At 38.4% G+C, this 72,089-nt stretch overlaps 1 protein-coding gene across 1 annotated transcript; it reads left to right on the top strand.

The window, feature by feature from the left end:
• Window positions 1-48,546: 48,546 nt before the first annotated feature.
• On the top strand, window positions 48,547-54,696 carry LOC128579145 (rho GTPase-activating protein 20-like). The gene is made up of 4 exons (XM_053581392.1): window positions 48,547-48,602; window positions 51,989-52,172; window positions 52,370-52,475; window positions 53,621-54,696. Exons 1-3 carry the CDS (start codon window positions 48,559-48,561, stop codon window positions 52,451-52,453), a joined length of 312 nt encoding a protein of 103 aa, XP_053437367.1. The 5' UTR covers window positions 48,547-48,558; the 3' UTR covers window positions 52,454-52,475; window positions 53,621-54,696.
• The last annotated feature ends 17,393 nt before the right edge of the window (window positions 54,697-72,089 follow it).

Consider the following 72,089-nt stretch of genomic DNA (forward strand, 5'->3'; position numbering starts at 1 on the left):
ATAGTAGCAGAAGTCTCCATGACAGGAATGACACTGATATCAACCCATCATTTTTTTTTTTAACCTCACTTTGTTTATCTCCAAAAGCTTTTCTTATTCTCTCATGATCTAAAGTGTTTACTTAACAGAAAATTATATGTTCCAGTATTTCTAGGATTGTTTTCATGAGACATCATTTTACATATTACTAAAAAGAAGATATTTATTCATCCTTAAAAAGGGAAACATTCTGTCTTTAGCAAAAGCATGGATGCACCTGGAGGACATTATGCTATGTGAAATAACTCAGGCATAGAAAGACAGTTACTACAGGAACTTACTTACATGTGGAATCTAAAAAAGGCTAAGTCATAGAAACAAAGAATAGAATGGCATTTACCAGGATCTAGAGTTGAGGGTATATAGAAAAATATTGGTGAAAGGATACAAAATTTCATAATAAAAATTCTAGAAGAGAGTGTTGGGGAAAAGCTTGAAAATATTGGGAAAAGATTTTATGAGGAAGAATCCCTGGACAATCGCAACAATACCAAAAATAAATAACTGCACTTTGATCAAGCTGAAAAGCTCCTGTAGGGGTAAGGGAACCATAACCAAATCAAACAGACAGCCTTTGAAATGGGAGAAGATTTTTGCATGTTTTGAATCAGACAAAGGCCTAATAACTAGAATCTATAGAGAACTCAAATTAATCAATAAAAGAAAAGCAAACAACCACATTTATAAGTGGGCAAGATACTTGAACAGAAACTTATCTGAAGATGACAGATGAATGGCCAACAAACACAAGAAGAAATGCTCATCTTTAATCATCAGAGAAATGCAAATCAAAGCCACTTTGATATATCACCTAAGTGCAGGAAGATTAGCCCACATCAGAGCATCCAAATCTGCAGATGCTGGTGTGGGTGTAGAGAGAAGAGAACACTTCTACACTGATGGTTGAATTACAAATTAATACAACCTTTATAGGAAAAGGATGAAGAATACTCAAAGAAGTGAAAGTTGATCTTCCATTTAATCCCATCATCCCATTACCAAGTATCTAACCAGAAGAAAAAAATCATTTTACCACAAGAACATTTTCACCATTTTCACCGGGAGGCGCCTGTGGCTCAGTCGGTAAGGCGCCGGCCCCATATACCAAGGGTGGCGGGTTCAAACCCGGCCCCGGCTGAACTGCAACCAAAAAATAGCTGGGCGTTGTGGCGGGGGCCTGTAGTCCCAGCTACTCGGGAGGCTGAGGCAAGAGAATTGCTTACGCCCAGGATTTGGAGGTTGCTGTGAGCTGTGTGATGCCATGGCACTCTACCAAGGGCCATAAAGTGAGACTCTGTCTCTACAAAAAAAAAAAAAAAGAGCATTTTCACCAGAATGGTTATTGCAATTCAATTCATATTTGCCAAGTCATGGAAGCAACCCAAATGCCCATCAACCCATGAGTGGTTTAACAAACTATAGCAAGTGTATACCAAGGAATACTATTTAGCTATGAGAAAAGATGGAGATGTTACATTTTTTATGTTTACATGGATGAAGTTGAAAAACATTCTTTTTAGTAATGTTATCTCAAGACTGGAAAAGAAAAAAAATGTACTCGATACTAATATGAAGCCAATATATAAACAATTACATGCCCACACAAAACACAAAAATGGTCTAGCAAGAGGGAGGGACGAGGAAGCAGAGGGAGGATTGGGGGAAGCAGGGAGGACAGTGGCAGGATCTGACCTAACGTGCACAGTGTGAAGATGTTCAGCAGGACCCTGGATGAAGAGCTCTTCCACAATGTGAACTTTACCTTGGAATTGAGAACAACATACCCTGAAAAATTGTACCCTCATATGAATTTCAAATTTTAAAAAAGGATACAGGGGCGGCGCCTGTGGCTCAGTTGGTAGGGCGCCGGTCCCATATACCGAGGGTGGCGGGTTCAAACCCGGCCCCGGCTGAACTGCAATCAAGAGAATAGCTGGGCGTTGTGGCGGGCGCCTGTAGTCCCAGCTACTCGGGAGGCTGAGGCAAGAGAATTGCTTAAGCCCAGGAGTTGGAGGTTGCTGTGAGCCGGGTGACACCATGGCACTCTACCGAGGGCCATAAAGTGAGACTCTGTCTCTACAAAAAAAATAAATAAATAATAAATAAAAAAAAAGATACAAAATTTCAGTTAGCAAGAATGAAACAGTTCCAGAGGTGTGTCATACAGCAAGGTGACCAAGTTAATAATAATGTTTCACATACTTAAAAATTGTCAAGAGTAGGGTAATGCCTGTGGCTCAAAGAGTAGGGTGCCAGCCCCATATACCAGAGGTGGCAGGTTCAAACCTGGCCCCAGCCAAAAAACTGCAAAAACAAAAGAAACAAACAAAAAAAAATTGCCAAGAGTAGATCATATTTGTTTTCACCACAAAAAACTATACACTTGTCGGGTTATGGATATGTTAATTAGCTTGATTTAACCATTTCACACAATATATACATGAGGGCATCACATTGCACACCATAAATATATGCAATTATTGTCAAGTGTGTCTTAATAAATATAAATACACTTAAAATATTTATAAATAAACCAATGACAGAAATTGTGGCACTGTTTAAAAAAAATCAAAAATATTTTACTTACCAATAAGAAGGTAACTTTACATAACTCCGAGTAAAGGTTGAAGGGGACGAAATACCTCAACCAAAGGTTAATTTGGGTGATGGCAGAAATGTCTTAAAGTCTTTACTTCAATGTGAGATCAATTCTATGGTGTATGACATGCTTCAGAGCACCATGTAAGATCAGTTTGAAACGAACTGAACAATAGTATATATAAGCTATCTCTGAAGATAGGCTGAAAGAGAAGAGTATGCATAGTATCCTGAAATAAAGTGGAAGAATTAAGGGAAGGAAACTGGCAATATTAAAAAAAAACAAAAAAAAAACAAAACAAAAAAAACATTGCACTTGCAAACATCCAAAGTCTTAGGAGAGTTCATAAGAAATAGAATTCCTTTATTGGATGTCCCTAGTAAGCTTGGTAAGGGTGATGTGATCAGAATGGCCTCAGCTCTGCTCAGTGACAGATGATCAACTCACTTTAATTTATAAACCAGGACTTGCTGTTCTTATATGGTCCTCAGGATATTTTTGGTTTTCTATTTAAATTGAAATTCTACCTTTGTTATTGAATAATGACGGTTTTCTCCTTCTTCTTCTACTATTATTAATTCTCCTCACTTTGCATGGTTGAGGTTTTTTGTTTGTTTTTAGTTTCATATTTTTTATGGGAGTACAGATGATTTGTTTACATAGTTTGCTTTTGTATATTTTAAGTCAAAGTTATACATGTGCCCCTCAAATGTGCAATGTTCTGTTGGATTGGAATTTATCCATCTCCTCCCCCCCATCTTATCTATTTCAATTGTGTTGAACTTTGCTTCCATATAAGCACATAGGTATTGATTAACTAATTCCAGTTTAGTACTGAGTACATGCGCTATTTGTTTTTCCATTCTTGTGATACTTAGGATTAGGTTATTTTTTAAATAACCTGATTATATGACAAAAGGTCTGAATGAAACTTGATCATAAATACATGTATATTATTGAAAAAATAAATTTCAACACAGTATAATTTAACAATTTTTAATTAGCTATAGACCTTAATGAGCATGTTAAAATGATTGTAGTGTTTTTTTTTGTTTGTTTGTTTTTACCCAAGTGTGTACTGAAATATCATTAATGGCTATCAATTTTATAAGATAGAATTTATTTTTAGGAAAGAAGTTCTCAAAATTCCATGTCTACAAGCTGCAACATCAAATTAAAAAAGAAGTGAGAAAGAGAGAAAAAGAGACAGAGAGAAGGAAACACAGGAAAAATAAAGATTAAAAAAAGGGAGAAGAGAAGGAAGGGAGGAAATCAATTCTAGTCATCCTTTAGATACACTGAAATATATGTTATGTTAACGAATATGAAAGGAAATGAATATAACACTTCAGAGAAACATAAGAGTAAAATGTAGTGTGTTGAATTAGTATGTCATTACATCTTGATTATCAAGATCATGAGGTGATGATCTTTTTATTTAACATCAAGAGAAAGGGAACCAGATCAATATACACTGTTTAATTATTTTTATTTTCCTTATTCAGAAAGAAAATACCTCATGAGGTTAACATTACCAAGCATGTGAGTTAGTGGAATAAATTTATCATATTTTAGCAATAAAATTATCTGTAAAATTTGCTGTAAATAACTATTCTAGTCTCAAAAATATTAAAGCATTTATTTTTAATTGAAGGTAACAGGCCAATAAGACATTATAACTTCAGTATTACACTATTTGCAGAGATTTAAACTACTAAAAATGTTCATCCTTGGTAACACTGGTAATGTTAATTACTTTCCTACAAAAAGAAAATAAGAATATAAAATAAATTTTTATTTTGATTTTTTTGTTTGTTTTGATTTCTAATTATGGAAGTTACTATACAGTTTAACATCTTATAAAAGTATTGAAATAAATTAATTGTTTTTATAGTCTCTGAATTCATGAATGTTTACTATCCATGTAAGGCCTAATGTTACAAAATAATTAATAATAAAGATGATTAGAAGGGCAAATAAATAAATGTTAAACAAGCCTCATGTGTCAATTATCTTTTATTTTCTTACTCTATCAGAGGTACCAACATTGCAAGTTAAATAGGTTTTTAGAACATATAATTTCTGCAAACGGAAATGTAACACTCCACTGAAAATTTTTTATTAATTCTCAATACATTTTCTAATATAAACTTACCTCAGGGAAATTTTATGTCAGTTCACAAAATGTTCAAGAACCAAGTACAAGGTATGCCTGAATCTACATAGGCTAATTGCACACTATAATGCAATTTTTGAATTATGTTTTGCTGATGAAGTCACCAAGATTATTTTAATTTTGCTTTATCTTATTTTGAATTATAGACTCTGCATATATGATGCCTATTACCATTATTTCTTGCCAGCTAAGGCAAAACTATGATTTCCATTGTAATGATCTTCTATTTTACTTCCCAGAGTGGATAGTATACAGTGAACAAGTGAATTATAATTCAAAAAGTGAAAATGGGGTTGTTATGGTATTATGGCAAAAACAAAAGAAATAATAATTTTTCTGAGGCTCAGAATATTCACAATACTGTGCAGAAATATGAATATAAAAGTGAGAATTGGATTGATATCACTAAAAATGGCACTACAAGAAACTTTTTTGCTCTCTCTCCACCAAAACAACTAATAAGTGAGCAAAAATTCTCAGAATAAACTTTTTCTGACACTGGAATCAAGTCAGAAAATGACAACCACCAGCAGAATGATAAAGTAAGGAAGGAGCTGATGCACAGTAATTAGAGCTCTGTGGCTTTTTTATTTTTATTTATTTTATTTTTTTTTCGGTTTTTTATTTTTTTATTTATTTTATTTTTATTTATTTATTTTTTAAATGCTTGCCTCATCAGATGGGCAACAGCTCTGAATACAGCAGCCTGCATGCCTGGTACAAGTTGTGAGTGCCAGAGTCAGCATATCCGATCATATTCTTAAAGAATTATGGTTGTGCATTTCCACCTATCTGGAGGCTCTCTTAAGGAATGGTTCAAGGGCTTACTTTTGTTTCATCTAACTTGAAATATTCACCACAAAGCTGGGTGTCTTTCATGGGGGCTTCTGGAGTACTGCTGTAGCAGCTGGGGTTAAAGGAGTAAGAGATAACATTAGGGCAAATGATAGTTAAGACAAAACTCCTGAGAAAATAAGGGAAAGTCTCCTTCCCCAGGAAGTGAGTCATATGCCCCAATATTTCACACAATGTAACCTAATTGTATGTATCCTCATATTCACCTGAATTAAAAAAAAAAATCCCAAGAAGAAAAATTTAGTAAAGGAGATCCATCAGGAATAAAAGGAATTGTAAAAGCTGCCATTTTTATCAGGGAATACCAAAAATCACATTAATGCTATGGGCTGAAAGCATACTCAGAAAGGCCAGAGCAGTAGTCCAGCTGTACTTTTGGTTGGCTTTCCTCCTGCAAGCCACAAGTAAAGGCTAAGACAAAGGTATAGTGCTCTGAATAAGCAGCAGAGAATTGCTCTGAAACAGTGCCAATATTCAAAGATTGGGGGGAGTATTGTATTTTTCTTTTCTTGTCTTGGATCTAGGTGAGGAAAATGTTTCAAAACATTAAGTGACTGTTGATCCAAAGTATAGATTTCAGTGGTCATATATGACAAAATATAGACTTTGCAAGACAGTTTAGAAGGACGCTAACCAAAATACAACATATAATAAACACCAACACAAACTCCTGAGGGAATGGAGAATCTGTTATCCAGAATGTTTACATTACCAGACTCAAAAGGTCCAAAGCCTATACAGAAGCAAGAAAGTCTGATGCATTCATAGAGAATAAAAGAAATTAATAGAAGCAACCAGGGAAGAAAGATAGGCATTGAATATGAAGAAAAAGAAACACACACACACACACACACACACACACACACACACTTAATATAGTCTGAATGTTCCTGTACTCCCCAAACTCACATGCTGAAATCTAATCAGCAAATTTGCAATGTGGTTTTAACTCCTTGGATGTTGTTATTGTCATAAATTATATTTTTATACATTTTGTGTCCATTAACATAGTTTTCAATTATTGTTTTATATATTTGTCTTTTAAGTCATATAGAACAACAATAAAAACAACAAAAGATTTGCAATGTGATAATAAAACAACAATCTTTCACACAACCAAGGAGTTAAAGGAAAAATTTCAAGTGAAATTATGAAATACTTTGACTCAAATAAGAATAAAAATAGAAGTAAAACATAACAAAACATATAGACTTTCTCAGAAAAATTTGTCAGAATGAAATTTAAAACTCAAATGATTGTATTAACAAAGAATTAAGATGAAGTGAACAACCTAACTTTCTACCTTAAGGAAATAGAAAAATAGGTGTAAAAGCAATATACAACAAAAATAGCATAAGGAAGAGAATATTAAGGGTTGAAGTTCCAACAAAAGAATTATAGAACTAAAAAAAGAGAATTTATTAAACTTAAAGTTGATTCTTTGAAATAATCAACAAAATTGGCAAACATTTAGCTAAACTGAAAAAGAAAGGAAAAGAATCAAATTACTAACACCAGAAGTTAAAGTAAAGCCATTATTACAAAGCTGAGAATATTATGAAAAGTTGGATGCCAACAAATTTAACTAAGTCATATGAAGTTGAAAATTTATGGAAACATTATCTAAAACTAAATTAAGAAGAAATAGAAAATTTGAGCAGACATATAAGTAAATTGAACCAGTAATTAAAAACTGCCCAATTAAGAAAAGTCCAGAACCAGATGGCTTCACAGCTGAATTCTAACAATCGCTTAAAGGGATTATATCAAAACTTCTCAAATTCTTCTAAAATATATAGAGGAGTAAGAAACACTTTCTAACAGTCTCTGAGGCAAGCATTGCCCCAATAACAAAAATGTCCCAAGAAAAGAAAACTATACACCAGTACTGCAATGTAGATTTCAAAATCATCACCAAAATGCTACCAAAGTAAATCCAGCAGCACATTAACATCATTCATCTTGGTTAAGTGAGATTTATTCTGGGAGTGCAAAGATCATTCAATGTACAAACATAATTAATGTAATAAAATATATTCATAGATAAGAGAGTCAGTATTAATTACAATTAATGCATTAAAAAAGTATTTGAAAAAAATGTATCACCTTTTTGTCATAAATCACACTCAGAAATCTACGATTAATAAAACCCAAAACTTTTTTGACATGCTAAAAGGATTCAAAAAATCCCCTAGCTAACATTGTAGTTTAGGGTTAAAGACTGAACTCTTCTCATTAAGATTAATCAGGCAAGGATGGCCATTTTGCTGCTGCTTTTCAACATTTTACTTGAAGTTATTTTTTCCCTAATATTCTAATTTTTAATTTCAAAATAATATAAGGGTACATATTTTTTATGTTGAATTTTTTTCACTTACAAGGTAAAGTTCAAGATGTAGTTGAGCCCTTCACCCAGGGGCCATAATAAACACTCTCACATTGTACAGATTAGGTGAGATTCCACCAATCACCCTCTCACTCCACTCTTTTCCCCTGCCTCTCAGTAGACTATATTTGTGTTTTATCATTTGTCTGGAAGTGTAATTGTTTATATATTGGTTTCATATTAGTATTGAGTACATTGGATACTTCCCCCCCCCCTTGAGCTACTTTGCTAAGAAGAATGCGTTTCAATTCAATTCAGGTAAAAATAAAAGATGTGAAATCTCCATTTTTTCTTATGGCTGAATAATACTTCATGTTATACTTATGTCAGAGTTTGTTAATCCAGTTACAGGTTGATGGACATCTTGTTTACTTCCATGACTTGGCAATTATGAATTGAGCTGGAATAAACATATCCATTCAAATGTTGTTGTGGTAAGATGATTTTTGTTCTTCTGGATAGATATCTAGTAATGGATTTGTAAGATCACATGGAAGGTCAACTGTTAGTTTTTTGAGAATTCTCCATTCTTCTTTCCATAGAGATTGTATTAATTTTCAATTCCATAATAGTGAAGACATGTTCTCTTGAATACCCTTGATCTCCTTCTCTTTCCTGATTACCCTGGCTAGGACTTCCAGCACTATGTTGAATCGCATTGGTGACAGTGAACATCCTTGTCTAGTTCCACATCTGAGTGGAAATGCTTTCACTTTTACTCCATCCTATGTGATATTGGCTATGAGGTTGTTGTAGATGGCTTCCATCAGTTTAAGAATTGTCCCATATATGCCTTTTTCTTAAGTGTTCTTCTCAAGAAAGGATGGTGAATATTGCCAAAAGCCTTTTTGCATGAATTGAGAGAATCATATAGTCTTTGCTTTTGATTTTATTTATATGGTGAGTTACATTTATGGTTTAAATATGTTGAAACAACCTTATATTTCTGGGATAAAACCTACTTGATTGTAATGTATAACTTTTTAAATATATTCTTGTTCTGCTTGGCAAGATCCTATAGAATATTTTTGCATGAATAATATTGTTCTATAGTTATCTTTTTTGTTGGATTCTTCTTGGTTTTAGTATTAGTGTGATATTTGCTTCATAGAATGTGCTGGTAAGGATTTCTTCCTTCTTGCTTTGGAATAGATTATACAAATTTCCTCTATAGAGGTTTGGTTGAATTCTGGTGTGAAACCATCTGGTCCAGGGCTTTTATTTTTTGGAAGATTTTGTATAGTTAATGCTATTTTGGTGCTTGACATAGGTCTATTGAAAATTTCTAATTCTTTCTGGTTGAGTTTAGAAAGGTGGTATGATTCCAGGTAGAGTTTCATTTTCTCTACACTTTCATACTTCTGCATGTAGAATTTTTTATAGTATCCATTGAGGACCTTTGTATTTTTGTAGTATCTGCTGTTTTTACCCTTTTTCATTTCTGATGGAAGTTATTTGAGATCTTACTTTTTTGTTTCTGGTTAGTTTGGCCAAGGGTTTATCAATTTTACTAATCATTTTAGAGAATCAACTTGTTGTTTCCCTGATCTTCCGAATGATTCTTTTGTTTTCAATTTCATTTACTTCTGCTAGAATTTTGGTTATTTCTTTTCTTTTGCTGGGTTTGTGTTGGGGGTTGGATTTTTCTTCCTAACCATTTGCTTGAAGTAGTCCATTAACCTGTTAAATTGCTCGCACTCTGTTTTATTGATGAAGGCATCTAATGCTATAATCTGCCTCTTTGGATTACCTTTGAAGTTACACAGAGGTTTTGATATTTTGTGGCTTCATTATCATTGTTTTCAATAAATCAAATAATTTTCTTCTTAATCTCATCCTGGACCCAGCAGTCATTCAGCATGTTTTTTTTAGTTTCCATGACTTTATTTGAGTATGAGATTTCTGTTGCTGTTGACTTCAACTTCCATTGATGTTATGAGAAGATACAAGGAATAATTTCTTAAAATTCGTTGACAGTAGACTTGTGTCATAAGATATTATCAATTTTGGAGGATGATCCATGGGCTGGGTATGAATTCATGAAATGACGAAATGTTATGTCTGTTAAGCTAATTTGTTCTATAGTCATGTTTAAGTCCATTATTTCTTTGTTTAGTTTTTGCTAAGAGGCTCTGTCCAGTACTGTCAAAAGAGTATTAAAATCTCCAACTATTATAGTGAAGGAAGATATCATATTGTTCAGATCATTTAGGATTTTCTTTATAAACTAAGGAGTGTTCAGGTATAGTGCATAAACATTAATTACTAAAATCTCTTTATGTTGTATGCTTCCCTTGATAAGTATGTAGTGTCCACTCTTGTCTTTCCTTATTTTTGTTGATTTGAATCCAGTTGTATCTGAAAATAAGATTACAACCCCAGTTTTTTGATTTCTATTTTCCTGGATTATTGTTTTCCACCCTTTAACCCTAAGTCTTGTTTTATCCTTTGAGGGTAGGTGTGTTTTTTGGATACAATAGATATAGGGTCAGAGCTTTTTTATCTAGTCAGCCAGGCTTTGCCTCTTTAGAGAAAAATTCAACCCATTCACATTTATTGAAAGAATTGATAGATATGGGGGGATTTTGGTCATCTCATTTTTAAGAGGTCCAGAGCTTATTTTTATCTCTTTCATCATTGTGGACACTGAGCTTTTTACATTAATTTCTGTGTGTTCTCACTTGGGTGATGGACTGTCCTGTTGGTCATTATGAAGAATGGGTCTGAGTACTTTTTGTAGAGCTGGTCCAGTTATGGCAAATTTCCTCAATATTTGTATGTAAGTAAAATATTTGATTTCTCCATTACAAATTAAGCTTGGTTTAGCAGGATATTGGATTCTGGGCTGAAAAAAAAATTTTTTTAAGAAAGTTGAAGTTCAATGGCCATCCTCTTCTGGTTTGAAAAGTTTTAGCTAAAGAGTCTGCAGTCATACTGATTTTTTCCCTTTTTAGGTAAGATTTTTCTTACACCTGGCTGCTTGCAGGATTTTCTGTTTCATATTAATCTCAGAAATATTAATTACAATGTTTCTAGGAGTTGCTTTGTTAGGACTGAGTAATACTGGGGTTCTGAAACTATCTAGTATCTGAATTTCTGTGTCTCTAAAAATGTTTTGGAAAATCTCCACCATAGTATCATGACATAGAGCATCAGTGCCTTTAGGATCATCCTCTTCTCCTTCAGGAATCCCTATAAATTAGATATTTCATTTTTTGGAATCATACCATAACTAAAGGAATATTTTGTTTTTTGTTCTGTTTGTTTGTATCACTTTGACTGCTTATGAGAGTTCAAAATTCTTGTCTTCAATTTCTGAAATTCTTTCTTCTCCATATTCAGTCTAAGAGAGTCTCCATTGTGTTTCAAAGCTTCGTGTTTCAAAGCTTCTTGTATGCCTTTATCAACTCCTTCAGCTCTGCTATGTATTTTCTTACCATGTCCATATCCTTAGTGATTTACTGTATCAGTGCTGATGCCCTAATTCTGATATTTCACTAGGATTTTGCCAGATGTCAAGGTTGAGTGAATATGAGTAAATGGAATCTCTGCATTGTTTCCCACACATACATGTGAATTGTTATAGTTAATTTTATTTTTCAATTTTTGTAGGTTATATGATCCTGACGTAGCAGGTAAAACATATTCTTTGTGTATCTGTGAGGGTTTTTCTGTAATAAATGAGTAATCAGTTAACTGATTAAAAGTGGTCCTTACCTTATGGCCCCATCCAATCTATTGAAGGCTTGAATAGAACAAAAAGCCAGAAGAAGGGAAAACTTGCTCCTTTCTTGAACTGGGATATCCATCTTCTCCTCCCCTTCGACACTGGCATTCTTGGTTCTTGGACTCTTCTCCTGCATGTGTGTATGTCTCCTTATTCTCCATATCTGTGGAACCCTGACTAATAAATGAATCTACAATTGTCTTAAAATAAAATGTTTAATTTTAAATAAAACATTTGTTGCTGTTTTATTAACCATGATGTGCATAAGTAATGAAAGATTGATCATGGAAATGAAATAAACTGACTGCAACCTAAGATATAACTTGTCACATTTAGGCAAGATGAGTTTTAGCTTTTATGGGCAGAATACTGTGTACAATCTATTCTCAGTTTCAGACCCCACAGTGCACAGACTGTTTATGGTTCTTTTGAGGAAAGACTCTACATCACAGCCCAAGTGATATACCATGAATATCTCAGGATTTTTCTAGAAGATGAAAGAAGTGATCAAAGTGGTTTTCCACTGAGATAGGAGAAAACTGAAAGTTCTAGGAATTTTGAGATACTGATGCTAATTCATGATATCCTGAAAAATCACCGTGGTCCAATAAAGAAGAATTTATTTTATTTTATTTTTTTTTATTAAATCATAACTGTATACATTGAAATGATCATGGGGCATCATAGACTCGCTTCATAAACCATTTGACACATTTTTATCTCAGTGGTTAACATGGCCTTTCTGGCGTTATCTCAGTTACTGTGCCAAAACATTTACATTCTACATTTACCAAGTTTCGCAAATAAGAATTTATTAAAATAAGGTTTTAAATAGAGTCACAAATGATGTATGTCTTTTTCTTTATTTCTGGGACTATGTGATTATCTAATGTTCTATTTTATAAACACAGGGTACATAATTGAGATTACACACACACACACATATATATAGATATATATAATTGACAGAATTCCTGCATCATATCCCAGACTCCAAAAATGGCAGGGAGAGAGAAATGAAAGCCCAAAAAAATGCCCCTCTGAACAGAGATACTAAAAGCAATTCTGTGTTTATAGAAGGGATTGCAGAGTTTAGCACTATCATGAAATCCTTAAAGATTGCAGAATTGGTCAATATGAATCAATACCTTTTTAACCTAGAATATTTGGTCGTGCAAAAATTAGGTGTGTGAAGATATTCTTTAGATTTATTGAGACTCCTTCAGTTCTTCATTTAGTGATAGCATTTTAGCCAGGTGATAGAGAAAATAAAGCAGAATCTGGAAACTAGTACGCTGTTGTCAACCTGTTTTATTTTCTTTTATCTGTATTGGCAAAAAACTTATAAGTAAGGATGGCAACATTTCTTTTTATATTTGCCTTAAGAATATGTCAAGTATTTTCCCTGATATTCCAAAGGTATTGTGATTATCCAGATATTCCACGGAGCATTATAAAAGTCCCTTTCATTGATGAGATTATGCTAATTCCTAGTGAGCACAAAGTAGAAAACACTCTAAATGATCCACTAAAGTGCACATCTGACATAGTCAAAGATAATCCCTGAGTATAATAAAGTACATGTCTGATGGAGTCAAAGGTAATACAAAATTAAAACAGATATCTAGACATTAGCTTGACACATTAATTAAGTTGCCAAGTCTCTTGCATTTTGCATTATGTTTTAATATTACTTCTGTGGTAAGAAAGAAGTTGATGAATCTTGCACTGTCCACTATGAAAAAAGAGGTGCTTTTTGGATCTCGATGGCAAAATATATCACATTTCAAATAACCTATAGGCTGCAATTTTCAAAAGGTAGTTTGAACAGAGAAAAAGAAACGTATTCACCTGGTCCAGCTTTAGTGCTATTTTTACTACAATAGTACTGAGTGATGGAATAGACTCATTATTTCAGGCATGTAACATGTGGCAGAAGGAGATGTTCTATGCAGCCTCTGTCAAGCTCCCAAAGTAATATTCAGGATAATCATGATAAAAACAATAGCATTCATCTTCTATTATTCAACCATCAAAGTACTTACGATGTCCCAGATAAGCCAGGAAAATTTTTGAATTTTGAGATGGGCAAATAGTTTGGTTGCTAAATGTCCTCTTTAGCACACCTTTCTGTGGTTTTCTCTGCTTTTTATTGACTTTGAGCCACTTTGCAATGTTGTAAATTGGAAAAAAACTGATAACAATGTAAATGATGCTTGTCCATAGAAATGCAAAGGAATTGTGTCTTGTGAAATGTAATTGACTATTACCCTAGGGCAGACCATTTTTACATTTATTTGAAAATTCATTTCATAATATTTATTGCCCATATAGTTCTAATTTTTTCAATTCTCCTTTAAACTTGTAACATCTTTCTAGTTCCTTTGTTAATTGATGAATTAAATAAAGCCCTTGATATGTGTTCATTTTATATTTGTATAAGATTCATGATTTTACATTTTGTAAAAAGTACCCATTTATAAATATTATAACATGCTCAAAATGAAACAGGTCTACCCAAGGTTCAAAGTAAACATGGGAATCTCTAAACACAAATCTTAATGCTATTGCTTAGCTATAAATTCCTAGAGCTGCAGTACACAACTTCTGGGCTGTGAACTGGTACTGGCCCCTAGCCTCTTAGGAACTGGGCCACATGGTAGGAGACAAGCAGTGAGCAAAAGAGCAAAGCTTCATCTGTATTGACAGCCACTCCCTATCCTTTCATCATTGCCTGAGCTCTGCCTCCTGTCAGATACCTCCCTCCCGCTGGGAATTTCCCATGGGCAAACTGTTTTTTTTAGACAGAATCTCACTTTCTTGCCCTCTGTAAAGTGCTATGGCATCATAACTCACAGCAACCTCAGAATCCTGGGCTCAAGTAATCCTCCTGCCTCAGCCTCCTGCCCCTGCCTCGAACTACAGGCACCTGCCACAACACCCAACTATTTTTAGAGACGGGGTCTTGTTCTTGTTCAGGCTAGTCTGGAACCCGTGATCTCAGGGCAGTCCACCGGCCTCAGCCTCGCAGAGTGCTAGGATTACAGGCATGAGTCCCTGCACCCAGGAGGGAAAACTGTCTTTCATAAAACTGGTCACTGGTGCCAAAAAGGTTGGATACCACTGTCCTAGAGTGTCTTCTCACTTCAGAGATTTCTTTTGTTTATTGAGATATCATTCAGACAGGCATAGTGTTCAGTGGTTTTTGTAGTATATTCACAACATTGTATAATCATCACCACAACTCCAGCATGTCTTTGTCACCCAGAAGGAAAGCCCAGACCTATTAACAGCCCCTCTATACTCCCACGCCTTCCCCTGGCAACCACCTTCTACTTTCTGTCTGTATTTATCGACTGATTCTAGACATTTCAGTTTAAATGTAATCATATATGATTCTTTTGTATCTGGCTCTATCACTAAGCACGATGTTTTCCAATTTAATCCATGTTGCTGTCTTTCTCAGTACTCCATTCCTTTTTATAGCTGAATGGTGTTCCTCTGAATGGGTAGACGTTTTTATTTATTCATCTGTTGGACCTTTGAGTTGTTCAGTTTTTGGCTGTCATGAACATTCATGCTCATGTTTTTTTTTGTTGTTGTTGTTGACATATGTTTTAAACTCTGTTGTGTGTAAATCCGGGGGTGAAATTCCAGGTCATATGGTAACTCTGGTGTTTCACTTTTTAAGGAGTTGCCAAAATGTTTTTTCAAAGTAGCTGATTTCTCTCTTTTCCCATTTGAAGCCAAGAACATTTCATTCTCCGCTGGCCCAAACAGCCTCAGCAGATTGGACTCACTCATCAAGAAGTGAGAAATAAGAACTGTGGGAATTAGTCTGAAGGGCACTTATGGTCTTTCTACCCACTTTTCATTACACTGCACATTGCCTTAAACTGGCCTAATTTTTCACCATCATGTAGATAAGGGTGTTGTTAGTGCTCCAGTGGGATAAAGATGACTTGGCTTTTGTCTAGGCCAACTGTACCTGTCACTCATTAGAGACAGACATGCAGGTCCAGAGATAGTAGGATCACAGGCAGTACAGGGCCACCAAGTTATGAGGGAACCTGTGGCTTTTGAAAGCCCAGTGTTCTTTCCACAGCTTCCTGTCTATAAACAATAAAAGTACGAAAGCCCATTGTCAGATAATTGTACTAGTATACAATCACTGCTAGCACATAGCACTTAACACTTTGAAAAAGAAGTACAAATAGGTCAAGTAACTTGCTCAAGGTCATACATCATATAGGTGGGAAAGCCAGAATCTCAGCCTAAGTCTACTGGTTCTAGAAGTCCTTCTCTTACCTCTTGGATATGCAGCCTCTTGATTTTCATTATTTTGTTACTTCTGCCTTGTCATAACCAATACACATTTGAGTTGTGTTTCTATATCCAAAACTGGCAAGCCATTAATTTATACACAAATAAACTAGTTTTCCCATGAAAAAGAAAATATCTGAAGCTAAATACAAAAAAAAAAATGTTGTGAATATTACAGTTTGCAATACTTTAGAGCATGATGCAGAACTGGCAGTGTCTGTATGCAGACAAACAGATATTTGCTTAATAAGTCTTTCTTTCTTGAATGACAAGATTTGGTTTTGGACCTCACATTGAGGCACTTTGTTGCATCAATAGCTGTTCCTTGCAATTAACTGATAATTTCTAAGAATTAAGCTTTACTATCCAGCCCCTTTTCAGACTGCAGTCTGTACATGCCACCTACAGGCATGCATAAAAGACATGAGCTTTCTCCAGAGCAGCCTGCAGGATTGCTTAACTATCTGTCATCCCAGGCAGAGCAGAAATCACAGCAGAGGCAAGGGAGGTTGTTAGTATAAAACCCGGCAACACTGAGAGAGAGCTGGGGACTAGTGCGGTGACTGAACTGAGGGAAAAAATGGAAGCACAACCACATTAAGTGAAGGGCTGGGAACCAGAAGAGTGTGTCACTTGCAAACTGGACACAGAGGTTGTTTTCTTATGAAAGCCAAACCATATGCGCACTGGTAAACAATTAGAACACAGCAGAGATTCTTCTACAAAGATAAACTGGGAAACAAACCACGGATTCTAACAAAACACTACACGTTCCGCAGCAAGACTCTCCCTGCCCAAATCCAACAGACACCACTGTTTTGTTTCTGGTGCTTGTATAATATGCCTTTTGCATCTAAAATAGCAGAACAAAACAATCTGCAATTCCATCTCAAGCAAGCCTATAATGGAAGTAGCTGGTGGCTAAAACTCTCCTCATGTTCCCAGTCCCTACTTTAAGGCCAGAGCTTCAAAGCGTCCTAAGGGAAGACCCCAAAGAAAGAAGGAAGAACTCTCTCCAGCCTCAGTACTTCATTATTATACATGTGCTTCCTGTCTAATCTCATCCACCTGAACAGTCTTGTTGGTGGGCTACAGAGTAACTCAACTACTATCAAATTTTCACTGTAAACTTTTCACTTAGGAAAAAAAGATTCTACCATCCCCTTGGCCACTACTTCAACATTCTGTTGAACTTCAACTCAGCAGATGGTCTAGCATATAACAAGGATATGGATTCTGCTGAGCCTTGTGGCATATGGCAGTAGTCCCTGCATTTTGGAGGCTGATGCAGGAGGATCACTCAAGTGCAGGAGTTTGAGATCAGCATGGGCAACCCAGCAAGATCTACAACAGATAGATAGATAGATAGAAAATATATGGATTCTGCAGTCAGGCAAACAATCCTGGATTTAAATCCCAGGTCTACTATCAGTGTGTCTTTAGGCAGCTAACTCAACCTCTGTTTCTTCATTCATTAAAAAAAGTGGGGGGAATGAGACTTAAATTACTTTCCTATCTCCTAGTACAGAATAAATGGGGATAAAATATACTCAGCCACCTGACCCAGAAAAGGTAATTGTAAATGTCACTTACATTTCCTTCTCCTTATAATTTATACAAAAATGCAAAAACTCAGTAGCGCTCACTCTCTTAATTCTTTATTCATTCATCAAACTTCTACCATGTGCCAGAAACAGAACTTCATAAATCAAATGTGATTGTCTCTGTTCCTGTGGAACGAGAGTCAAAGGAAAGAGGGCAGAAATGAAATAGCTCATCAATGAATGAATACATAAATTTGGTTAAATTCATGGGACAGGGAGTGGGTGGAGGATGAATTAAGAGCTCTGTTAGGGCAAAAGAAAGTCAAGTTAAATTCAAAGCACTAAGTGTGACCTTAGAAGCCATATCAGGTGGGTGAGCTTGACTCTGGTATCCACAAGGGGCAAGTTTATGTAATTCTCTGTGCCTCCCTTTTCTGGTCTATGACATGGATATGACATAGTTTTTTTTTGGGTTACTGTGACATGTAGAGCAATATCCTTCCCTGGCATTCCCCCTCATCTCCTCTGTTTGAGCCCCCCCTCCCCCAGCACAGGCTTTCTGAGATGTCTAGATTTCCATTTAGCCTCTAGAACTCATCCTGAATTGGAGGTCATCCAGGGTTCTGAAAGTCCTTCAGGCCATTCCAGAAATAAAGACCTGTAGGGTAAAACCTGACTAGCTGAAACATGCTGACCAAACTACCTAAAACACCTTGTAAGTGATGCACAGGCCACATTGATAAGCAGAAAACCAGCACCTCCAGTCCGTGTATCTCTCACGGGGGAAGTCGGTTAGAATAGTTACTAGGCTTCTGAGCAGCAGCTCACCCCCAGAGCTTTAGAGAACACAGCCTTTGCTTTCTCAATGGGCCACCTGGAAACCTACCTCCTACATGTGGTTCAGCTGAGGCAGCAGCCTTTTGACAGGAGACAGATCAGCGCAGTAAAGAAAGGACCAAAATGTCCATGGTCTGGAAACCTTGTATCAGCCACATACCTGGTGTCCCTCTACCACGTAGGAGGAATGTGCAAAGGCAAATTGTTGCTCAGGTAGGCTTTCCAGACTCCTTCAGCCAGGGAGCTCAGGCAGTCTGTCCTGAGCATTTGAATCTGAAAGTAAAATATTAAGGAAAAGTACTGAAAAGACATGTCACATAAATTCCTCTCCCCTTCCAAACATAAAACACTTCTTAAAACTTAGTTTTAATGATGAACACAAGACGTACTTAAACTAATAAGCAATGTTAACAATAAGAATAATGAGAGTTACTTCTTAGCCTGACGTTCTGGAGGAGACTGCCCCTTTGCAGGTGGCGCCATGAGTGCCTGGGCAGATAGGTGGCTCTTCACAAGCAGGTGGGATGCTAACACCTCGCAGCCGGGTCGCCATGGAAATTGCCGGGCTGTGGATGGCTCGGGTCGGACCCGCCAGGAGGCGCCAGAGACGCGGCTGCGGGCTGAGCAAACGCGGGCCGGGAGAGCGACTGTCCAGTGCCAGGGATCCGCAAGGTCTCCGCCCCTGCCAGGGTCTGGGAACTGCAAACAGAAAGTCGCATCCCACCCCAGAATGTTCAGATTTTGCTGGATGATCAGAATCACGCTGGTTAGAAACCACTAAAATTTTGCTAAAGAAAATCTCCCAGGAGAGGACCTGGAATCTGAATTTAACCCGGGGATATTTATAGGGTCGGGAGATTGACAATGGGTTCGCCCATTTTTTGTCCACGCGCCTCCCACCACGCCCCGCATTGGTAAAGAATCCGCACCCCCAATTTCCTCCCCAGATGTTCTCAAGAGGGTCCTCAGAGCAGAAAATGCGGGAGCCTTTTCGCTTCCTTGAAATGCTCCCTCCTGCAAGGTGGCCACTGATTAGAAGCGTCGCTGCTCTTTGCCAGTTTCCCACTGGGGGGCAGCCTGGTCCTTCGCTCTGCTCTTTCCGCAAAGCAGCAGCCCGCAGTGTGGATTCTAGCTAATGCCAGCTGCAGCCTGGTTAATACCAGCACTTCTAGAAAGCGAAGCTTGGGTGCAGAGAAAGATGGCTCCTTAGGAGGAATGGGGCAGTAGCAGGGCCTGGGACTTTAGATGGAAGAAGCTGCTAGCCCCAGTTCCTTGTTTCACTTAGGGTTCAGAACTGAGAATCCACGCTGCTTGAGGATAATACGAGGGCACTGGAGGACAGAATTCCCAGCCCCCGGTGTCTCATCCTTGATTGGGTAATCAGGCAGGACTTCAGAACTGATGCGGAGCACCTGAGCTCTGCCAACCCCTGGGAACCTGCAGCCTCACCTGACACCTTTGGAGGCAGCCTGGTGTTGGGAATGAGACTGGCTTCTACACAAGTGGGGGTTCCCACAGTATCGCCCTTTCTGCCTGACCTGTGCCATTTGCACAGCCTCTCTCAGAGGTTTAGAGGAGGCTAAGCTCTATAGAATGAGAAAATCTAATGTTTTTCAACCTTTTTAATCTCATGGCACACTTAAATTATGTCGATCAAAAAGGACTGTGTTTTGAACTTCTTTGGAAAATAATGTAATGATCTTCAAATATTTTTGCAGTTGAAAAATCACTGCTTTAGTGCCTTCTGCATTTACCATGTCTTATTTTGACAACCTGTTAATAGGTCCGAAGTCTGTGTTATTTCATGCATAGCTTATAATAAGTAGGAGCAGGTTGTTCTCTATTAATCTAAAGTATACTTCCTCCAGTTCAAACTTCTGAATCATGAATTATTGCTAAAAGGGAGGGAGCTGAGATGACTGGGACCAAGTGAACAGACCACAACATGTCCTTTAAGATAATAAATGTCTTACATAAGTAAGATACTCACCATCAAATAAGTGTGTAAAATACTTGATTAAATGTATTTCTTTAATGCAGGACTTTTTTTCCAGAAACTTTAGCAAGTAAATATGTGCCATGACTCTCCAAGTTAAAGCTCCAATGCACAGTATTCTCACATTTATTTCTTCTGAGACTTTTTTTCTACAGTGACTTGTAGAGCAACTATTCTGCAGAGCATGCTTTGGAAACCTCCCAGAGAAGTTTCTGTAAGCCACAACAGTACAGAGCTTTGGGGCACTTCTGTTTTTTCAACGTGACAAGGTAGATTTGGGCTGCCTTATTCAAGAGGAGGATGGGAGCGGCCTTCTGAAACAAAGGAGAAAGAACTGATTCAGTAGGGAGGACACACTTACGTTTCAGAGACTTGGCATTCTTTTAGTTATTTCACCTTCACAACCACTCTCAGATATCAGTTATCCCCATTTTACAGACAAAGAAATGGGCACTTATGAATTTCTCAAATAGCACATCCAACCTCTCGTAGCCGAGAAGTAACAGGGCTGATTTTTGGAGCAAGATCTTCTTTACTGCAGAAACCAAGCCCAGTATTGGAGACCGCAGCAGGGGTTGGGGGATAAGAATTGATTTTGTTTTTGTGATCACCTGAGTAGTGAAAAATGAAGACTGGGAGAATAAGGTAGTAGTCAGTATTCAGTCAGTCAGCAGAAGAAAACCCCCAGGGTTGGGATTTGATGTTGGGTTGGAGATAATCCTTCCAAAAGATGCATGGTCAGGAAAAATTGGGAAATTTGTTTTGCTAGGAGATGAGTTAAAAATACAGGTATACCTCAAACATATTATGGGCTCAGATCTCAGGTGATTGCAGTAATGCAAATTACAAGAAAGCAAGTCACACAAATGTGTGGGTTTCCCAGTGCAAATGAAAGTTATGTTTATATTATACTGTAGTCTATTAAGTGTGCAATAGTATTATGTTCAAGAAAACAACATACATACCTTAATTAAAAATCCTTTATTGTCAAAAAGTGCTAACAATCATCTGAGCCTTCAGCAGGTCATAATCTTTTTGCTGATTGAGGATCCTGCTTCAATGTTGATGGCTGACTGACTGACAGGGGTGCTAGCTGCTGATGGTGGAGGTGGCTGTGGAAATTTCATAGACAACAATACATTTTGCTGCATCTGTTGACTTTTCCCTTTACAAAACATTTATCTGTTTGATAGTATTTTACCCACAGTGGAATTTCTTTCAAAATTCTCTCAAATCCGGACACTGCTTTATCAACTAAGTTTACATAATCCTTTTAACAATGTTCACTGCACCTTCACTAGCAGTTCTATCTCAAGGATGCACATTCCTTGCTCATTATTAAGAAGCCTCCTACTCATCTGTTCATGTTTTATCATGAGATTGCAGCAATTCAGCATATAGTTAGGCTCCAATTCCAATTCTGATTTTCTTGCTATTACCAGTTTCTTACTACATTAAAAATTAAACTTCTCAAGTCATCCATGAGGGTTGAAATCAACTTGTTCAAAACTCCTGTTAATATTGCTGTTTTGATACCTTCTCATGAATCATCAATTTTTTTATTATTATTATTATTATTTTTTTTTTTGTAGAGGGAGAGTTTCATTCTGTGGCCCTCGGTAGAGTACCGTGGCCTCACCCAGCTCACAGCAACCTCCAACGCCTGGGCTTAAGTGATTCTCTTGCTTCAGCCTCCTGAGTAGCTGGGACTACAGGAGAATCATCAATGATTTTAATGGCATCTAGACTAGTGAATACTTTCCAGAAGATTTACAATTTGTTTTCCCAAGATCCATCAGAAGAATCACTACATAAGGTAGTACAGCTGGGACTACAGGCGCGCGCCACAGTGCCCGGCTATTATTTTGTTGCAGTTGGGCCGGGGCTGGGTTTGAAACCAACACCCTCGGTATATGGGGCCGGCGCCCTGCTCACTGAACCACAGGACCCGCCCGGGTCCTATTCCATTCTTAACAATAGCTTCGCCCCGCCACACATAGAACTCTCCAGATACAGTGAAACCAGGTGTGGGAGAATGATATTTAACTAAATCGAATTAGGCTGGGCGATGTGAGGTGGTACAGGACTGTAATCATAGAACTTGGGAGGTCTAGGTGGGCGGATCGCTTCAGCTCACTGAATTGACCTCCCGAAAATTTGTTTGTTTCTTTGTTTTCCAGTTCTGGCGGAGTCCGGGCTTGAACCAACACCCACGGTATAGTATGGGGCCGGCCCCTACTCCTTGAGCCACGGACTGCGCCCACTCAACGCACACGCGTTTCTGAACTGAGCAACCCCACCCACCCACCTACCCCCGCTGAGGCCCCAGACCCTGACCTCTTGTGGGCCTCCAATTGGCTGCGGAGCGTGCCGGTCCTGCATTTCTGCAGGTTGCTGACTTGTTGTGACTGCGTGGCCAAAGGCACCACTTTCGGGGTTTCTTTTTTCTTCTTTCTTCCCTTGTTTCTCTCTTTCTCTCTTTCCACATCTCACACGTGTGCTCGAACACATCATCATGACGCTTATGAACTACTAAAGGAGATGCTGCGACACGCATCCGTCCCTCCTTCCCTCCCTCTCCCCTTTCTTTCTCTCCTTCCCTGGTAACATCACCCCCAGGCACCCGCACCTGCATATGAAACACCTGAGCTAGCGAGGAATGAGCACCCCGTGTTCTCTTGCCAGGCAGGCAGGCATGCATGACATGTGCTCCACGTGGGTGTTAGGTAACTTCGGTCTCCCCAGTGCCCCGCCGATGACCAGACGTCCGTGGCCGACCTTAGACCGGGGATCTTGTCACCTTAGCGCCTGTCGGTCCACCAGATGTCTCTTCTGCGTGCTTTGGCGTACTCAGTCCAACAGGTGGCGGCCGTGTATAAGTTCTGGTCCCCCTGAGGCTCGGAGCCTCGCCTAGCCCCTCCAAACCCCGTGTTCCTGCTTTCGTGTTCGTCTGCTCTCTCTATCTCCCTCTCTCTCTCTCCCTCTCCCCCTCCCTTTCTCCCAGCTCTCTCTCTCTACCCCCGTCATTCTCTCTCTCCCTTTATCCTGAAACGGTTCTTCTGACACTATGCACTGCTTGCCTCCTGTGTAACTACTAGAGCTGAGGAGCGAGCGGGGCAGCGTGTGAGCCTAGGGGGTGTGTCATTTCTATCAAAAAAAAAAAAAAAAAAAAAAAAAACAACTCTTCTTCATTCACGTCTACACAACCAGCTAGGACAATATATGTCTGTGGGATTATATAATTATTTATTCATAGATTTTTTTTGCCCATACACTCTCAGTCCACCTTCCATAGGAAGAGCGGGCTCTCGCCATTCACAAGTCACAGCACACTGGAATTCTTGAGCTCCAGGGATGCTTCTGCTTCAGATTCCCGAACAGCTGGGACTATGGTGGGGAGGGGGGCGGTCGTCTCCTGTCTCCACCGGCCTCGGCCTCCCAGAATGCTAGCATTAGAGTGGAGATCAACCGCCCCCGGCCCCGTAACTTCTTTGTGTCTGTATGCAGCTGTTCCGCGAAGGACAGATCCGTCCTCTCAAAGCCCAGTGGGGAGGCGGTGCGGGGAAGGGCGGATCCTAGGCGTTCTTCCCTTCAACCTCGGCTCTCGGGTCAGGTCAGGTCAGCACCTCAGTGTTTGGCTACCTAGCTCTCCTGTAAAACGGAACAGATCAGAAAGAAAGGTCGAAAACTTAACTGAGGGGCGGCGCCTGTGGCTCAGTCTGTAAGGCGTCTGCCCCATATAACGAGGGTGGCGGATTCAAACCCGGCCCCGGCTGAACTGCAACCAAAAAATTGCTGGGCCTTGTGGTGGGCGTCTGTAGTCCCTGCTACTCGGGAGGCTGAGGCAAGAGTATCACTTAAGCCCAGGAGTTGGAGGTTGCTGTGAGCTGTGTGATGCCATGGCACTGGACCCGAGGGTTATAAAGTGACACTCTGTCTCTACAAAAAAACAAACAAACAAACAAACGAAACTTAACTGACGACTGGTGTTTTTCTCGGCACTGGAAAGCGGGTGTCTGGGAAGAGGTAGGGTTTCTGTTCCAGGAACTGTGCTACGTGACCATTTACTTCTTTATTTGATGGATTTGAATATGTATTTATTTATTTTTTCGTTCATTTGATTTTTTTTCTTTTTCTTGGTGAGGCAGACTCTCACTGAGTCACCCTCTGTAGATTGCTTTGGTGTGCTGTCACAGCTCACAAGAACCTCCAACTCCTGGGCATTAAGGATTCTCTGGCCTCAGCGTCCCAAGTACCTGGGACTGCATGAGCCAGCCACAACGCGGGGGTATTTTTGCTTTGTTGCAGTTGTCATTGTTGTTTAGCTTGTCAGGCAGGGCTGGAATCCGCCACCCTCCTGGGTGGATGTGGTTGGTGCCTTAACCACTGGGCTATGCACCACCCCCCCACCCCACCCTATTTTTTTACCTATTTATTTTTTTATTATTTTCCTTCTTTTGCGGTGTTTGACTGAGGCCCGCTTTCAACCCGCCACCTCCAGTACATGGGGCCGGTGCCCTAACCCTCTGAGCCACAGGCAATGAACAACTTTTACTCTTGGATCTTCCTTCCTTCCTTCCTTCCTTCCCTCCCTCCCTCCCTCCCTCCCTCCCTCCCTCCCTCCTTCCCTCCTTCCCTCCTTCCCTCCTTCCTTCCTTCCTTCCTTCCTGTTCATTTCCTTTCCAGTTTTTGGCCGGGGCTTGGTTTGACCCCGCCACCTCCCGCATATGCGGGAGGGCTGGGCGGGGGTGCCCGCAGGCGAACTCTTTCAACTAAATGATGTTGAGGAGGGGGCAGTTTTTCTCGCCAGCCACCACCTCTATATATGGGGCCGGCACACTACTCATTTCACCCACAGGCGCCACCCGTCAACTTCTATTCTTTTTCTTTTCTGTAGAGACAGAGTTTCACTCTATTGCCCTCTGTAGAGTGCCGCGGCGTCACACAGCTCACAGCAACCTCCAACTCCTGGACTTAGGCGATTCTCCAGCCTCAGCCTGCCGAGTAGCTGGGACTACAGGCACCTGCCACAATGCCCGGCTATTTTTTTGTTGCAGTTCAGCCGGGGCTGGGTTTGAACCCACCACCCTTGGTATATGGGGCCGGCGCCCTGCTCACTGAGCCACAGGACCCGCCCCCGTTCTCTTCCATTCTTAACAAAAGCTTCCCCCCGCCACACATACAACTCTCCAGATACAGTGAAACCAGGTGTGGGAGAATGATATTTAACTAAATCCAATTAGGCTGGGCGACCGTGAGGTGGCTCAGGCCCGTAATCGTAGCACTTTGGGAGGTCTAGGTTGGCGGATCGCTTCAGCTCACTGAGTTGAGCTCCCGAAAATTTGTTCGTTTCTTTGTTTTCCAGTTCTGGCGGAGTCCGGGCTTGAACCAACACCCACGGTATAATATGGAGCCGGCGCCCTGCTCCTTGAGCCACGGACTGCGCCCACTCACACGCACACGCGTTTCTGAACTGAGCAACCCCACCCACCCACCCACCCCCACTGAGGCCGCAGACCCTGACCTCTTGTGGGCCTCCAATTGGCAGCGGAGCGTGCCGGTCCTGCGTTTCTGCAGGTTGCTGACTTGTTGTGACTGCGTGGCCAAAGGCACCACTTTCGGGGTTTCTTTTGTCTTCTTTCTTCCCTTGTTTCTCTCTTTCTCTCTTTCCACATCTCACACGTGTGCTTGAACACATCTTCATGACGCTTATGAACTACTAAAGGAGATGCTGCGACACGCAACCCTCCCTCCTTCCCTCTCTCTCTCCTTTGTTTTTTTTTTTTTTTTTTTTTTTTTGTAGAGACAGAGTCTCACTGTACTGCCCTCGGGTAGAGTGCCGTGGCGTCACACGGCTCACAGCAACCTCCAGCTCTTGGGCTTAAGCGATTCTCCTGCCTCAGCCTCCCGAGCAGCTGGGAATACAGGCACCCGCCAAAAGGCCCGGCTATTTTTTTTTTTGCAATTTGGCCGGAGCTGAGCCTGAACCCGCCACCCTGGGCATATGCGGCCGGCGCCCTACTCACTGAGCCACAGGCGCCGCCCCCTCTCCCCTTTCTTACTCTCCTTCCCTGGTAACATCCCCCCCAGGCAACCACACCTTCATATGAAACACCTGAGCTAAGGAAGAATGAGCACCCCGTGTTCTCTTGCCAGGCAGGCAGTTATGCATGACACCCACGTGGAGCACATGTGGGTGTTAGTTAACTTTGGTCTCCCCAGTGCCCCGCCGATGACCAGATGTCCGTGGCCGTCCTTATACCGCGGATCTTGTCACCTTAGCGCCTGTTGGTCCACCAGATTTCTCTTCTGCGTTCTTTGGCGTACTCAGTCAAGCAGGTGGCGGCCGTGTACAAGTTCTCGTCCCCCTGAGGCTCGGAGCCTCGCCCAGCCCCTCCAAATCCCGTGTTCCTGCTTTCTTTTTTTTTTTTTTGGCCGGGGCTGGGTTTGAACCCGCCACCTCCGGCATATGGGACCGGCGCCCTACCCGTGTTCGTCTGCTCTCTCTCTCTCTCCCTCTCCCCCTCGCTTTCTGCCCGCTCTCTCTCTCTACCCCCCTTCATTCTCTCTCTTCCTTTATTCTGAAACGGTTCTTCTGACAATATGCACTGCTTGCCTCCTGTGTAACTACTAGAGCTCAGGAGCGAAGTGGGTGGCGTGTGAGCCTAGGGGGTGTGTCATTTCTATCAAAAAAAAAAAATTAAACAACTCTTCTTCATTCACGTCTATACAAACAGCTAGGGCAATATATGTCTGTGGGAATATATATTTATTTATTCATAGACTTTTTTTGCCCATACACTCTCAGTCCACCTTCAATACGAAGAGCGGCATCTGGCCATTCACAAGTCACAGCACACTGGAATTCTTGAGCTCCAGCGATGCTTCTGCTTCAGATTCCCGAACAGCTGGGACTATGGTGGGGAGGGGGGCGGTCGTCTCCTGTCTCCACCGGCCTCGGCCTCCCAGAATGCTAGCATTAGAGTGGAGATCAACCGCCCCCGGCCCCGTAACTTCTTTGTGTCTGTATGCAGCTGTTCCGCGAAGGACAGATCCGTCCTCTCAAAGCCCAGTGGGGAGGCGATGCGGAAAAGGGCGGGGACAGATCCTAGGCATTCTTCCCTTCAACCTCGGCTCGGGTCAGGTCAGGTCAGCGCCTCAGTGTTTAGCTACCTAGCTCTCCTGTAAAACGGAACAGATCAGAAAGAAAGGTCGAAAACGTAACTGAGGGGCGACGCCTGGGGCTCACAGGCTGTAAGGCGCCTGAACCATATAAGGAGGGTGGCAGATTCAAACCCGATCCGGCTGAACTGCAACCAAAATATTGCTGGGCGTTGTGACGGGCTTCTGTAGTCCCAGCTACTCGGGAGGCTGTGGCAAGAGAATCGCTTAAGCCCAGGAGTTGGAGGTTGCTGTGAGCTTTGTGATGCCATGGCACTGGACCCGAGGGTTATAAGGTGACACTCTGTCTCTACAAAAAAAAAAAAAAAAAAAAAACTTAACGGAGGACTGGAGTTTTTCTCTGGACTGGAAGCGTGTGTCGTGGGAGAGGTAGGGTTTCTGTTCCAGGAACTGTGCTACGTGACTATTTACTTCTTTATTTGATGGATTTGAATATTTATTTATTGATTTTTTCGTTCATTTGATTTTTTTTCTTTTTTTTGGTGAGGCAGATTCTCACTGAGTCACCCTCCGTAGATTGCTGTGGTGTGCTGTCACCGCTCACAAGAACCTCCAACTCCTGGGCATTAAGGATTCTCTGGCCTCAGCGTCCCAAGTACCTAGGACTGCATGAGCCAGCCACAACGCCAGGGTATTTTTGCTTTGTTGCAGTTGTCATTGTTGTTTAGCTTGTCAGGCAGGGCTGGAATCCGCCACCCTCCTCGGTGGATGTGGTTGGTGCCTTATCCACTGGGCTATGCACCACCACCCCAACCCACCCTAGCCTATTTATTTATCTATTTATTTTTTATACAGAATTGTTAGGAATGACAGAAAGGGAATTTAGATTACATATGTTGAAAACAAGGAAGGAAATGATGGAAACAATGAAGGAAACTGCTAATAAAGTGGAAAATAACCAAAAGGAAATCCAAAAACAGAGTCAAATCCGAGATGAGTGATATGAAGAATATAAAAAGGATATAGCAGAGCTGAAGGAAATGAAACAGTCAATCAGGGAACTTAAAGATGCACTGGAAAGTATCAGCAACAGGTTAGACCATGCAGAAGAAAGAATTTCAGAGGTAGAAGACAAAGTTTTTGAGATAACTCAGATAGTAAACAAGGCAGAAAAGAAGAGAGAGAAAGCAAAATGTTCACTGTCAGAATTATGGGACTTTATGAAGTGTTCCAACATACGAGTTATAGGAATTCCAGAAGGGGAAGAAGAATGCCCCAGAGGAATGGAAGCCATACTAGAGAATATTATGAAAGAAAATTTCCCAAATATCACCAATGATTCTGACACACTGCTTTCAGAGGGCTATCGGACCCCAGGTCGCCTCAACTCTAACCGAGCTTCTCCAAGACACATTGTGATGAACCTGTCCAAAGTCAAGACAAAAGAAAAGATTCTGCAAGCTGCCAGGAGTAAGCGCCAGTTGACCTACAGGGGCAAATCCATCAGAGTGACCGCAGACTTCTCTAATGAAACTTTCCAAGCAAGAAGACAATGGTCAACTACCTTTAATCTACTGAAACAGAACAATTTCCAACCCAGAATTCTCGACCCTGCAAAGCTAAGCTTAAAAATTGACGGAGAAATCAAAAAATTTACGGATATACAAACATTGAGGAAATTCGCCACAACAAAACTAGCTCTTCAGGAAATACTTCAACCTGTTCTGCACACTGACCACCACAATGGATCAGCAGAAAGTAAGAACTCAGAAATCAAAGGACAGAACCTAACCTCCACACTGATGCAAAAGATAAAACTAAACAATGGACTCTCACCAAATAAGATGAATAGAATACTACCACACTTATCAATTATCTCAATAAATGTTAATGGCTTGAATTCCCCACTGAAGAGACATAGATTGGCTGACTGGATTAAAAAACACAAGCCATCCATTTTCTGCCTGCAAGAAACACACCTGGCTTCAAAAGACAAATTAAAGCTCCGAGTCAAGGGTTGGAAGACAGTTTTTCAGGCAAATGGAATTCAGAAGAAAAGAGGAGTTGCAATCTTATTTTCAGATACATGTGGATTTAAAGCAACTAAAGTCAAAAAAGACAAAGATGGTCACTTTATATTGGTCAAGGGAAAAATACAACAAGAAGACATTTCAATTCTAAATATCTATGCACCCAATTTAAATGCTCCCAGTTTCTTGAAACAGACCTTACTCAGTCTGAGCAATATGATATCTGATAATACCATAATAACAGGGGACCTTAACACTCCTCTTACAGAGGTGGACAGATCCTCTAAACAGAAATTAAACAAGGATATAAGAGACTTAAATGAGACCCTAGAACAACTGTGCTGGATAGACACATACAGAACACTCCATCCCAAAGATAAAGAATATACATTATTCTCATCACCCCATGGAACATTCTCCAAAATTGATCATACCCTGCGACACAAAACAATTATCAACAGAATCTAAAGAATTGAAATTTTACCTTGTATCTTCTCAGACCATAAGGCACTAAAGGTGGAACTCAACTCTAACAAAAATGCTCGACCCCACCCAAAGGCATGGAAACTAAACAATCTTCTGTTGAATAACAGATGGGTGAAGGAAGAAATAAAACAGGAAATCATTAACTTCCTTGAGCATAACAACAACGAAGACACAAGCTACCAAAACCTGTGGGATACTGCAAAAGCAGTTTTGAGAGGAAAATTCATTGCTTTAGATGCCTACATTCGAAAAACAGAAAGAGAGCACATCAACAATCTCACAAAAGATCTTATGGAATTGGAAAAAGAAGAACAATCTGAGCCTAAACTCAGTAGAAGAAAAGAAATATCCAAAATCAAATCAGAGATCATTGAAATTGAAAACAGAAGAATCATTCAGAAAATTAATGAAACAAGGAGTTGGTTTTTTGAAAAAATAAATAAAATAGATAAACCATTGGCCAGGCTAACGAGGAATAGAAAAGTAAAATCTCTAGTAACCTCAATCAGAAATGATAAAGGGGAAATAACAACTGATCCCACAGAGATACAAGAGATCATCCCTGAATACTACCAGAAACTCAATGCACAGAAATTTGACAATGTGAAAGAAATGGATCAATATTTGGAATCACACCCTCTCCATAGACTCAGCCAGGAAGAAATAGAGCTCCTGAACAGACCAATTTCAAGCATTGAGATCAAAGAAACAATAAAAAACAGTAAAAAATCTTCCAACAACTATGGCTTTGTAGTACAGACTAAAATCTGGTATGCTGATGCCCCCAGCTTTATTTTTGTTACAGAGAACTGCCTTAGCTATACGGGTTTTTTTCTGGTTCCATACAAAACGCAGAATCATTTTTTCCAAATCTTGAAAGTACGATGTAGGTACTTTGATAGGAATGGCACTGAATAGGTAGATTGCTTTGGGAAGTATAGACATTTTAACAATGTTGATTTTTCCCATCCATGAGCATGGTATGTTCTTCCATTTGTTAATATCCTCTGCTATTTCCTTTCTGAGGATTTCATAGTTTTCTTTATACAGGTCCTTCACCTCCTTCGTTAGGTATATTCCTAGGTATTTCATTTTCTTTGAAACTATGGTGAAGGGAGTTGTGTCCTTAATTAGCTTCTCATCTTCACTGTTATTGGTGTATACAAAGGCTACTGACTTGTGGACATTGATTTTATATCCTGAGACATTACTGTATTTTTTGATGACTTCTAGGAGTCTTGTGGTTGAGTCTTTGGGGTTCTCTAAGTGTAAGATCATGTCATCAGCAAAAAGGGAGAGTTTGACCTCCTCTGCTCCCATTTGGATTCCCTTTATTTCCTTGTCTTGCCTAATTGTACTGGCTAGAACTTCCAGCACTATGTTCAATAGTAAAGGTGACAGAGGACAACCTTGTCTGGTTCCAGTTCTAAGAGGAAAAGCTTTCAGTTTTACTCCATTCAGTAAAATATTGGCTGTGGGTTTGTCATAGATAGCTTCAATCAATTTTAGAAATGTGCCACCTATGCCTATACTCTTCAGTGCTCTAATTAGAAAAGGATGGTGGATTTTATCAAATGCTTTTTCTGCATCTATTGAGAGGATCATGTGATCTTTATTTTTGCCTCTGTTAATATGGTGGATAACGTTTATGGACTTGCGTATGTTAAACCAGCCTTGCATCCCTGGGATGAAGCCTACTTGATCATGATGAATGACTTTTTTGATGGTAAGCTGTAATCTATTGGCTAGGATTTTGTTGAGAATTTTTCCATCTATATTCATGAGTGAGATTGGTCTGAAATTCTCCTTTTTGTTTGGGTCTTTTCCTGGTTTTGGTATCAGGGTGATGTTTGCTTCATAGAATGTGTTGGGGAAGATTCCTTCTTCCTCAGTTTTTTGTAATAATTTGTGCAGTACAGGAATAAGCTCTTCCTTGAAGGTTTGATAGAATTCTGGAGTGAAGCCATCTGGACCAAGGCATTTTTTGGTTGGAAGCTTTTTTATTGTTTCTTTGATCTCAGTGCTTGAAATTGGTCTGTTCAGGAGCTCTATTTCTTCCTGGTTGAGTTTAGGGAGAGGGTGTGATTCCAAATATTGATCCATTTCCTTCATATTGTCAAATTTCTGGGGTAGAGTTTCTGGTAGTATTCAGAGATGATCTCTTGTATCTCTGTGGGATCAGTTGTTATTTCCCCTTTATCATTTCTGTTTGAGGTTACTAGAGATTTTACTTTTCTATTCCTCGTTAGTCTGGCCAATGGTTTATCTATTTTATTTATTTTTTTCAAAAAACCAACTCCTTGTTTCATTAATTTTCTGAATGATTCTTTTGCTTTCAATTTCATTGATCTCTGATTTGATTTTGGATATTTCTTTTCTTCTACTGAGTTTAGGCTTAGATTGTTCTCCTTTTTCCAACTCCATAGATGGCTTCTGAGTCTATTCATGTGCTCTCTTTCTGTTTTTCGAATGTAGGCATCTAAAGCAATGAATTTTCCTCTCCAACTGCTTTTGCAGTATCCCACAGGTTTTGGTAGCTTGTATCTTCATTGTTGTTATGCTCAAGGAAGTTAACTATTTCCTGTTTTATTTCTTCCTGCACCCATCTGTTATTCAACAGAAGATTGTTTAATTTCCATGCCTTTGGTTGGGGTTGAACATTTTTGTTAGAGTTGAGTTCCACCTTTAGTGCATTATGGTCTGAGAAGACACAAGGTAAAATTTCAATTCTTTTGATTCTGTTGATATTTGTTTTGTGTCCCAGGATGTGATCAATTTTGGAGAATGTTCCATGGGGTGATGAGAAGAATATATATTCTTTATCTTTGGCGTGGAGTGTTCTATATGCGTCTATCAAGCATATTTGTTCTAGGGTCTCATTTAAATCTCTTATATCTTTGTTTAATTTCTGTTTAGAGGATCTGTCCAGCTCTGTAAGAGGTGTGTTAAAGTCCCCTGTTATGATGGTATTATCAGATATCATATTGCTCAGACTGAGTAAGGTCTGCTTCAAGAATCTGGGAGCATTTAAATTGGGTGCATAAATATTTAGAATGGAAATGTCTTCTTGTTGTAGTTTTCCCTTGACCAATATAAAGTGACCATCTTTGTCTTTTTTGACTTTAGTTGCTTTAAATCCACATGTATCTGAAAATAAGATTGCAACTCCTCTTTTCTTCTGAATTCCATTTGCCTGAAAAATTGTCTTCCAACCCTTGACTCGGAGCTTTAATTTGTCTTTTGAAGCCAGGTGTGTTTCTTGCAGGCAGAAAATGGATGGCTTGTGTTTTTTAATCCAGTCAGTCAATCTATGTCTCTTCAGTGGGGAATTCAAGCCATTAACATTTATTGAGATAATTGATAAGTGTGGTAGTATTCTATTCATCTTATTTGGTGAGAGTCCATTGTTTAGTTTTATCTTTTGCATCAGTGTGGAGGTTAGGTTCTGTCCTTTGATTTCTGAGTTCTTACTTTGCTGCTGATCCATTGTGCTGGTCAGTGTGCAGAACAGGTTGAAGTATTTCCTGTAGAGATGGTCTTGTTGTGGCGAATTTTCTCAATGTTTGTATATCTGTAAATGATTTGATTTCTCCATCAATTTTGAAGCTTAGCTTTGCAGGGTACAGTATTCTGGGCTGGAAATTGTTCTGTTTAAGTAGATTAAAGGTAGATGACCATTGTCTTCTTGCTTGGAATGTTTCATTAAAGAAGTCTGCGGTCACTCTGATGGATTTGCCCCTGTAGGTCAACTGGCGCTTACTCCTGGCAGCTTGCAGAATCTTTTCTTTTGTCTTGACTTTGGACAGGTTCATCACAATGTGTCTTGGAGAAGCTCGGTTAGAGTTGAGGCGACCTGGGGTCCGATAGCCCTCTGAAAGCAGTGTGTCAGAATCATTGGTGATATTTGGGAAATTTTCTTTTATAATATTCTCTAGTATGGCTTCCATTCCTCTGGGGCATTCTTCTTCCCCTTCTGGAATTCCTATAACTCGTATGTTGGAACGCTTCATAAAGTCCCATAATTCTGACAGTGAACGTTCTGCTTTCTCTTCTTTTCTGCCTCTTTTACTATCTGAGTTATCTCAAAAACTTTGTCTTCTACCTCTGAAATTCTTTCTTCTGCATGGTCTAACCTGTTGCTGATACTTTCCAGTGCATCTTTAAGTTCCCTAATTGACTATTTCAGTTCTTTCAGCTCTGCGCTATCCTTTTTATATTCTTCATATCGTTCGTCTCTTATTTGATTCTGTTTTTGGATTTCCTTTTGGTTATTTTTCACTTTATTAGCAATTTCCTTCATTGTTTCCATCATTTCTTTCATTGTTTTGAAAATTTGTATTCTAAATTCCCTTTCTGTCATTCCTAACATTTCTGTGTAGGTGGAATCCTCTGCAGTAGCTACCTCATGGTCCCTTGGCAGGGTTGTTTTTGAGTGGTTCTTCATGTTGCCTGGAGTTTTCTGCTGATTCTTCCTCATGAGTGATTTCTTTTATTTGTTTCCTTGCCCTAATTTTCCTTTCACTTCCTCTTGCTCTTTAAGTTCTCGTGCCTGTGGACTAAGGGTTACAGGACCAGAAGGGTGAGAAGGTTGAAGAGCAAAAAAAGATGAAAGAAAGGAGGACCGAGTGATAAGAAAAAAAAGAAAGATAGAGAAAGGAGAGGGGGTGGGTATAAGGAATATTGACAAAAAGAAGAGAGGCACAGAAAGAGGGAGACAGGGCAATATAAGTGTACAGTAGGGTACTTTGACACAACCTTAAAAAAACCCACCTTCTGATGGTGCCCAGTTGGGTGGTTCCCTTGGGGTCAGCAGCTCTTTGCTAACCTGATCAGAAACAGTACCCCACCTCCATCAAGTAGAGAGGAAAGACAAAAATGCTATAAATCAAACCAAAACAAGCAAACAGAAAACTTTACGGGGATAAAATTGGGTGGAAAACCAAATGATAGCGGTAGAAACACTAGCAAAAATGAAGTTCTAGTTATTAAGAAAGGCAGCAATGGGAAATCATAATTAAACTACAAAAATTGAGAAAGAAAAAGGGATCTGTATGGAAAAGATTGAAATTAAAAAACAAAAGAACATCAACGTCAAAATAAACAAACAAAAAAAACAACCAAACAGAAAAAAATACACAACGAAAAACAAAGCAGTTTGTATATGTTATTGAATATTGTCTGGGCAACACGTGGTCTTCTGGGGTATGAGATGTTAATCACAGTTCTGATACGACTGGAGGCTGCTAGTTTCTCAAACCCTAGCAGGTAGACACCCTGAATCTCTCTTCAGCCCACTTAAAAGGCACTTTGAACTTGTAAACTTGCTGAGCAGAAGCTTTCCCTGCTTTCTCGCTGGAATCACTGCTGAAGTGGCTATCCACTTACCCAGGGTGCCAAAACCGGTCTCACTCTGCCCCTGAGGGTTAGGGCTGCAAGGCGGCTCAGGCCCCACCCTTAGGCTACTTGGTTGCTGGGTTATCAGCTCCCACCCTTTCTAGGTCTGCGACCCTGAGGGCGGAGCTTGCCGGGGCAGATCACTGACAATGGTTCCGTGTGACCCACCGCCAAACGGTATTAGCTCCGTCTGGCTCAGCGGCTCAGACTGGGGCCCCAGACAACGGCCAAAGTTCTCCGCACTCCCGCTCAGGCTCTCCCCAAGGCAGTTCAGCTGAGTGCCAAGTCCAAAGACACCAAAACAGTTCACAGGTAAGGCCTTTCTGGTTTGCAGTCTCGCTGCTACTGAACTTACAGTTGTGGGTGGGTTTAGAGGGATTGAACACACGCTACCACTTGCCGGTTTTCCACTGTTTTAGTCCTCCTCTTGGGGTCCAGAAGTCTCTCGCTGACTCCCTGTATCCTCATAGGAGTGATGATAGGCAGTTCCCACCAGCCAGAGATGCCTGGAGTCCTATCTCCACAGACTCACAGTGCACAGATGGAAGGAAGCTGTTACTCGGCTGCCATCTTGCTCCGCCTCCGTCCGCACAATAATTCTTAATTTTGATAAGGTTCTTTCATTTTCTTTCTTTTGTTGCATGTGTTTTTTGTGTCTTATAAACAAAATCATTCCCAAACCCATGTCATGATGATTTCTCCCAATGTTTCCTCCTAAGAGATTTTAGTTTTAGCTCTTTTAAAAAAAATAGGACGGGTAGAAGAAAAGAAATATCCAAAATCAAATCAGAGATCAATGAAATTGAAAACAAAAGCATCATTCAGAAAATTAATGAAACAAGGAATTGGTTTTTTGAAAAAATAAATAACATAGATAAAACTTTGGCCAGACTAACTAGAAATAGAAAAGTAAAATCTCTAGTAACCTCAATCAGAAATGATAAAGGGGAAATAAATGATCCCACAGAGATACAAGAGATCATCTCTGAATACTACCAGAAACTCTATGCCCAGAAATTTGACAATGTGAAAGAAGTGAATCAATATTCGGAATCACGCCCTCTCCCTAGACTTAGCCAGGAAGAAATAGAGCTCCTGAACAGACCAATTTCAAGCACTGAGATCAAAGAAACAATAAAAAAGCTTCCAACCAAAAAATGCCCTGGTCCAGATGGCGTCACACCAGAATTCTATCAAACCTTCAAGGAAGAGCTTATTCCTGTACTGCAGAAATTATTCCAAAAAATTGAGGAGGAAGGAATCTTCCCCAAACACGTTCTATGAAGCAAACATTACCCTGATACCAAAACCAGGAAAAGACCCAACTAAAAAGGAAAATTTCAGACCACTTTCACTCATAAATATAGATGCAAAAATTCTCAACAAAAACCTAGCCAATAGATTACAGCTTATTATCAAAAAAGTCATACATCATGATCAAGTAGGTTTCATCCCAGGGATGCAAGGCTGGTTTAACATATGCAAGTCCATAAATGTTATCCACCATATTAACAGAGGCAAAAATAAAGACCATATGATCCTCTCAAAAGATGCAGAAAAAGTGTTTGATAAAATCCAGCATCCTTTTCTAACTAGAACACTGAAGATTATAGGCATAGGTGGAACATTTCTGAAACTGACTGAAGCTATCTGTGACAAACCCACAGCTAATATTTTACTGAATGGAGTAAAACTGAAAGCTTTTCATGGATTGCTTTTCTCCAAAGCCATTCTCTTCCTCCAGTACAAGTAGAAGACGGAAAGAAAACTAGAACACCTTTAAAATACTGTCAGCAATTTTTAAGAATACAACACATTCTTGTTAACTGAGGTCTCCTTGCTAGACAGTAGCTCCCCTGAATTTAATGTTCCCATCTAACTAAAATGTTGTACCTTTGGACCAAAAATCCCCCTAACCTCACTACCACTCTTACCTTGGTAACTACCATTCTGCTCTCAAAAGAAATTGAGTTTAATCCTTGTAGCCATCTGTCTGGATCTAGTCCTACAGTGCCTTTATCTTAGCACATCCCAGACTCTGGGGGCCAAAGAGGGCATGTACCTGTCCCCTTGTTCATGGAGATGAAGTGCCTTTTTTTTCTTTGCTTCCCCATAGGATGTTCTTTTTTTCCTCAATGCCAAGGGACCCCTGACGGCTGGCATCTTCTGGGTCCCTGGTGACAGTGACTCCTGCAAAGACATTATTGAAAAACTGGATGCAGGAGTTGAAATTGATCTTGGGCGTGAAAATCCCTATGTCTTAGCATGTGTGCTAAAGGTAGGAAAAATCCTCTGTTTGTCACCCCCCGTGTAGCTCTGAAGCAGCATATTTCTTTTCTTTGTTACCTTATGAAAATTATTCTTGTCTGTAAAGACCTATAGCAAACTGAAAATCAAATATGTATGAAAAAAAATTTATCATAAAGGAATCTTAGACCTTAAAAGCCACCACCAATGATACGACATATCAAATATGCTTTTTAAATTATCATCTCACAATAACCCATCTTTACTTCTGCTACTCCTACCCCATGTACAAAACACAATCTTATTCAAATCTAAAATAATCCAAACCCACTCACAGATGTTGCAAAAACCAACACCTTGCTTATGATGATGTCTCCACTATCGCACTCTCTTCCAGGTGAAGGTAAAGATTTCAAAATTAATCTTGGGTGAAACTTTTTTTTTTTTTTTGTAGAGACAGAGTCTCACTCTACCGCCCTGGGGTAGAGTGCCATGGCATCACACGGCTCACAGCAACCTCTAACTCTTGGGCTTACCCGATTCTCAGCCTCCCCAGCAGCTGGGACTACAGGCGCCCGCCACAACGCCCGGCTATTTTTTTGTTGCAGTTTGGCCGGGGCTGGGTTTGAACCCGCCACCCTCGGCATATGGGGCCGGCGCCCTGCTCACTGAGCCACAGGCGCCGCCCTTGGGTGAAACTTTTGAAAACAGATACAGAATTGTACCTTAATACAGAAATATTCTTCTACCAACACAAGCCAAAAATTGCTGAGGTCACTGACAATTTCTTTCATGTACATAGTTATCATGCAAATATCTTCTTCATACTTTCTCCCCTGTTTCTTTTTCCCTTGAATGCTGAGTCAGAATGTTTTGAACATTTGAGTTTTCTTTTAATTTTATGACATTTCGTATTCTATACAGTTCTTTTGCTTCAATCATGATTAGTGAAAACTTTATAACCTCATAATTAGAGTTGGGACTTAATCATTCTGCCCCACAATCTCAGAAGTGCCATATATTTATTTTTTTTTTATTTTTAATTTATTTTTATTTTTTATTGTTAAATCATAGCTGTGTACATTAATGTGATCATGGGACACCATATACTGGTTTTATAGACCATTTGACATGTTTTCATGACACTGGTTACATAGTCTTCCTGGCATTTTCTTAGTTATTGTGTTAAAACATTTATATTCTTCATTTACTAAGTTTCAGATGTACCCTTGTAATAGGTGTAATCCCACCAATCACCCTCCCTCCACAAATCCTCCCCTTCCCATCCCTCTCTCTTCCCCTTCCCTATATTCTTAGTCTATAACTGGGTTATAGCTTTCATATGAAAGCCATAAATTAGTTTCATAGTAGGGCTAAGTACATTGGATACTTTTTCTTCCATTCTTGAGATACTTTATTAAGAAGAATATGTTCCAGCTCCATCCATGTAAACATGAAAAAGGTAAAGTCTCCATCTTTCTTTAAGGCTGCATAATATTCCATGGTGTACATATACCACAATTTATTAATCCATTCGTGGATCGATGGGCACTTGGGCTTTTTCCATGACTTAGCAATTATGAATTGGGCTGCAATAAACATTCTGGTATAGATATCTTTGTTATGATGTGATTTTTGGTCTTCTGGGTTTATGCCTGGTAGAGGAATTATAGGATTGAATGGCAGATCTATTTTTAGATTTCTAAGTGTTCTCCAAATATCTTTCCACAAGGAATGTATTAATTTGCACTCCCACCAGGAATGCAGAAGTGTTCCCTTTCTCCACATCCATGCCCACATCTCTGGTCTTGGGATTTTGTGATATGGGATAATCTTACTGGAGTTAGATGATATCTCAAAGTAGTTTTGATTTGCATTTTTCTGATGATTAAGGATGATAAGCATTTTTTCTTATGTCTGTAGGCTGTGTGCCTGTCTTCTTCAGAGAAGTTTCTCTTCAAGTCCCTTGCCAGGCCTGTGATGGGATCACTTGTTCTTTTCTTGCTTATACGTTTGAGTTCTCTGTGGATTCTGGTTATTAAACCTTTGTAGAAAACATAACAAGCAAATATCTTCTCCTATTCTGAGGGCTGTCTGCTTGCTTTACTTACTGTGTTCTTGGCTGTGCAGAAGCTTTTTAGTTTGATCAGGTCCCAGTAGTGTATTTCTGTATCTTCTTCAAATGCCTGGGGTGTCCTCCTCATAAAATACTCACCCAGACAGATTTCTTCAAACGTTTTCCCTGCACTCTCTCTTCTAGTATTTTTATAGTTTCATGTCTTAAGTTTTAATATTTAATCCAGTGAGAGTCTGTCTTAGTTAATGGTGAAAGGTGTGGGTCCACTTTCAGTCTTCTACAGGTTGCCAGCTAGTTCACCCAGCACCATTTGTTAAACAGGGAATATTTTCCCCACTAAATTTTTTTAATTGGATTTTCAAAGATCAAATAATGCTAAGTAGCTGGGTTCATCTCTTGGTTCTCTATTCTGTTCCATACATTTACCTCTCTGTTTTTGTGCCAGTTCCATGCTGTTTTGATCACTATCGATTTATAGTATAGTCTGAGGTTCGGTAGCATGAGTCCTCATGCTTTGTTTTTATTTCTGATTAACGTCTTGGCTATTCGAGGTTTTTTTCTGATTCCATATAAAATTAAGTATTATTTTTTTCAAGGTCTTTAAAGTATGATAATGTAGCTTTAATAGGGATTGCATTAAAATTGTATATTGCTTTGGGTAGTATGGACATTTTAACAATGTTGATTCTTCCCAGCCAGGAGCCTGGTATGTTTTTCCATTTGTTAACATTTTTGGCTATTTATTTTCTTAGAGTTTCATAGTTCTCTTTATAGAGATCTTTCACGTCCTTTGTTAGATAAACTCCCAAATATTTCATCTTCTTGGCACTACTGTGAATGGAATAGAGTACTTAACTGTTTTTGCATCTTGACTATTGTTGGTATATATAAAGGCTACTGATTTATGAATGTTAATTTTGTAATCTGAGACACTCCTGTATTCCTTGATTATGTCTAAGAGTTTTGTAGTAGAATCCTGGTGTTTTCCATATAGACAATCATATCATCTGCAAAGAGAGAACGTTTGATCTCTTCTGACCCTACATGGATACCCTTGATTGCCTTTTCTTCCTTAATTGCAATGGTTAAACTTCCATTACAATGTTAAAGAGCAATGGAAACAATGGGTAGCCTTGTCTGGTTCCTGATCTGAGTGGAAATGATTTCAATTTAACTCCATTCAATACGATATTGGCTGTGTGCATGCTCTAGATGGCCTCTATCAGTTTAAGAAATGTCCCTGCTATATTAATTTTCATTTATTTATGTATTTATTTATTTATTTATTTTTATTAAACTATAGCTGTGTACATTAGTGTGATCCTGGGGCACCATACACTTGGTTCATAGATCGTTTGACACATTTTCATCACATTAGTTAACATAGCTTTTGTAGCATTTTCTTAGTTATTTTGCTAAGAAAATGGATCTTTACATTCCACATTTACTAGGATTTACATATACCCCTGTAAGATGCACCGCAGGTGTAATCCCATTAATGCCCCTCCTTCCCCCTCCCTCCACCCTCCCTCCCCTCCCTTTCCCCTTTCTAATTTTCTTAAGTGTTCTGATCATGAAGGAATGCTGGATATTATCTAAAGGTTTTCTGCATCAATTGAGAGAATTATATGTTCTTTGTTTTTTAATTTGTTTAATGTGCTGAATTATACTTATAGTTTTACGTATATTGAACCATCCTTGAGACCCTGGGAGAAAAGCAAATTGATCATGATGTATAATTTGTTAGATGTGTTGCTGGATTCAGTTAGTTAGGATCTTATTGAATATTTTTGCATCTATATTTATTAGTGATATTGGTCTATAATTTTCTTTTCTTGTTGGGTCTTCTTCTGGCTTGGGGATCAGGGTGATGTTTGCTTCATAGAACGTGTTGGGTAGTCTTCATTCTTTTTCTATATTTTGGAACAGGATGAGTAATATAGATACTACTTCCTCTTTAAAGGTTTGGTAGAATTTTGATGTGAAGCCATCTGGTCCCGGGCTTTTCATTTTAGGGAGATGTTGTATGGTTGATAGTATTTCAGAACTTGATATAGGGCTGTTCAACATTTCCACTTCATTCTGGCTAAATTGTGCAAGGTGAGGTGCTTCCAAGTATTTTTCAATTTGCTTCAGATTTTCATATTTCTGAGAATAAAGTTTCTTGTAATATTCATTAAGGATTTTTTGAATTTCTGAGGAGTCTATGGTTATTTCCTCTTAGTCATTTCTGATTAATGAAATTAGAGATTTTACTCTTTTCTTCCTGATTAGGTTAGTCAAAGGTTTATCTGTTTATTGACATTTTCAAAAAAACAACTTTTTGATTTATTGATCTGTTGTATAATTCTTTTTTTTTTCAATTTCATTTAATTCTGCTCTAATTTTGGTTATTTCTTTTCTTCTACTGGGTCTTGGGTTGGAATGTTCTTCCTTTTCCAGTTACTTGAGATGTCTCATTAAGTTGTTAACTTCCTCTCTTTTCATTCTCTTGGGGGAAAGCTCGCAGTGCTATAAATTTCCCTCTTAGGACTGCCTTTGCAGCATTCCAGAGGTTCTGATAATTTGTGTCTTCATTGTCGTTTGTTTTAAAAATTTCAGGTTATCCTTCTTAATCTCATCTATGACTCAGCTATCGTTCAGCATAAGGTTATTTAACTTCCATGTTTTTGTATGAATATGCAGATTCCTGCTGTTACTGAGTTCAACTGTTATTCCATGGTGGTCTGAGAAGATGCAAAGAATAATTTCTATTCCTTTAAATTTACTGAGGTTAGACTTGTGACCTAAGATGTGATCGATTTTGGAGTATGTCCCGTGGGCTGATGAGAAGTATGTGTATTCAGTTTTGTTGTGATGAAATATTCTGTAGATGTCTGCTAAATCCAAATGTTGGTTAGGTTTAATTTTAAAATTTCTTTGCTCAGCTTCTTATTGGAGGATCTATCCAACAATGTCAAAAGAGTGTTGAAATCTCCGACATTATGGAGCTGGAGGAAATCAAGTTGCTCATGTCTGTTAGCGTTTCACTTATAAGTTGAGGCGCATTCTGGTTGGGTGCTTAAATATTAATAATTGAAATCTCATCATATTGAGTATTACCCTTAACAAATATGAAGTGACCATTCTTATCCTTTCTTACATTTGTTGGGTTAAAGCCTATTGTATCTGCTAATAGAATTGCAACACCTGCTTTTTTCTGATTACCATTTGCCTGAAATATGGACGACCATCATTTCACCCTGAGTCTATATTTATCTTTGAAGTTAAGATGTGATTCTTGTATGCAGCAAATATCTGGCCTGAGTTTTTGTATCCAGTCAGCCAACCTTTGCCTCTTTAGAGGACAGTTTAAGCCATTCACATTAATGGAGAATATTGATAAGTCTGGTAAAATTTTGGGTATTGAGTTTTTCAAAAGTCCAGTAGACATTTTTAATCCTTTCATCACTGTGGAAGTTGGAGTTTGATCAAAAGTTTCTGAATGAGTTTACTTTTGTGGTACAGGATTTGGCTTATCATTATGGATGATAGTTCTGGGAATATCCTGAAGAGTTGCTTTGGTTATGGCAAATTTCTTCAACATGTGAATGTCATTAAAGTATTTATTTTAACCATCATAAATGAAACCCAGTTAACCTGGATATCGGATTTGGCATTGAAAGTTTGTTTGTTTTAGAAGATTAAAAGTCGATCATGTATTTATTTTTTGAAAACCTAGACATAAAATCAGCTTTTAGCACAGCTTCTGTCCCTGGCAATAGCTTCTACAAGACTTTCTTAGGCCTTCATCTCCCAAAGGATTTGATTCAACCAGAGCCAGTGGTAGAGACCAGCCCTCAGCCTGAATCTCAGGGAAACATGATGACAATGAATCTTGCCTACCTCTAGTTCAGCAGAGTGGCCCTCTTGTTAGACAATCTTACTTCATGACTTTATGATCAATCACATTTCTTCATACATGGGCCATGTCTCTTCTTCAACAAATCCTGATTTAGACATTTTCAAATAAATATCACTCAAAAAAATGGAGAACTTGATTTATTGTCATGTATTCAGTTTTGCAAAGGGTTTGTACTAATTCTTCCATCCTGGAATATAATACAGACATACATGGTCCTTTAAGCGAATTATATATGCCAAGGATATGTATATTGTGCATGTACATTGGCATAATAAATGTTCTTCATGAAATTAGGTTTTCTTCCATCTCTTTTTTTAAGAAAATCAGGCTGTCTCAAACTATCTTCTCAGCATACTGTTTTTCATAAAAATACACTTCTTAAAATGTACGAAATTGCTGAGTCTATTGCAAAGAACAATGGTATTTTAAGTGCTAAATTGTGATTCGAATGACAAGAATATTATTTTTTTTAAAAGGGCAAAAAAAAAAGAATCATAATGATTGAAGAATCTGGTTAAATGGATTTTGGGTAATTGAAGTTTTATTGTACAACTGCGTTTTACACCCATTTTCTCTAAGTGGTTGTGAAAAGGGACATATTTTTCACCACAACTTTGTAAACTTCTGTTTTCTTATTTTTAAGTCTGTTTTGAAATGGTACTTAAGTATTCTTTTAATTTTTCACTCATGTTTTTTTTTTCATTAAGTCATTTGTACACAAATCATAAATACAATTTTGTCATGATGGGATTCAATGTCTTGATTATCTGTAGAAATTGGAGTGCTTACATGCGACTAATTAACATAGTCTTCTGGTTTTACTGAAATAGAAGTATAAGTCTTCCCAGTGTGATTGGACAAAAATTGCTTGAGATTTGCTAACTTGGATACATCTGACTTTTCAGGAGACATTTCTCTTTAGTCCTGTGAAATCTCAGCTCAAATGAATTGTGAAATTCTTCTGAGGCCTAGGTTCTGCTTTGAAAGACAAGAGATGTTTAGTCATGTGCTGGGGGTTCATGACTGCAATTCAGAACCTCTCCTAAGTTGTTATTCCAACTGTGGCAGAGTTAGTTAAGATGGTTCCAAGTTATTTTCATTCAAGGATAGTTGTAAGATTTAATGTTGTTCTTCAAGAGCAATCATGAGTATGTTCTCTATGGAGGTTTTTAAAAGAATTGCTCTATTTCGAAATCACAAATTTTCCTCTTCTCTATCTGACTTTTAAAATGGGTGCAATAGTTCAAATTAGTTTGGAATTAGAAAACTCAATAGCCTAACCCCCAAATGGTTAGGTTATGTGACAATAAGCCTGAATGACAATCATCCAGGCACATGTCTAGTGGAAGATACGATAGAACAGGCAATGCCTTGGAATCGATCTATTTTTTTTCTTATTACTTCTCTGACAAGAATAAAAGTATAATAATAGAGTGACATGAGGACATTGATGTTTTTTGAAATACCTTAGATTCTCACTTGACGTTGAGTGGCCTTCTCTTGTCCTTTAATGGCACCTTAAATAGCAGGTGTCAATTAAAAGGAGTGGGCTTGTCTTTATAGGCAGTGAAAGGAATCAGAACTCCTTTTAATATGTCTGAATTTCTAATCAGTCATCATTGCCATTCCGGCAACAACCCTGTTGCCTGCATAAGAATGAAGGCTTACAGGAAATGTGATAGGATGACAAAATACATGTACTAACAAGTCAACAGGATGGAAATTTTGGAGGCAACAGGGGATAATAATATTATAAAAACTACACAATTCCTTTCTCTTGACTGATGGGAACCAAGAGTACCACAATGGGGCAAATGCTGAGTGAGAATCCTGGAAGGAAAGACACTCTGAGTAATAACTCTGAATAGTGGGAGAATGGAACAGACAAGTCTCCAGGGTCTTTATGTAGTTCAAGAGTGTCATCACTTCCTGCAATAGAGACCTCCCTAGACTAGGAAAAAGAGAGGGCCTCATGTCAAGAGCTACTGCTATGATGGAAGAGTCTTCCCCAGATGATGGAAAAAAGAGGGACCCAAAGTCTGGTGAGGATGAGGCATCAACGAGCTAGGGAGATGCAGAAGAATTAGAACTAGCTGGGAAAAATACACTGGGTGGGGACAGAAGTATGAACAAGGTCGCCACAAAGAGATAAAACAAGTAGTCAGAGCCACACACCATTTGGAAGAGTACTCTGGAGGGGCAGCACTACCAAGCCAAATAGCAATAATACGGATGAAGAGACCAGTGATTGCCAGGTCAAAGGCACACCAAGTGGTGAGCGTTGTAGGACACATAAGAGCAAGTAGGTAAAGAAGGAGATCTCAGAAGGAGCAAAGTCTTGAAGGATCCCTTGAATGAAAAGATCTGCAATCCACTCACAAATGTCTCCAAGACTGTTTGTTTCAGGCTGAGACCAATTTTCCCATGAACCCTGAACAAATGACATAAAATAACAAGACAGGCAAGGGCCTGACATGAACTATGTCTATTAGTCCACACTTACTCTCTCATTTCTATACGCTCAGAACCAATACACACACTCGTACACCACTCAACAGACTCAGAGGTTGATCAGACCCCCCACTTCCACCCAAATTGTGGGAACCCCAGATGGATCTTACCTTGTCTTAGACGTCTGCCTGTATAGGTGCCTGTTCCTGCATGCCAGTTCCTCCCTGTGTTTGACTCCCTGAAGACTCATCAAGGGGACCTGGAGGATTAGCAGAAACCACCAGGTGCATCTGAACTCTCCCTCCCAAGGTGGTCTCATCCATCTCCACCAGTCATCTTGACTAGATTCTCTGAGGCTGTTTTCTAAACTTGTTAGAGAAAAGGCTCAAAAGCACCTGTGAATGAATAGGGGGGCATCCCACATTAAAAGCTCATCACTCAAGTTCACAAAGGGTCCTAAGGTGTTCCTTGGAGAACTCTGTCTGTGGAAAAATATCCTTCAAATGTTTGAAAAGACAGCTTAGGGCTGAGTCTGGTTTTGGTGATGAAAACACTATGTTGTAAAAAAGCAAAAGTACAAACTAAAATATATTAACTAAATGCATAAGACATAAATGGAACAGGAATGAACTAAAATATGTAATTTTGTGTAACTGTGGTTAGGGGTCCCCATCAGCATCCCAGTGTTCTGTGGGAGCCCCCAATGGGCCAATAGCTCAGTAACCCAGGGTTCCTGCTTCTGACAGGCCCAAAGCCCAGGAGTATGAGGTTACTGTCTCACAGGTTTACAGGACCAACCTCAGGCATCATTCTTGAGGATAGAAATCAAAGTCCCTTTTCACCTGCCCTCTGAACCCCAATTTCCCCGTGGACTGAGGCCACAGCAACGATGTCTCAGCAGCAGAAATGTCTTGCTGTCTCTGGCTGTGCTAAAACTCACCATTGGTTTTTCTTCCAGCATTTTCAGGGGTGGGATGCTCTACTGACACATGCTTCTGACAGTCTCTGACAGGCCAATAGCCCAGCAACCTGGGGTTCCTGTCCACAGCTCCATCCCCTTTGGCTTTCCCTCAGAGGTTCCTAAAGGCCCTACACAACTCACAACAAACAAATACAACAAACAGTTATATATTATCACAGTGGTCTACAAGAACAAATAAGCACAACAAGAAATGTACACAACAAGTTGTTACACTCATGTTTGCAGACACTAGGCAGATATAGGTGTTTAAATTTCTTCCCTCCGGAGGTGGACTTTGGCAGAATTTATGAGTGATTGTCAGCTTTTCTCCTGAGGGCACTGGGTACTATAGGGTCCCTGGAAAGTTTCCAGGGGGCTTCTAACGAAAGCTCACCCTGGAGGCCGCCTGAGTATCGGCAGTGTCAGTGTCTGGAGAACCTCCCTGGAATCTCTATAATGTTATGTCCAGGAGTCCCCTCAAAGACCACACCACCAGACAAGTGAAATTAAAGAGGAGAACTTTTATTGAAGAGCTGGCTGGCAACTGCCCCAGTGTCTTAAAATGAAGTTTCTGAGTGCAACCCTGAATTGAGCGAGGCTCTGAATTTTAGAAGGCAAAACTTTTCTAGGGGGTCAAGCATGCATAATTCCAGAAGCGAAAGCAACAGAGAGTGAGGTGTGTTAGTCAGTTTATTAGGCTATGATCACAAGAGCACTTAGTAATTTATTTTCACAAAAAAATACAATCTACAATCTCCTAAGGTAATGTAGGGAGGGGGACTCGCAGGTGAGGGTCAGAAACAGCATGATCATAAAAAGGGATAATCACCAGTGTAGTTAGTAACTTACATCACTAACAATTTTAGAGGAGTGCATTCATAGTTATACAATGGAGGGACACAGAAGAGGAACCGGTTTTGAAGGTAATGGAACATAACAGAAAAAGAGTAAACAGTAAAGTGAAGTCAAACTTGCTCTTTTAACATTCCCATATCATATACTGATGGCATGAAGACCACCTTTACACCAGAACATAGGATGTCGTACAAGTCTGCTAAAATGTGTACACAGAGGAGGTTCCACCCAAATAGAGAGTCCTTTAGCTTTCCCACAGTTATTCTGACTTTAGTTATTCCTACGGGTTTATTTGGGAAAAAAAAATCAAAGCATTCATTTCTTTGTTGAAAAGTCAGTGGTGAATTGGCACAGAATTCTGTGTAGTTCGTGGAAGGGAGGACTTCACTAAACTTTGAAACAAGTTATATTCTTTCTGGCTTCTCTGGCATATACTTGATATCAGAATAATGCCTTAACACATTGTTTTTCCTCTGTGTAAGGATTTTTCTAAAAAACATTCCGGAAAGCATTTTTGCGAAAAGTCTCTACCACGAGTGGCTGTCCGTAATGGAGAAAAGCAGCGACAGACAGAAAATTGAAAAAATTAAAAGGTAATTATTTTAACATTTATGTCTCAAAAATTAATTTTATACCTTACATTTTATAATTTGTCTACTAAAACTCAAAGTTATATTCATGGGAAGCAGGTTAGAAGTTGGCTTCTATTAGCTTGTCACTGTCATTGTTTTCTCACTAATCCAATAAGCATGAAATGCTTAAACATTGTGCCCCTTCTGTGTACCTGACTTTTAATGAATAAAAAGAGCTATTATTCATTAATTCACTAGCTGTTATGTGGGTCACTATGAAATTTTTGAGAGACACAAAAATGAAGAAATGTAAAATCTCTACAGACACAATCAAATGGAACCCTGCCAGAAACCCCAATAAGACTTGCAAATTGAAACTTGCATGGAAGAGTCAGAAAGGGGAGTCAACTGTGGTTTTTGGAAGTGAATTAATGCAGCATAACACAGGCTACAATTTATGATCTTAATTTTGGTAAATATCAAAGTAATTAAACATGTCTATTAATTCTTGAACTGAAGTCATAGAGAGAAAATGACTTATTTCCTCTTCTCAAGAAATTCAGTTTGGGAAAGATAGATAAACCAAGAAATTACTGTCAGTGCAGTATAATCTGTCCTATAAAAGAGATATTTAGAGAACACTGTGGGAACAAAGCAGAGAATCACTCAGCTCAGCTTCTTGAGTCATGTCAGTAAAAAAGGGAGATGTATAGTGTCAGTATGATCACAAAAAGTAAATTGTTTCTTCTCGTGCCAAGGGAAATTTTGGGACCAATTCGATAGTCCTTTCTTGGATATATCCAACATGATAAGAGAATAGAAAAGAAATGTTTATTTACTCTGACTAAAGAGTGTGTGTTCTGTGAAAATTCAGGACACTCATTATCATTTACGTGCATGTTATTGTTTAGTATAGATATTTTTCCTTGAACATCTTTTAAATATGAATTATATGCATACTTTTGGGGATTGTTGGAACATAGTACAGATATTGAAGATACCAGGAACTAAGCCATGTGGCATAATCATAACTCCACTTCCATTAGGGTTTGGTGTAAGCCATTTAGATAGCATCAAAATCTACATATTTGTTTGGTCATTGTTCACAATATCATTTATCTATATTTATAATACACATATCATTCATATATGTATTTATCCTGTGTACCATTAAAAGATAAATATTTTTTAAAAGGCTATGTTGGCTCAGACCCTGTAGCTCAGAGGCCAGAATGATGGCCACATACACCAGGACTGGCAAGTTCAAACCTGGCCTGTCCCAAACAACAATAACAACAACAACAAAAATAGCCCAGCATTGTGTTGAGTGCCTGAGGAGCTTTTTGGGAGCCTGAGGCAAGAGAATTGCTTAAGATCAAGGCTGTGCAGTTGCTGTGAGCTGTGATGCTACAGCACTCTACTAAGGGAGACATAGTGAGACTCTGTCTCAAAATAAATAAATAAATACATACATACACAAATAAAATAAAGTGAGATAAAATAAAATATTATGTCTCTCATGAAAATATGAAATAAATGCATATCAATGCTTCTGGTTAAATTAATAATAAGGAAATCAGTAAGATAGTGTAGCCATCTTTATAGATTGCACATTATGAAACCTTACGTATTTGAACCAAATTGAGCCAGAAATACTGAAATAAATTTACAAAATGATGCAAATATCCCGCTTTCTACCAGAGCAAGGGTTCAGAGAAATCTGTTGACTCTGTACCAGACAGAGTTTTCAATTCTTTGGCCATGTTTTATGTACACTGCTAACAGTTATCTTCAACTGACAGAGATGTAAACAGTGCTGGTTGTGAAAAGGCTTAAGGATCCCATAGTATCCCCAAAGCGTTAACTAGATGCCTTATTTTATATACAATACACCCAGTAATCTTTTGGTCCATTTGAAAGTCCTGCATAATTCCTCCACAGAGGGATTATACTTCTTTTCAGACTATTATGCTGAAGAAAGTCTTTTCTGTGATTTGTACAACAGGAGTCAGACCAGCTTGTTTTCCTCAGGTTGCAGATTCTTTTATTTAAAAAGCAACAACCATGAATATCAGCTTGTCCATGTTTTCTGAGTAGGAGTAATACAATATTTTGGTAAATAATCAGGTAAACACAACTGTAGCCCAGAATGAAAGAGGGAAGAGGAGAGTGAGGAGAAGGAAGGGAAGAGGACGTGTGGAGGGTGGGTAATTGGTGGAACTTCACCTAGGGTGTATATTGCAAGGGTACATGTCAATCAATTAAGAGTAGAGTATAAATGTCTTAACACTATCATTAAGAAAGTGAGGTGAAGGTTATGTTAACCAGTTTAATGTAAGCATTCTAAATTGTACACAAAATCAGCACATTGTACCCCATAAATGCATTAATGTACCCAGTTATGATTTAATAAAAAAAAATTGTTAAGAGATAAAAAGAGAGAGAAAAAGAAAAGAAAAAAAGAATCTCTTAGCAATTACCAAATGAGAATAGTAGAAAAGAAAGTAATGAAAACTTGACACATATTTAAAAAGTGATAGAAAGGAGGTAAGATTTGGCTCGGCATCCTGTTGCACAGTGGTTATGGCGCCAGACACATGCACTGAAAGATCCAGGTTTGAACACGGCTTGGGCCAGCTAAACAATGGCGAAACACCTGCCCAAAAAAAAGAAAAAATGGCTGGGCATTGTGGCAGGTGGCTGTAGTCCCAGCTGTTTAAAGGGCTGGACAAAGAGAGTAGCTTGAGCCCAAGAGTTTGAGGTTGCTGTGACAACTGACAACTGATACTGCAACACTCTACCCAGGGTGACATAGTGAGGCTTTTTCTCAAAAAAAAAAAAAAAAGGGAATGAGGCAATATTTGGAACAAAATCAACCACAGAAGATGGTGGAGCAGACAATGAACTCTCAGAATGGACCGGGTGGTCTTTACAGCTGGGATTTGGTTCTTCACCTAGAGACAGCATTTCTGTGTTGCCAGTTAAAAATAAAGGAGTAATTTAAAATTAATTACTGTTTAATTTCATCAGAAAGGTTTTGGTGGGTTGTGGTTGAGAGTAATCTAAATGTTGCAAGATTTACCTAAGCTTCAACATATTGAGCTAGTTTCAGGAAAGTATTTCATGAAGGGTATTCGTTTTTAAATGATACTTATCTGAATTCTACTAAGTTTTCATTGTGTTGTGAAGACAGTGTATAAATATGCCCCCCCCAAAAAAAATCTCCAGCGTTTCTTTTCTCATTGTCTCCCTGCAGTTCTCACTTCATTGGGTTCCACATTAACTGAAACTTGGGTATCTGAGCTGGGTTCCTATTTGCCTTGTACCTCATGCAAAGTTAGTGTTGCCTGCCTTTACAAGATTGAAATAAATTGCCTTGCTTACCGAGTGCATTTTTCTGTATTTAGGCTATTAGACCAGCTACCAAGAGCAAACGTTGTTCTCATACGGTACGTGTTCCTGGTGTTAAGTAATATCGCTGAACTCTCCGCGGCAAATGAAATGGATGCTTTACACTTAGGGGTGTGTATGGCTCCAAGTATTATATGGCATCCTTCTGCAAGCAGAGAAGAAATGACCTCTGCAGAAAAGGTAATGAAGTTTTTGTATTATACTTGCTGGGGAACTGAATCACCATTAGTAAAGGAAATGGAAGGTATTTATTCTGAAAGACAATGTCTTATAGAAGTTAAATAGAATACACTTTCTTAAATTTCAGTTTACTATATAAAATGCAATTTATCAACATGTTATATGAAAATAAATGCTTCTTTTTATACGTTAATCAGCTTGTGGAATTTGTGATTAAAAACTGCCGCAACATCTTTGGAGGACACGTCACTGCCCTGTTTGGAGAGTCATCCGGAATATAAAATACTCAGGATAAACCCTCAGGTACTGTCAATAATTGGGTTGCTTTTTGTGAAAAATTGACTCATGTCTCTGAAGATGCTGGCACAGTTGTTTTCTTCAAAGCCATGCAAGCTGAAGGAAAGCAAGCCTGGTATGTGGCTCAACAGAGCCCTGGGTTTCCCATCATTTCTTAGAAGGCTTGCTAACAGGTCAGGGTATTTAACAGGATGGTAGGGTTAAATAAGGTGTGTGATAAGTTCCTAGCTTTTATAAGTTATCAGAGGCAGCATGGTACAGTAGAGTTCTGTGACATCACAGCTCACAGCAATCTCCCACTCCTGGGCTTAGGTGATTCTCTTGTCTCAGCCTTCCAAGTAGCTTGGACTACAGATGCCCACCACAATGCCCAGCTAAGGAAGTCTAATATATGTAGTATATATTGTTGAAACTGGAATAGAAATCTCAGAAGTAGTAGAGGCTGGACTGATGTTCTTATTTTTCTTTTTTCCGCTCCCTGATTCTTGAGACACTTCTAGAATTTTACTGTGCTATGAGATCATTTGACAACAACTTGCATTATTAGCAGATAGGCAGATGTTAAAATCAAAGACAAAAGAAACCTCCAGGTTACGAATTCCTATATCACTAGCTATGTTATGTTATCTTTGGCCAATTGTTCTATGCCACTGAGCATCAATATCTTAATCTAAAAAATGTGGCTGAAAGTTTCTTTATGATTACTGTAAATATGAAATGAGGTAATGGATATTATAGAAACTTGAGCAAAAGAAACTGATAGACTTAGTCAATGGATTTCCCAAGAGTAAGCTATGTTTAACATCCAGTAACCCATGTTAGAAGGTATATTCTTATGCAGAACTAGGTATATGGAATTATGTTTTTACTTTTATTTTGTTATTACCACTTAGTCTAATGACATTTTCATTGTTTGGGAAAATTTAGCATAGAGAAAGACCATCAGGACCTAAGATAAATCTAGTACACCTCAACAGGCATTTCCCATTTTAACACCTGTGGTAATATTGTAATAGTTTCTTTATTGGCAGTAGGAATTGAAATACATTACCTGAAATGACAATAAAACTAAGCATTATAGTTCATTTCTAAGGAAATATGGGTTTATTCGTGCTAAGTACGAGTGTTAATCCTGTTTGATTTTTTGACAGATACATCTAGCTTTCCAGAGAGCAATACTTCCTCATGTGAGAGCTTGAAGAAAAAAGCGACTGTGCTGCTGGCCCACAGTGTGATGAATCAAAGAAAATCGTCCAATTAAATTGAAGCATTGACTCGCTTATAATGTTTCTGGACTCTGGCCTTGATGCCCTTGAATTCTAAATGAGCTTCAGAGCCTCCTGTATGACTTTTAGTTTAGGTGGACCAGCCTCCTAAAGACAAGCCGATGGATGTAATAATGTGCAGAGATATTCCACCACAGAATCCTGCCAAGATTCTGTCTGGCACTTGTCCACAGCTGCAGCATATTTAAAAAAAAAAAAATAGAAAATGCTGTAAGCTGTCCTGTATAAGCTCCACCTGATCTACAAGGCTAATTCTATCACATTAACAGCTGTGGCTCACCTGTAGCCCTAGCTACTTGGGAGCTGATTTCCCAGCAGAAACTTTGTAGGACAGATGAAGAGTTCCTATCTTGAATGCACTTCAACAAATTTCTGACAGTGTAGCATTCTTTAACCTGCAAACTACAGTTCGTATTTGATGGAGGAATCAAATCTTCTCCTGACATGCAAAAAAAAGTGAAGCTGAATAGCTCTATCTTGAGAAAATACATCTAACTTCCATGAAGAAATAAAGACAGAGGATAAAAAGTTGGAAAAGTTTGAAACTAAGCATGAAAGTGCACAATCAAAGTCAGGCCATTCAACACAATGAGGAGGAGGAAGAGGAGGATGAGGAAGAGGAGGACGAGGAAGAGGAGGAAGCAGAGGAGGAGAAGGAGGAGTCCAAACCAAGAGTGAAAATGATACTGCTAATGTTTTTAATCTCAGATTGATTATTCAGTATGAATTACTAAAAAGTTAATAAATCGTTCACCAAGTTGATTATTGGGGAGGATTAAAAAGTTTAGATAAAAGAATGCAATGAAAATGATCTGAATTTCTAGCCAAAAAGTCATGGCTGTTCCATCATGAAAAAGCACCAGTTCACGCAGCACTGTCTGTGAGGGAGTTAAGAGCAAGCAACATCATTTTCACTCTTGGTTTGGACTCCTCCTTCTCCTTCTCCTCTTCCTCCTCCTCTTCTTCCTCCTCTTCTTCTTCCTCCTCCTCCTCTTCACCCTCCTCCTCTTCCTCCTCCTCCTCTTCACCCTCCTCTTCCTTCTTCTCCTCCACCTCTTCCTTTCCCTCATCTTTTTCCTCCTCCTCGTCTTCTTCATCCTCCTTTTCCTCCTCTTACTCTTCCTCCTTCTCCTCCTCCTCTTCTTCCTCCTCTTCCTCCTCGTGTTCCTCCTCTTCCTCCTCCTCTCCCTCTTCCTATTCCTCCTCTTTGTTTTCCTCTTCCTCTGCCTCTTATTCTTCCTCATATTCCTCCCCTTTCTCTTCTTCCTCCACTTCCTGCTCATTCACTGGGTAAAAGTTTAGAAAACAATATTATTTTATACTATTGTAAATCCTAAGAACCTGGAAGTTGTAGTTCTCATTGCAGATACCAGTGACTTTAAAGCAGCAAAAGTAAAATTAGACATATTATAATTGTTCTGAAAACCATGTTTGCAAACAATCCAGGTTTGGGGTTGTTTTATCACTGCTTAAAAAAAAAATGAAATACCAATACAAGCCTGAAACTAAGCATCAAAGTGCACAACGGAAGTCAGGCAATTCTCCACAAGAAGAGGAGGATGCAGAGGAGAACAAGGAGGATGACAATAAGGAGGAGGAGGAGATGAAATGAGCAGGAAAGAGTGGAAGAAAGAAGAGCAGGAGTGGAATTGGAGGAGGTAGATTAGGAGGAGGAAAAAAAGAAAGAAGAGAAGGAAGAAGAGGAGGAAGAGAAGGTGAAGGAGGAGAAAGAGGAGGAGGAGGAAAAGGAGGAGAAGGAGGAGGAAAAAGATACGGAGGAGGAAGAGGAGGAGGAGAAGGAAGAGGAAGATGTAGAGAAGGAGGAGCAGGAAGAGGAGGAGGAGGAAGAAGAATAGGAGGAGGAAGAAGAGGAGGAGGAAGAGGAGAAGGAGAAGGAGGAGTCCAAACCAAGAGTGAAAATGATGTTGCTTGCTCTTAACTTCCTCACAGACAGTGCTGTGTGAACTGGTGCTTTTTCATGATGGAAGAGCCATGACTTTTTGGCTAAAAATTCAGACCTTTTTCATTGCATTCTTTTATCTAAACTTTTTAATCCTCCCCAATAATCAACTTGGTGAACGATTTATTAACTTTTTAGTAATTCATACTGAATAATCAATCTGAGATTAAAAACATTAGCAGTATCATTTTCACTCTTGGTTTGGACTCCTCCTTCTCCTCCTCTTCTTCCTCCTCTTCCTGCTCCTCCTCTTCCTCCTCGTGTTCCTCCTCTTCCTCCTCCTCTCCCTCTTCCTATTCCTCCTCTTCCTTTTCCTCTTCCTCTGCCTCTTGCTCTTCCACATCTTCCTCCTTTTTCTCTTCTTCCTCCACTTCCTGCTCATTCACTGGGTAAAAGTTTGGAAAACAATATTATTTTATACTATTGAAAATCCTAAGAACCTGGAAGTTGTAGTTCTCATGGCAGATACCAATGACTTTAAAGCAGCAAAAGTAAAATTAGACAAAAATACATATTATAATTGTTCTGAAAAATATGTTTGCAAACAATCCAGGATTGGGGTTGTTTTATCACTGCTGAAAAATAAAATGAAATACCAATACAAGCCTGAAAATAAGCATCAAAGTGCACAATGGAAGTCAGGCAATTCTCCACAAGAAGAGGAGGATGCAGAGGAGAACAAGGAGGATTAACATAAGGAGGAGGAGGAGCTGAAATGAGCAGAAAAGAGTGGAAGAAAGAAGAGCAGGAGTTGAATTGGAGGAGGTAGATTAGGAGGAGGAAGAAGAGAAAGAAGAGAAGGAGCAAGAGGAGGAGGAAGAGGAGGAGAAGGAAGAGGAGGAGGAGAAAGAGAAGAAGAGGAAGAGGAGGTGGAGGAAAAAGATGAGGAGGAGGAAGAAGAGGAGGAGGAAGAGTAGGATGAAGAGGAAGAGGAGGAAGAGGAATACGAGGAAGAGGAGGAGGAAGAGGAGAAAGAGAAGGAGGAGTCCAAACCAAGAGTGAAAATGATATTGCTAAAGTTTTTGATCTCAGAGTAATTATTCAGTATGAATTTGTTAAAAAAAATAAACAAATGGTTTACCAAGTTGAATTTGGGAAGTATTAAAAAGGCTAGATAAAAAAAAAATCAACAGAAAAGGTCTGAAAGGCACCAGATCACATAGCACTGTCTGTGAGGGAGTTAATAGTGAGCAACATCATTTTCACTCTTGGTTTGGCCTCCACCTCCTCCTCCTGCTCCTCCTGCTCCTCCTCCTCTTCCTCTTCTTCATCCTTCTCCCCCTCTTCCTCCTGATCTTCATCATCCTCCCTACTTGTCTCATCTTTCCATTATGACTTATTCCTTTCTGTGAAGGTAATGAAAACATTGAAAGGAAAACATTTTGATGATATTCAGGACATCAACAGTAATATGAGATTAACTCTAATGGCCATTCCAGAAAAAGATACTAGACATCACCAAAGGACTAATAACCAGAATATATAGGCAAGTCAAGAAAATCAATAACATTAAATAATTTTATTAACTGAGCAAGAGATAAGAATAGAAACTTGTCTCACTAAAAAAGATTAATGGAAAAACTAATTGTGAATATATGCTCTTTGTCATTAATTATCAGAGAAATATAAATCCAAACCATTAATATTTCAGATTGCACCTGTCCCCAGTGAGAATACCCCAATCATAAGGTCTCAAAGCAGCAGATGCTGGCATGGGTGCAGAAAGAAAGCAATACTCATGCACTCGTGATGGAACTGCAACTACTATGGCCCATATAGAAAGTAGTATGAAGAGGCCTAAAAGAGCTAAGTATGGGCCTACTATTTTATATGAATCCCATTACTAGAAATTTTCCCAAGATAATAAAGGCACATTTTATTAAGATACCAGCCTTTGAATGTTTATAGCAGCACAATACACAATCATGAAGATGTGGAAATAACCCAAGTGACCTTCAACACATGGATTCATAAATTCTGGAATATTTATATGTATCATGGAATGCTATTCTACTAACAAAAGGTGGATATTTTGTATCTTTTGCAACACATGGATGTAATTGGAAGCCAGTCTCCTCAGTGAAGTGTCACAAGAATCAACAACAAACATCACATGTACTTAGTCCTAAAGTGGCACCATTAGATTAATACATGCTCCTATGAGAGAAAAACTCAATGGGATTCAAGGAAGAAGTCTGGTAAATTCCCACTCACCATGTGCATTCCACCCCTGTTTGAAGGACACATTTGCAACTCAGACTTTAACCTTACTTATGCGAACCATGTAACTTAACTGTGCTCCCATATTAATATGAACTTAAAAAAAGCATAGTTAATCAAAAAATTAAGAGTACGACTATGTCTGTTGATGAATAAAACAATGTGAAATGTTCAGTGTAAGTGAGTGGCCATCTCTACACCATTTCTCAATCACAAGCCTTCCCAACTTCATTCTGGAAGCATGAAGCAGTCCATTCATGCAGCCACAGGACAGAAAATCCTGATTCAAGAACTTTGGGTAACTTCAAAGACGTCACGAATAAAAGATGCAATGGAAAAGAAAATGGTCGCTCTTGATATCCTACTTCTCAGGATTAGTAGCATCTGTCTTGCCTACTTATTAAATGTGTTAGTTTGTGTTTAAAACACAAATATGCTCAAAGAGAATATATCCAAAATAAAAGTGGTCTAACTTCAGAAGACTTTGAATGTCTTTAAACATTGGTCTTTCTACAGAAGACTTTAGAAAACATTTCTTTCTTCAGTTAAGTAATTGGTAGATTCTGAAATAGAAACTTTTTACTACTAGTGTTTTGATAAGGATCTGACTTCTGCTTTTGAAAAAGTAGGTTATCACTTTTTCAAACACAGCCCATTGAGTCTTCAGGAAAAAGCATGGTAATGTGACTTTGGGGTTAAGACTCTTGTGTCTTGAATCTCTTGAGTTTCAAGTTTGTACAGTCTCAAAGCTATGAGGACTCTCTTGGTGGTGACTCAATTTATTTTTCAGGGCACCCTACACACAGCCTGGAGATGAGGTTCTTTGTTTTGCTTTTGGTCTGCATTTGTCCTTTGGGAGGATGCTTCTCATCCTACCAGCTATTATCTCCTCACTCAGCTTCACCCTACACCACATGCTTCTTCTTGTGCTGCTCATTTCATTTTGACATGTTTTTCCTTTCTGTAGGATTGGAAGGTGACACACTGTTTTTTATCCAGGCTGAGTGTCAAAGCTCTTTTTCCACCATTTCCTGGATTGTATTGAGTGTTTTCTATACCCATAGATGGGCTACAACTGCTTTGTTACCACATGATACTCTCTACACTACATCATTATCAAGAACCACAGAATGAGCACCATATTAGACAAGGGAGATCATATTTAGTTTCATTCAGGGCATCTTTCTCACCACTGTCACCTTCCCATTGCCCATCTGTGGCCTCATTGAAGTGGAATACCTTGTGTGAAATCCCAGTATCTGGAAACTGGCTTGTGAAGACACCCCAGCCTTAAAGATGGCGGAGTTCATCAATGTGAACCTCATGTCACCAGGCTGTTTTCTTCTCATTCTCCTTTAGAGACCCATCATCCACTTGCTCCATCTTGCAAATATTCTCTACTATGGGCTAATGCTGTGTTTTCTTCACTCACACTTCCCACTTCACTGACATTCTACTCCTCTATGTGTAAGTGGTCTTCACTTACCTGAGGTCAACCCTAAAGCCCTTGCTGGATACAACTACTCACATTATGAATAATGTCATATGTCCCATGTTGAATTCCTTAGTATATAGCCTCAATCGTAAGAATTTGAGGATGGTATAATGGAGGATGGCATGACATTAACTGGGCTTCATTCCTGTGCAGTAGTAGAGTTAAGTGGCTCACACTTTTTCACATGTTTTGGAGGTTAGAAGCATTTTTATTCGCACAAGTATTTTTGATCTTGAGAAGACAGCAGTTATTAATATTTCCATTTGACTATGTGAAGACTAAGACTTGAAGAGTTAAAGTAACTTGTGCAAGTACACTTTAGGAGTGTATGGCAGAAAGGAAACTCTAGGGCTGTTTTTCTGACTGCAGACCCTGTGCTCTCTTGAGTATTTGTTACTGCTCAAGATGGAGCTATGGAACTCTTCTCTGAAGATGGAGCTATGGATCTCTTCTCAGTAGGAAAACAACCAAAAACTTCTGTGTCTCAATCTTTATTTTCTTTATCCTCATCCATCCTCTGTTCTGCCCAGCCCACCCTGGCACTTCATCTTGGCTGCACTACTACATCTCCAAATGCCTTCATTGGAAAAACATTCATCTTATTGTTCTTATAGGTGTTCAAGAACATCTTGAGGAATGCATCTTCATGGTTCCAGATGGCATCCTTTTACTTCCATTCCATGAAGTCGTATAAAGATAAAGACCTTTCTGGCTAAGAAAGGAGGCAGATCTCTTGAAGGCAAAGCAGAATTACCAGTGTGCTGAATGACTGCCAATCCCTGGCCATTGAATTTAGATCTGAAAGAGGCCCTGGCTCTGAACAGGCACCATGCGAATCAGAAGAGAAGGTAAGTTAAGGAATCCATGGAGTTGTGATGGTGCTGTTATCAAATGTTTTAGAACCAGGATTTGGCTCTGTCTTGCTTAACACAACATGGAGGATGTACTGGGTCCAAGCTATAATTGTTTTGTGTTCTTGGCTTCTCTGTTCACTGAAACAGTGATACCAAGACACACCTGAAAGTGACTTTTTTCCTTACTAGGTTCCTTTGTTAATATGGGGATAGATATGATTAGATTAATATGGGTTTAGATATGATTAGGTTATGTAGTTGATTTTTACAGGGTTAAAATCTGAATTGTAAGTGTGTATACCTAGGAAGTATGCAATATACCCATGCAGTGTACCTGTTGCATGGAAATTTACATATGTCGTATCCCCGTCTCACTGACTTGAGTTTCAATGACTTTTTCCTCTAATGTGTGCATTTAGGTGCTTATTTACTAGTCCAAATTTAGTGCTTATTAAATGTGATTTTAGTTTTTGCATTGTTGTGATACTTATGAGAATGGACTCCAATTTTATCTAGCTTTTTATAAAAGATACAAAACCCCATTTTTTTTTTCCACAGTTATTGGCCAGGGCTGGGTTTGAATCCACCACCTCTAGCACATGGGGCCAGCGCCCTACCCCTTTGAGCCACAGACACTGCACACAAACCCCATATATATATATATAATTTTTTTTTTTTTTTTGCTGTTTTTGGGAGGGACTGGGCTTGAACCCGCCACCTCCGGCATATTTGGCTGGAGCCCTACTCCTTTGAGCTACTGGTGCCGCCCTAAACCCCATAATTTTTGAAGCAGAGTTGTATTCTGTGGTTTACACAGACCATAATCTATTAATACATTCATGAGTTGGAGGTCATTTCCGTTGTTTCCACATCTTTGTAATTGCAGATTGTGCTGCTATAAACATTGAATTGTAAATACCTTTATGATAAAATGTCTTTTTGTTTCTTTTGTGTAAATACCAATTAGTGGAATGACAGAATCTAATGGTAGGACTACTTTTTGTGCTTGGAGGAATCTCCATACTACTTTCCCAAGATGTTGTAAGTAGTTTTCACTCTCACCAGCAGTCCCTGAGTGTTCCTTTCTCTCAACATCTGTGCACCATTTGATGTCTTAGAAATTTATGACATCATCCATTCTTAGTGGGCATAGTGATATCTCCATATTGTATTCATTTTCATTTCCTTGATGATTAGGAACAATGAGCATTTTTCAGGTGCTTATAGTCCAGTAGACTATTCCCATAAAGGTTGTGTTCATGTCCCTTGCACAGTTTCTAAAGAAGTTGTTCAATCTTTTCTTATTGATTTGCTTGGGTTCTTATAAGTTCTGGTTATTGTTTCTTTGTTGAATGTGTACCGTGCACATGTCTTTTCCCATCCTATAGGTTGTCTCTTTGCTATGTTATATCATTTAGGTCTGCAGAAACTTTTTCATTTGATCCAATCTCATTTGTTTAATTTTGTTTTTGCTGTGATTTCCAGAATTGTATTCTTTACAAAGCATTTTCTAAACTGAAAAGATTAATAGCTTTTCCCACACTTTAATCTGGTGTCTTTATAGTTGTGTGTCTTCTGTTTAAATCTTTTATCTATTGTGAACGGTAAGAGGCGCAGCTTCTGTTTCAGCTTTTTTACATGTGACTAACCAGCATTCCCAGCACCATTTATTTAATAGGCATTCACTTCCACAATCTATGGTTTTGTGTGTTTCATCAATATGGAAACATAAGGATGGTTTCATGTCTTGACTCTCTGTTCTATTCCATAGATCTATGACTTTAATGTTACAACAGTATCTTGCTGTTTCATTATTATAGACTTGTTGTAAAATCTAATGTCTGGTAAAGTGGAGTCTCCAGATTTGTTCTTCTTTGGGAGAATTGCATTGGCCATTTCATTTTTTTTTTTGTTTGCTTGTTTGTTTGTTTTCCTAATTCCAAAAGAAACATAAAACTATTTTTTTCAAGATCTAGAAAATACGATGTTCATATTATAATAGGGATTTCATTGAATCTTTAGATTACTTCAGGTAGTATCTGCATTTGAACAGCATCAGTTCTTTCCTCTGTTCACATCATCTGCAATTTTTTTCTCAGTGTTTAATAGTTCTATCTGGAGAGATTCTTCCTATCCTTTGTGAAATATATTTTAAGGTCCTTTATTTATTTTTGATGCTATTGCGAAGCAAATTGTGTCCTTGATTTTATTCTCAGTTTGAGTATTGTTAGCATATATGATGGCACCCATTGGAGTACATTGTTTTTATATCCTGGGATATTGTATCTATCTTGAAATCCCATTAGACACTTGGCTGGATCTTTGTAATTTTCTAGGTACAAGATCATATCATCAGCTTTTGGCAAAGAGTGAGAATTCCTCCACGTCCATACCCAATTATAGATACATTTGCTTTTTTTTAGGAACAGGAATTTGATTTATCACATCAATAAACAAATCCTAAAATCACAATACTGAATATTCAGATTTTTTTTTCCTTTTTTTATTTATTAAATCATAGCTTGCACATTAATGCGATCATGGGGCACCATACACTGGTTATACAGACCATTTAACACATTTTCATCACACTGGTTAACATAGCCTTCCTGGCATTTTCTTAAGTTATTGTGTTAAGAGATTTATATTCTACATTTACTAAGTTGTGGTATATGTACACCATGGAATATTATGGAGCCTTAAAGAAAGATGGAGACTTTACCTCCTTCATGTTTACATGGATGTAGCTGGAACATATTCGTCTTAGTAAAGTATCTCAAGAATGGAAGAAAAAGTATCCAATGTACTCAGCTCTACTATAAAACTAATTTATGGCTTTCATATGAAAGCTATAACCCAGTTATAACCTAAGAATATGGGAAAGGGGGAGAGGGAGGGAAGGGAGATGGAGGGTGGGCAGAGGGCGGATGATTGGTGGGATTACACCTGCGGTGCATCTTATATTTGATTTTTTTTATCTGATTATTCTGTGTTGGACTTCCAGAACCATGTAGAATTGTAGAGGTGATAAAGGACATACTCATCAGATTTTGATTTAAGGGGAAATATTTTCAGTTTTTCTCAACTCAAAATCTTGTTGGGTGTGGATTTGTCATAGAACACCTCTATCAATTTAAGGAATGTCACATCTATGATAATTTCATTGAATTTGTTATTTAAGAAGGTGCTGACATTTGGCTGATGCTTTTTCTGTATCCATGGACTGGATCCTATAGTCTTTGTTATTACTTCTTTTTGATGTACTATAAAAGTGGTAAGTTACACACCTCTGGGAAGAAATCCTCTTGTCATCAACTTTTTTATTTTATTTATTTATTTTTTGTTGTACAGCAGGATTTTGTGTGTTGAGTTTTATAGAGTACTTTTGCATCTATAGCCAGTAAAAATGTTGGGAGTTATGAGTTATTTCTCTGGCCTTTCCTGGATTTGGTAACAGTGTGATATTAACTTCATAAAAGGACATGGGGGGGGGGTTCCTTCTCTCTCAATTTTGTGGAATAGATTGTGCAATATTGGTACCACTTCTTTGAAGGTTTAATAGATTTCTGATCTGAAGCTATATGGTTAAAGCCTTTGTTGTTGCCACCTTTCTTTACTTTTGTTTACATTTCAGTAATTGATCCATTGGTCTATTTAGGAGATCTATTTCTTTCAGATTGGGTCTAGAGAACTACTGTGCTTCCAGAAATTTGTCCATTTCCTCCAGAATTCTCACATTTCTGGGCATAGAGATTTTTGTAGGATTTAGTCAACAAGTGTTATATATTCATGATATCTGTTATTTCCCCTTTTTAATTTCTGGTTGACTTTATTAGACATCATACTTCTTTATTTAAGATTAATCAGGGACAAGGGTAATGAATTTTGTTTCTTTCCAGAGTAACGTCTTTTAGCTTTGTTAATTTTTGATTTTTTTTTTTTTGCCTTGATTTCATTTAGTTCTATGATCTCCTTTTGGTTCCTTCTTCTGCTGTTTAGTAATAGAATGCTCTTCCTTTTGCATTTACTTGGGATAGAAGCCATTGTGTTGTTGATTTGTGTTCTTTCTGATTTCTGGATGTAGCTGTTTATGGCAATGAATTTCCCTTTCCTGACCACTTTTGCTGTATCCCAAATGTTTTGTGGCTTGTGGCCTCATTATCCCTGTTTTTGTGAAATACATGTGTTTTAATCTTTATCTTTTTCTTGGGCCAGCTATTGGTTAGCATTCATGACTATGTGAGGAAATGAATGATTTTGTTCCACCTCCATTCTTCATTAATTTCACTAAGGTCTGTAAGTTCCACTTTACCATTTGTGTAATTCAATGAAGCCAGTTTACAACCTAGGATATGATCAATCTTGGAGAATCATGCATGAGTTGCTAAGGATGTGTCTTCAGTGGTATTCAGGTGAACTGTTATGTAATTGTCTATTAAACCCATTTGTTCTAGGGATGGGTTTCAGTTCAATGTTTCTCTGTTTAATTTCTGCTTGGATCTCTCCAGTTTTGTCAGTGGGGTGTTGAAATCTCGAGCAATTGTGGTCTTGCTTTTTGTCATTTTCTTTAGATCCAGCAGATTTGGCCTTTTAAATCAGGCAGTGCCTCAGTAGAGTGTATTATTATTTAGCACTGACATGTCTTCTTGATAAACTGTTCCATTCCTCAGTATGTGATGACCCTTCATTTATTCATGTTTGTTACTTCAAGTCAATAGTATCTGTGATGAGAAGTGGTATTCTCACATTCTTTTATTTTCCATGTGGAGAAATGTTTGCTTTCCAATCCTGACGCTGCATCCTGTTGTGTCCTTGTTAGTTCAGTTTCTTGAAGAGTGCATATTCATGTTTTCTCTTCCTTCTCTTCTTTTTCTTTCTTTCTTTTTTTTTTTTAATCCTGTCATCCAGCCTGTGTTTCTTTGGTGGGGAGTGCAAGCCATTCAGACTTAATTAGAGAATAGATAAGTAGGGCGCATTTCTGTTTGTCATAATGTATGAGACTCTGAAATGTCACTCAGGGAATTGTAGTTGCTAGGATTTCTAGGGAGTTTGACATTGTCGTGGGTTTCTTGTATTTTCCTGTACTTAAGACAGGACTTAGTCTTTTCTGCAGGGCAGGCAGGGGTAACATGTCCTTAAAGGTAGCATGGCAGGAATAGATTTGATTTCTCCACTGAATATGAAACTTAGTCTTGTAGGATAGAAAGTCTTAGTCTGGTGGTTGTGGTGTTTGAGCAGATTCAAGAGAGGAGCCTGGTCTTTTCTGCCTTGAAGTTTTCCACTAAAAATTTAGCTGTTAATCTGATAATTTACCCCTGTAGGTAAGATGATGCTTATGTCTGTCATCTTTTGAAACTTTTTATTTCATGCTGACTTTTGCCAGGTAAACTTCAGTTAGTCTAGGAGATGTCCTATTCGAATTATTCATACTGGAGTTCAATAGTCATCTACTAAGTGTATGGCTATTTCTGTGGTAATGGTTGGGTAATTTCCAGCTGTAATATCTTTAGATAGACCCTCCATGCTCTTAGGACTCTTCTTTACCTTCAGGGACACCTAATATTCATATGTCTGGATGCTTTGCATAGTTATATCTCTCTAAGAGATTGCTTGCATTTGTTTTTTTCTTTAGAGCATTGTTAAATAACTGTGTTAGCTAAAGAGCCTTATCTTTAAGCTCTGAGGTTTTTTCTTCTCTACTGTTTGTTCTATTTTTGAAATGCTCCCCACTGTGTTTTCCATATTCCTTAATGTCTCTTCCTGTACTTCCTGCTCTGTCATAACCTTCCTAATTTTGTCTGGATCCTCTGTGACATGTCTTCAATTTTGCTAATTTTTTTAGTTTTCTTTTTTGTTTTTCTTTCTTTTCCTATTATTTTTGTACTTCTTTAAGCATGTTTTCAATTTTCTCTTCAATTCCATTCATTTCATTTCCCATCCATAGTCTGAATGCCATTTGTGTAACTTCAACTATTTATTTATAGTTGTTGTCTTTTGCATTAGCTTCATTGTGAGCTGTTGACTTTTCATCCTTCTTTTTTCTTCAGGTGGGTTCTCTTGTTACTCTGTCTCTCTCTCTCATATCGCTTTACACTGCAGTATAATGCTAAATTGACTTTTCTCTATGATGTACCTGTCAGGGTGGCTGTCTAATCTCAAATCTTGATGTTCTTTTCGCTAAAGAATGACCAGAAATAGCAAAGTGTCAGTTCCAGCTTATGACACACTATTATTCTGGATCTTAGGGTGGTTCATAAAAAAAAAAAAAAATAAAAAGTGGCACCTGTCTCTCAAAGGAGTAGGGTGCCACCTCATTTACCAGAGATGGCGGGTTCCAACCCAACCTCCGCCAAAAATTCAAAAAAAAAGAAAAGCAGAAAATCACAAGTAGGGCTCGTATGATGGAATAACCACAGAGAGGAAGCAAATACAAGGAAGAAGTTTTTACTGTATAATGGATTGTGTCTGTCTCTGCAAGTAGAGAGAGACAGATTACTTCTTTCTGAAGATTCTGTTTCTTTAAGGACTTCCCTGTCCACTACCATAGTTACTACAATGTATGCCTGTATTTTTCACTTATTCTTTCTTTTTCTTGTGCCAGAATGTGTTATCAAAACAATACCTATTATGAATTTTAAGGGTAAGTTTTGTTTTCCTTTCAACACCTCCAGAAAACAAAGCCATGATGCAGTCATCAAACGTGGAGACCTATGATATGGATACTGAAAGTGAATCTAAGAAGATAGCCCATGACATCAGATGAGGAGGATTATGATCATGTGTGTTTATACCCAGAAGACCAAAAAGCACATCATAACAAAGATATTTGTACCAGAATGTTTATTGCAGCTCAATTCATAATTGCTAAGTCATGGAAGAAGTCCTCAGTTTTTCTTTTTACTGAAGTACACCCTTTAAAAGCTTGCTATGACATGATTTGTGTGTGGTAAAAATACCAAACTTTATTTTTAAAAAAATATTTTTATTTTGTTTTCACACTTGACTAATACTTCTAGGACAGCAATTGTTTTCCTTCATCAACTTTGAAGATCTTGTTCCACTGTCTTTTGGCATCTCTTGTTGCTGATGAGAAGACCACTGCAGGACTAAATTATAGGAAATCTTTTTTCTTTGTTTGCCTTTGACATTTTCTCTGTTGTTGATATTCTGATGGTTTACCATTAATGCGATCATGGGGCATGATCATAGTGCTAATTTATTTTATTTACATCTTCTTCTTTAGTTCTAGTAAATTCTCCACCATCATCTCTTCACATTTGCCTCTTCTTATTCTTTCTCTTCTCTCCTTCTACAACTTTTATTAGATGTTAATTTCTTAACTTGGTGTTCTGCACAAACTAATACTGTGAAGTCACAGTGAGGAACTGATTTATTTCATTTTATTTTAATTAATTTAAACTTAAATAGCCTCACATGGCTTAGAAATTAAAGTTTAGAAAGAACAGCTCTAAATAAATTTTAAAGTATGTGTGTGTTATATGTGCATGTTATAACACAGCAAGAAAGTCTTCACCAGAGGCACCCTCAGACTTGAACTCCCTAGTCTCCAGAATTAGACAAATAAATTTCTATCGTCTCAGGTAATCTCAGTTATTCTTTTAAATTTCTCTTAAATTTCTCAGGTCTCTATAGTCTCAGGTATTCTTTTACAGCAGCACAAAATGGACTAAGACAATAGGTATGCAAATGTGTATACATACATATATGTGTATATACACACACGCACACACACATATACATGAATGTGTGTAGGCACATACACACGTGTACATACAAATAAGTCATAGAGGACAAAATAAGTTCTTCCACAAATTTTATCTGAAAGAAACAGTAAATCTTATTTCATGTTTGTAACAATGCCTTAACATTCAAAGATTTACTAAAATTGGAGCTTAATAATATGCTGTTGTTAGTACATATTACCCAAGTAACTATATTGGCAAACCATGGAGCTGTTTCTGCCATGAGAAAAACTTATTCACCTATTTCTCAGACATCTTTGTCATTGCTATTTTTGACTGTGTAGGAAGTTTGGAAAATTTCACACTTAGGGCTTCTACTGGTTCAATCAACTCTAGTCATAGAAAAATAATCCAAATCTCTGCCTGTACTTCATTTAGAAAGTTTCTATTGGATTTAGAGAATTTCTAATAATTGTCACACATAAAATTTTTAAATTTACTGACTTTGGTCCTTTAACTTTCACAAATGTTCCATGTGGTTCCAAATTAGAAGTACCAAGGACAGTAATAATTCCATCTAGACCATAAGGCCTTGCACTAAGGAGCATTTTGTGGATTCTAAACTTACGTGAGTGCCCTCCTCGAGTTCTCACAAGATTACATGAGAGGAAAAGAAGAAAGGAAGAGGTGGTTTTCCTAGAGTTTTTTTTTTTTTTTCCTTCTACAGCCAACATTAAGAAAACTAACATTTTGGTCTACAAAGGAAATGGGAAACAAGATTTTTTAAAAAAGAACGAATTTACTAACACAGCTATTTGCTATGGGATAGAATTCCAGAGAAGTAAGTCCATCTTGGGAACTTGGTTAAAAATATTTTATTACTAGAGTAGAAAATTTTCCCATTGTAAAACAGTTCAGCCTCCTTGATGCCTTATGATTTTGGTGCAAAGAAGGTTCCTAGTGGAGACTCCAAGAGATTGTTCACACTGTGACTTCCTAGAAAGAGGAGACCCAGGAAGGGACCAAAAAGAAAGGGAAAATGAAAAAAAATCGTTTCTTTTCCAAAAAAATATCTATTAAATTAAAATAAATACATTGTTAGTTAATATTACAAAAAGAATTTCTTCAAGTCTTCTGGGAAACTTATGGATATATTTTATCTCAACCATACTTCCTAAAATTAAAAATAAATCCCCAGCATCCTGACCTCATTTGCCAAAGTGTTGATACAAAAGAACACACATTAGTCCTTAGACTGCTCCTTGTCCAAGGCTAATTGGTTATTTAACTTTGATGAAAAGCAGAGACGTAAGGGGAAGTGAGAACTATCAGTTAGGCTCCTAGCTATTTACCTTTATGGATAGATAATGTTTTTTATCTTGTCATTCAGAGGTATGTTTTTGAGCAGCTCGGAAATAATTTGTCTCAAGTTGGGAAATGTTTGTTAAAAAAAATAAACTAGACCATCAGAAAAAAATAACAGACTTATTATTTAAGGGATGGATGAAATTCCAGCTTTGGGGAATAGCGTATCTGATTTTATTTTACAGTATGGATGGATACACTCCTTTCAGGTTTACATGAGAATTTATTTTTGTAGTAAGCTATGTATAATCCAAAAAGTAAAATAACATTTGTATGTATCATTGTTAGTATCCTCATCTCCAGGTATGAATGCACTCCCAATACACATAGCCATAGGCGAGTCCCAGTCTTACTTCAAATGTTTAGGTAATGAGGCAAATCTATCTGTAATTTATATCTCTTCTGATATAAATAAGTGGGCAACTGTACTATATTTTCTGAAGAATACCCCAGACAGACTGGAATGACTCTCATCAAAAATTAAAGGCATCTGAGCTACACTCAAAACAGCACTATAGAACTCTCCATCTATGTTATTCTGAATCCATAAGGTGTTCACAAACTGCTGTGTCTTCAATTTTTAAGCGATTGTTTTTGTCTTCTTGTTTAGTGTACTTTAAGAAAACCATCCCTCTAGGTAGCAGATATTTTAAAATATCAAATGTTCGAATACTGTCCTCCTGTTTTCCTCTTCGCTAACCCGAGTTCCTTCGTTGTCAATGCTCTATATCTTAACCAGAAAACCATTCGGCTCATTCTGTTTTTAGCTGTGAGGAAACTCAGATAAGGTTAAATTTTATCACCAATTTAGGTACAAATCTGACTCTCTTCAATGTTCCATTTTTATCCTAAAATTAGGACAGCATCTCTGTTCAGGTAATCCTAAATCTAAGTGATGAATTTTGCCTCTAATTCACATGTTCTCCATATGAACTACCCTTGTGACAAGGAATAGCATAGAATCAAAAATCCAAAAGATGGACCTATATCATACATATCAAGATCAAACTCATATACAAAACATTAATCCTATGTGTTCTCCATGTGTCAGAATTTTACAGTGGTGCCTTTCAGTATTCAAATACATTATAGTATTATATCCCATATAAAGACAGATTTCAAAATGTAGATAGAAAACACAAGTCGGCCGCCTAAAAAAGTTAGATTCTGATTCTCTAACACTGAAAACTCTATTCAATTTCCATTGTATTAATATTGTATGTATTTTACCACAACAAAACAGACAAGTCATCATTTTAAGGGCACTATAATGAAGTAGCGAAAATCCCCTGCTTTAAAGCCAGATTGTGTCATCCACTAGTAAGTACCTTTACGTTACTTAACATCTTTGTCCTTGAATTCCCTCATCTGCCAACTGAGATAATAACAGCACCATTTTTATAGATCACTACGAGAATTAAATGGATTAAAAGAGGTAAACCACTTACAACAGCTGTTGGTGCAATGTAAATTTTCAAAAACATCATTAATATCATAGTTGTTATTTTACAACTCCCTTTCCCTAGTGGCTTCTCACTAACTTTCGGAGTTAGAAGGCTTGAAGGAAGCCTTCCTTCCATCCTTCCTTCCTTCCCTCTGTCCCCACCTTTGCCCCCTCCTTCCTCTTCCACTTTTTCCCCCTTTCCCTGCCTCCCTCTCTCTTTTTCTTCCCTCTTTGGGATTTGTTGAGGGGAGAGGATTTATATGCAAGAAGTTTGGATAATTTAGTGCCTCTTTTATTAATTTGAGGTTTTCTGGTCACTAAAGACTGCAAACAAATATAAAAATAAACACAAACTATAGTGTATATTTCCATAAGATCTAGATACTAAGCAAATCTCCAAGTAAAACTGTCACTTAAAACCTAAATGTTAACAACAGGTATCATAAAAAATATTGATAAGATAACTCCAGCCCATTTTCCATATCTGCACCAGTACAGCCAGCATGTTATCCTCTGGGCGTCCTCTCACTTGATTATTTTTAACAAGAAAGTCAATAAACAGATAGCCCAAATGACTATGTGGCTAAGTGGTTTACCAATAAAACATGGTTTACTCAGACAGTCTGCCACTTACTCTTCATTGGGAAAGGCACACTCAGCATACATATAATTATCTTGAATTTCAGTTCAAATGTTCCATAACTCTTGGCATAGAATTTTTTTAAAAAAGGATTTTAAATAGGTAACTGGGTTTTCAAATCAGAGTTTACATCATACATTAATTACTAATAAGAGATTACAGAATTGGGTGCAGTGTCAATCGTGTTGCCAGCTGTAGAAAGACCACATACATGGAAAAATGATAAAGGTTAGTTGCTGGATTTTTTCAAATACAACACACCATCAATTGTAAGATACTAAGAAAAAAAGCAATTGTTGCCAATTATAACTGTAGGATGCCATCAAATGTAAAACACAACCCTACTTCTAGTTCGATTCCATAATATAAAAAAGAAAATCTGTATATTAGAATCAATAAAGTATAATATCATAATTAGCTATTAAAAATATTTACTGAGGACCTTTTATTGTCTATAATATTTTTAGTTCAATGTTAGGAACTGTTAGGTATATAAAAATATGACACACACAGTCCCTGACCTTGGGGGATTTGAAATCCAATTAGAAAAAGAAAACAAGTATGTTTAAACAATAACAATAAGAGTTAACTGATAGGAAAGTTATCTAGAATGTATCGGAAAAGCATATAAGTACAGCTGAAGTTTAATATCT

The sequence above is a fragment of the Nycticebus coucang genome, chromosome Y (genome assembly GCF_027406575.1).
Source record: "Nycticebus coucang isolate mNycCou1 chromosome Y, mNycCou1.pri, whole genome shotgun sequence".
NCBI lineage: Eukaryota > Metazoa > Chordata > Mammalia > Primates > Lorisidae > Nycticebus > Nycticebus coucang.

Excerpts from the sequence above, each read along its gene's own strand:
- LOC128579145 (XM_053581392.1), top strand. The coding sequence starts at position 48,559 with ATGGAGAAAAGCAGCGACAGACAGAAAATTGAAAAAATTAAAAG. Across the intron at positions 48,603-51,988 it reads AAAATTGAAAAAATTAAAAG|GCTATTAGACCAGCTACCAA; the intron begins GTAATTATTTTA and ends TTCTGTATTTAG. Across the intron at positions 52,173-52,369 it reads AAATGACCTCTGCAGAAAAG|CTTGTGGAATTTGTGATTAA; the intron begins GTAATGAAGTTT and ends TACGTTAATCAG.